Source organism: Malus sylvestris, chromosome 10 (assembly GCF_916048215.2).
Source record: "Malus sylvestris chromosome 10, drMalSylv7.2, whole genome shotgun sequence".
Classification (NCBI taxonomy): Eukaryota; Viridiplantae; Streptophyta; class Magnoliopsida; order Rosales; family Rosaceae; genus Malus; species Malus sylvestris.
The window spans coordinates 18,749,271-18,820,973 of NC_062269.1; the positions used below are offsets into that span (position 1 = coordinate 18,749,271).

Below are 71,703 nucleotides of genomic sequence, written 5' to 3' on the forward strand. Positions count from 1 at the left end.
CTTTTTGAAACCCTTCTTTATCAAGCTTCCCCTCCATTCTAAAATCACATATGGTTTTGAGATTGGTGAAAGGATTGTGGGATCATGATTTTCCAAGGCCGGATTAACGGGATCGGAATACACTTACCTCAAAAGTTTAGAATACACTTGCCTCAAAAGTTTGGTCATGGACTCAATAGCTCTAATTGAATTAAGCTGCACAAATGGGCTAGCGATGCCACCGTCATCCTGTACTCCGGAAAGGTAGGTAAAGTCCGCTGACTTCAATGAGATTGGCCATTCTTGTTCCGCTGGAACAGAAATTTGATCCGATTAGTTATAAGTTTCCCATATTCTTGGAGATTTCTACAATATAGGAATTGGCGTGCGTCGTAAGTAATTACATTCCTAGCCTAGATATCCTTTAGGATTCTTCCAAATTTAATACGAGGTTTCATATCCTACAAGTCTCTATCTTGACTATTATAAATACCCTCAGTTAGGGCATAATGTGCTAATAACTTTGCAAATTAGCCATACTTACCTTGTATGTAAACATAAAAATCCTTTCAGGCATCTCCGCGTCACTTAAAGTTTTCTGCGATGGCAAAGTGCAACACTTGGCTGTAAATTTTCAAGAAATCCAACTTCTCAGCACATACCATCTGCCTCATGAACTCACATTTGGAGCGAATATCGTCTCCTTCTATCTTGTGAAGCTTAGGAGAATCACCGAATGAGAATACTGTTCATTTCCATGGTTTGTCAATCAGTTCCGAAATTAATAACCCCAATGCAATACAAACCTTTTCCTCCAATGTCCCTCCGGTATACCCGCCCACCATCCTAAACCTTCCCCATCTTGTGCACCCACAACATGGCTTTGTAAGACTCATCGTTATTCCCCTTCAATCGAAGACTGCATGACCTTGAAAGTGGTGAGAGGGGCCATCCAGGCCTTCTTTGCATAGTCATCCACATTCCTCGATCAATCATCGTTGCTTCTGGATGCATCTAAGTAAAAATTAAGGCATGGGTTTAGTTCATCAGGCAGCAGATCTTGATCGCGTGGTGGGTGCTTATAGGTTGTGAATCTAATCAGGCCTTGGTGGTCTGTGGAGGGGCTCTGGCCGGCGGGACTAAAAGGCGAAGAGGAGACATCACTGGGGTTTTGAGAATCAGGATTAGAAAATCAATAAACTTGCATCAGGTTACTCATAGGATGCGGTTTCTTGGGGATCAAGGTAATCAATAAACTTGCATCGGGTTACAAAATCAAATCATAAACCGCCCTACAGCATTCAATTTGAAGAGAACCAAACCTGGAAAATAATCTGAACACTTTACCCCACCTCATTCAGAGATTCTTTCATGCAATCAACTCATACTTCCATTGGCGTCACCAGACCATCAATATTTGCCAAATATTTATAAAGGCGAACCACCAGCCCAGTAAGGACTTGCCACTTGCGCTAACCTCAAAGGCTTTAAATTATTTTTCTTAGTTCATGAGCACGATGCAAACAAAATATTTATATTGAACAATTTACATACCGCAAACATATGTTATGAAGGCTTTAGCAGTTTTCAAGTAAGGAAGACATCCAGCTGACCATTTCACATGCTTTACAACTGCTGTAGAGTTACATAACACAGATTATAAGCATCCACCAGTATACAAGCCAAACAAAACGATGATGCATCGCACCCAATTTGAAAGCATCGCCATAATTTGGCAGTCGAGTTTCAAAACTTTTCCTATAACACGAGCGCAAAGACATCTCAATGGAAACTATGTAGTCCCTTTAGCATTTTGACTATCTACAACTATAACTCTCCGGCAGTATGGGCAGTCCCCTCGAATACGAGCCCAGGGACTCAAGCAGGCAGCATGGAATCTATGCTCACAAGGCAAGCAAATAAGCTTATCTCCATCGGTAAAACTCTCCAGGCAAATACTACAATCTCCGGAAGCCCTTAACACCAAGCCGTCGACACCCACTTCTGCGCTGCTGAAAATCTCAGGGCTCAAACAATCAAGAACCTCTTGACTGAGACCTGGAGGCTTCTTGTTCACTTCTTGCAAGAGATGTAGCCTTTCAATTTGGGAGCCCAAGTTAGTTGAAGAGTAGGCACTGGCTGGCTGACTTGTCAAGATTTCAGCGTCCCAATCCCTTACAAGGGGACTCAAGTCATCAACATGCAGTAGCCGACCTCCGTAAAGATGCAATGCTCTATGCCGCCTAATAAAACCAAAGTGAATTAGGTAATTTCAAGAGTCGATATTAGGGACGCAAGTTTTCAACTCAAACAAAGACTTTGTTATCATTGCTACGTGGGTAATTGACGTATTGATGGTTACATCAATCATTAGTTCAAAGTGCTCAGTGCATACGACTAACAGTTGCTAATTTGCGTGCACCAACCAAAACCGAAACCCAATTCGTACTTGGTGGTAACTTACGGAGAGTCTTTTAATTTCATGTAATTGACATACACAGCTTAGAATATCCAGTTTGGTAGAATTTCACAGCTAGGTGATAATTATGAAATCTAATCTGAACTCTGAATTCTCCGATACAAGTTTTCGCAGAAAAATCACTGCAGGCATTAATGTGAAGCCAGCATCCAAATTCACAACTCCTAATTACATATCTAATCAATCAAAATGCTAATTTAATTGCTAAGCAAGTGATAAAGCCAGCTAATTTCATCAAAAGATAAACAATTTGAAGACATTCAGACGCAGAGCAGCAGGAAACTGACCTGGTTTCTGAAGGAGGCATCCCTCTCAGCCTCTCCAGCAGCCTTTCCCTGGCGAGCAAAACAGATCCGGGAAGCCTCTCGTTCCCGCTCAAACCAGCACTGCTTCCGGCGACCCCATTTCCAGAACCCTGGTGGGTCCCACCCTGCTCGAGCCCAACCGCCGCCCGATCCTGCAACCAAACCCAAACGTAAGATAAGCCTAAACCCAAACACACGTTTCAATCAATTACCGAATTGAATTGCAAATTACGAAAATACCGGGAGGGAGGCGCGGTGGTGGAAATGGCGCGGGGTTCGGCGGAGGAGGGGATCGCAGCCGTCGGAATTGTGGGGGCGGCGACCGTGATTGTGGTTGTGACTTCGGTCAACGGTCGGAGGAGGAGGGAGGGAGTCGAACCCTAGATCGGTGGCGGTTCGGCTGTTGTAGCGAGACCTCCGGTTGTAGAAAAGCTCCGAAGCGCTCGTCATACACACCAATCGCCTTGTTTTTTTTTATCAACTTGTCCTCCTCGAAACGTGACTATTTGTTTCGGATTTTTTTGACGAATTTACAGTGCTTTTTCGCAGAAACGGTTGGGAAGGGGGAAGGGGGAAGGGGAAGGGACGGGCTCGCAAAAGCTGTTACATCTGCAAAACGCGGTGGGTGATGAGGGACCGAAGTGCTTTTTCTAATAGTGGCTTTTGCTTTTTTGTTGGAAATCACTTTTTTTGGACTTTGGGCTTTTCGGCTTTTTTAGTGTGTTTTTTTTCTGATTTGGGACGGATTGGGTTGAGATGAGGACGCGGACAGCAAGGACGTTGGGCGTTTCCATTTTTCGTCAAAGATATTTTCTTTGTTTATTTACGTCAATTCGTCACCCGTCGACCAGTATATATTTTCCGGGAGAATTTATTCGGTATGGTCCGGAGCAGTTATTTTTCATTATCTTTTTTGCACGCGCATTTGTTTATCATGAGCGCTGGCCGCCCCCTTTTTAAATATGTTTGATAAACTTATAACGAAAATTACATTAACTTTTAATTGTACAGCGTAGGTTACATTTTTTTCTTCAAGCTGTTATGACAAAATCATGATGATATGTTTTAATACATTGGTCCAAAACAAAGAAGAACAACATCTATATACAAAAACATAAAGTTACTTGTAATGTGAAATATCGGTACCAAATCATGGTATCTTTAATCACGAATGCTAATTTTCAAACACAACGAAATTCCTTCTTAAAATTGAAAACCCAAATATGCTTAAAATAAAACAAAATGACAGCATAGGCCATGAGAAGATAGAAATGACTTCAAATGTCAGCTACACCACTCCACCTATTCCTCTTCCGTTGGGGAAGCCCTGAATTGGAGTTCTTTGGTAGTTCTTTTGTTTCTCTTTCTTGGGTTTCTTTTGTTCTTTTTAAACACAAAATGCTTTTCTACTGGCTGTTTTGATTATTTCATACTTGCTGATAGGGGTGGGTTCGGTTTAAATCGGTTCGGTTTTTTTCCAAAACCGAAACCAAACCGAAATTTCGGTTTGGTTCGGTTCGGTTCAATTTTTTTTCGGTTCGGTTTTGGTTTTTTGTTTTTTTTTTTTCAAAAAATGAAAAACATTGAAATTTTAAATTTTAACCTATTCAACACAATCATAACATTAGCATTCTAACTAGAATAAAAAACAATGAAAATAAACATTTAAAGTCGAACTAAAATCATCAATCAAGTCTTCCAAAGTCCAAACTAACAACCTCACAACACAAAAATCGTACAAATGACTTAGAAAAGTTAAATTGTATGATGTTGTTCAAAGATCAGGGTTGTTTACTAGTAACTGCATGTTGACAACTTGATTAGTAAAGGTAATGCGTGAGTGGATTTATTTAGTGTGTGTTGGATTCTTTTCCATCACAAATTACCCAAGTAATCAACCTGAAATAAATGTTTATGGATTATGTTACATGTTATATGAGAGTAGATTTGGAAAAGAAAGCTGGGGCAGAAGTAGACAGTGCTATGGAAATGGATGTAGGTACTTTAGGAGGAGGTTTGGTTCTGGAACCTTATATGGAGGAGAAATAATAGGTTAGGGTTTAGAGTTTTTAAAGGCATTTTTTTAATATTTAAAGCTTAAAGTTTGGCAACACATTGGGTTTAGCACATTTTAACTTACAAATTGGGTTTAGAAAATAATACCCAAAACAAATAATTAAATAAAAAAATTAATTTAATTAATTCGGTTCGGTTCGGTTTGGTTCGGTTTCTAGATCACTAAAACCGAACCGAACCAAAAGAATTCGGTTCGGTTCGGTTTTTTCAATTCGGTTCGGTTTTTTCGTTCGGTTCGGTTTTTTCGGTTTCGGTTCGGTTTGGTTTTCGGTTTTTTTCAGTTTTCGGTTTTTTTAACCCACCCCTACTTGCTGAAACATTTTCTTTTTTCACCTACAAACCGAATTATAATTTTTGGAAAAATGGATCAGGCCTCACCAAAAGAGGAAAGTGTAAACATATTGTAGAGAAAGAAAAAAAGTTAAATTCAACTCCTTGCGAATTTCATAAAGTCCGTTTAAAGTCAATTTTAATTGAAATAAAGGAAATCGAACCTCTGAATGCTTAGAATCCATGTCAGAATCAATTATATTGACAATAAGAAAATCGAAAATTTAATATGTGGGAGAACCCAAAATTCGAACAATTAAGAGAATTAACCTGTCAAGATGACTATTTCGACAAAGCTTTGCGGAGTCGAAGATAGAGCAAACCTACATCAAATTAGACAAATAATACAATAAAAATTAGTTCAAGCACACACTCTTATAAACAAAGTAGCAAAAGCTTGATGATAGGCAAGCGTTCATGGTTGCGATGGCTATAGTTGCTTGAGCTGGTGATACTCTTGAATCATATGTCTTATGTGAAGTTGAGATTATTGTAGCTGTGTAATTAACAGGCAGGTTTATGTTTAGAACTTGCTTCTATGAAATTTTATGTTCTGCACGTTGCTCACTGGAGTTTTGTTCCGTTACATGTGGTTGGTTTGGTTACTTTGGTTACCCGTAAGTTTACACTTGAAACAAAATTCAATGAGAAAAACGTAGGAATGTAATTACGAAATTCTTCAATGGAAATTTAAATTGCAGAAAAAACCTTGAATTTTCCAAACTTGAGTGAAGAAAGAGAAAGGAGAAGTCGTCGAGAATTATCGTTTTGTTCCGTTTAGGATTTCAAAGAGCAAGGGATGAGGTCTTCATGGCAACAATTTTATTGCCGTGGCTATAAATCGAAGCATAAACCCTACAAACTTCCATTACAAGTAGGAGGGGTTACATGTGCCCTAAAAATTTTGACATTGAAATTTTTTTTCCGTAAAATTGAGAGGAAAACAGGTGATTGAATGGAAGAAAGAAAAAAAGGCCAATCACATATTCAAAAGGAAATGACATTTAACGTACCTTTGTCAACCTTCTCATCTTTGAGCTTTGGAAACCGGAATTGCATTTACTTTTAGACCAAACTATGATGAAAACCCAATGAGGGGAATCATTGATCAAAACCTTTTTTTCATGACGAAGATCAGAATATTGTAACTGCCTAAATGCAGCCGGATAATTTATGATAAAAGGTTATGGGAGTTTAAAAATTGAACGTGATTATTCTTTTTCCCACGTTTTTATTTTTTTCAATTTTTCCTCTTCTACCTAAAATAAAATTCTCCATGGTTTTCCTCTTTTATATAAAATTCTTCTCTCCCCCTTTTTGTTTTCCTTCTTTTAGCATTCCCAATAATGCTTTTTTTATTTCGTTTTTTTCTTTTAACTAAAATTCTTTTTAGTTTTTACAATAATTTGAATTTTTAATTATGTTTTTTTTGCAAAAAAATTTTGTGACAAAAGTATCCTTACTATTTTGTTTCTATTATTTCAGTCAGTTGTAGATTTTTTTCGTTTTAGGGACATTGTTGTCCAACTATTTTTGGTGAAGCTTGGGACACCAAAGTTGGCTTCTCATATTCTATTAGTAAGCGTTCATGCAAGCGCTCACGCGTGTGCAAAAGGCATTTTTTGAATCATGGCGTGCTACGTGCAACTTACACATTTTAAATGTATTTATATGCATGAACTGCTTCAATATTTTTTTTATGACAAAAAGAAAGTCAAATATTTGGACTAAATGAATAATATTAGACCATCCATATAATAAAATCGGTCTTTCAATTTCCATCTACATTTTATTGAATTTACAATAAAAATAGAGAAAATAATATTTAATAAACAACTTATTCAATCACATTATTGTTATCCCATTGTGAGAATAAGCCCATCTTCTCCCCCGTAGTGTAATAACATCATTTGTTAAAAAAAAAAATCATTTGACAACTAATTGAATCACATTATTATGCACGTGCGAAATGCCTTTTTTTTTATAATTGGTACTACGTGCCTCTTAAGTGTTTAAAAATAGAAAAAATAATATTTAATAAAGAACTTATTGAATCATTGTGAGGTTAAGCCCACCCCTCCCTCTTAGTGTAAATAATATCGTTTGTTAAAAATTAAAAAATTAAAAAAAATCATTTGACAACTAATTGAATCACATTATTATGCGCATGCGAAAGACTTTTTTCCATAACCGGCACTACGCGTCTCTTAAGATGTTTTAAACATGTTTAAAAATAGAGAAAATAATATTTAATAAACAATTGATTGAATCATATTATTGTTAGCTCATTCTAAGGCTAAGCCCACCCCTCCCTTTAGTGTAGATAATATCGTTTGTTCAAAAACAAAAATCATTTGACAACTAATTGAATCACATTATTATGTGTGTGCCAAATAACCGGCACTACGCGCCTTTTAAGATGTTTTAAACGTGTTTAAAAATAGAGAAAATAATATTTAATAAACAACTGATTGAATCACATTATTGCTAGCATATTGTGAGGTATTAATTATAAACAAAAAAAATATAAAAAAAACCTAAACCCTTCTCTTCCCCTCCACCCTCTCTGGCGGAGCTCTAAACTGGTATTGCCGTCTTCCACCTGAGACAGTAGACTCATTTGAGGAACTGAGGAAACTGTTTGTCTCTCAACACATCTTCCAGACCGATCGCTTGCATTCTGCAGATGACTTGTACACTATTCGTCAGAAGCCGGATGAGTCACTACGAGAGTATGATGGTCGTTTCAGCCATGAGTATTCTCGCTGCGCTGAGGCAGATGATAAGACCGCCCTCAAGGCTTTCACGGCAGGCCTACGTGATTGTTTCTTCAAGTACATGATCAATGCCAACACTTGGAAGACTTATTCTGAGGTGATGGCACAGGGTTACAACCATGTCTCCGCCGAGGCAATGACATATCAAGGGAAACCCCCCACAACCACCCCTTATCAGCAAGTAGGGAGTGGAAGCCAGATCCAACCAAATGAGAAGACCTCGACCTTCCAAATGGCAGTGGTGCCTCCCCCTGCCTTACTTAATACTTTGCCAAGTCAACAGACATATCAATCTCAGGGTAAAAGGAAAGATTTCCATCCTCACCAGTCTCATTTTAGTAAAAGGAGTAAGGGACACTACCGCGATAACCAAGGGTATCGCCATGATAATCCCCGACCCTAGGCAGTCAACACAGTGGATCAAGCACATGTCAGGACAGCCCCTACCCCGAGGTATGAGGTATACACACCTTTGAACGCCACATGCGTGGCCATTTACCCCAGCATAGCACACCTGATACCGAAGCCAAAATCGAGGCACCCGAATTACAAGCCCACGAAGAACACAAGCACATTTTGCTGCTACCGCGAGCATAACGGCCTTGATGGCGAAAAGTGTATCACCCTTCGTGATCATATTGAAGCTTTGGCACGTGAAGGAAAAATTGATCAATTCCTCTTTCACTCTCCAAAGGGTAACCGTAACCAACGCCAGGTAAATGTGATATATTCCATAAGTGGTGGCACACCCATATCTAAATCTTCCAACAGGGCCATGAAAAATAGTGAACGAGCTTTAAGGTTTGGTCACCAAGTGTTTCACATGGAAGACATCAGGGGAGGTAAGTATCAAAAGCCTAATTGGGATCCAATATGTTTCTACCCTGATGAAGAAAGAGGTATCATCTACCCTCACAACGACCCACTGATCGTGGAAGCTCACATAACCAACTTTGAAGTACGACGAATCCTGGTAGACATGGGGGCTTCGATCAATATCATGTTTGCTGAAGCTTTCAGGGCACTTAATGTAGTTGAACACTTGCTTGACTGCTCGATTTCCCCTCTGATAAGCTTCTCCGGTGATATCGTGCAACCTTTGGGGAGCATACACTTACCTATCATCTACAAAGCTTTAAAATATATATATATATATATATTCGGAATTTCGAAAATTCAGAAATTCAAAAATTCAAAAATTAAAAAAAAAATCAAAAAAAAATTTCGAAAAAAAAAATTGCCTAGGCCTCCTCTTCTTTGAGCCTAACAACTTTCATAACAAATATATATGAAGAAGGAGTTTTGGGCTACCACTTAGAAAGGAAATGCCTCATTCGTCAACTTCCTCGACCGGAGACTTGGGGGACTCCTACCATATGCTACTGCACCTTGATACTCGGAAGTCTCACGACCACTCAGTGACTTGGATTTTTCAAGTTTCCAAACGAGAAGTTTTCCTCACTCGGGAAATTAAGGAAGCACTACCTCAACCTACATGTTTCACTCACAAAGCTTTAACATAGAAGCTTCAACAAAAGGAAAAATTCAAAGAACTTAGTGAAGAAGGCTTTGGTGTATTTAACACAATACGTTGAAATGAAGCAAAGCTTGTTTATTGATATCTCCGATAAGTTACAAATATGTACATATACATGAATCAAAATAAACAAACAAGAGGGAGCCTTCACAAAGGTTGCTCAGGAGAAGTCTTAGCAGTTGGCAGAGCCCCAGAAAGAGGAGGCATAAGAAGGTGATTATTCGGAGCCTCAGTACTAGGCAGAACCCCAGAATGAGGAGGCACCGAAGGTTGATCATTTGGAGCTTCATTACGTGGTACAGCCCCAGAAGACAAAGGTAATAAATGCCTTTGGAACAAACCCACAAACCTCTGATGATCAAATTAAATCTGACCATCAGATTCCTGCAGCTGGTCGAGCTTCCTCTTCATGTTTGTAGCATAGTCATGTGCGAGCCAGTGCAACTGTTTATTCTTATGCTTGAGCCCTATGATCTCCTATTTGAGACTTATCACTTCAGCCACCAATTATTCAACTTGGTGGGTTCGAGCAAATATGCGTTGGGCCATATTAGACACAGAACCTGCACACTGAACACTGAGAGCTAGAGAATCCTTAATAGCCAACTCATCAGACCGTTTGGAAAGTAGTCTGTTATCTTTGGGAGTGAGAAGGTTCATGGCCACCACCGCAGCGGTCATATCATTCTTTATCACAGAGTCTCCAATGGTAAGAGAACCAGTAGGGGATAAAAAGGATGGGCGCCATATGTTGTCTTGAGAAGGCATGGCTGCCTCTTCACCAAAGTTCAAGTCAAAACGACGATCGGATGGGCCAGACATTCTCAGAAATGATGAAGGAGAAATGAGGTGCAATAAATCTCTGAAGTAAGGGGAAAATTCCTACAAGCAATAACTCTCTGAATGTACTCCTTGCACACAATTGGTGCCTTTATAAAAGAAATGGCAATAGGGCCATTGATTCAAAAATCGAAGAGGCACCACTCTCCGGATTTCAAAGAGGCACTACTTTCCACACACAACATCAGCTCCTCAGGTACCACAGATAACTTTGCCAAAGATCTCTGACAAAGTTTAGATACATAAATTTTGAAGGTCCAGCTACCCTACTATTACTCACAAGGGTAAAGGAACAGCACCACTGCTTGATAACTAGAAAGTCCAAATATGTGTCAACCTCCGTGCTTTGTGACAAGGCAGACTAGCAAAAATGCCCAACCTTTACTCATATTCGAGAAAACACTCCTAACAAGATTGCTTGCTCAAAAATCGAAGAGGAACCACTTTCCGAATCTCGAGAGCCAGACTCCCAACAGGATTACTTTCTCAAAAATCGAAGAGACACTACTCTCCGAATCTCAAGAGTCAGACTCCCAACAGGATTGCTTTCTCAAAAATCGAAGAGGCACAATTCTTTGAATCTCAAGAGCCAGATCCCCAACATGATTACTTTCTCAAAAATCGAAGAGACACTGCTCTTTGAATGTCAAGATTTAGACTCCCAACAGGATTGCTTTCTCAAAAATCGAAGAGGCATCGTTCTCTGAATCTCGAGAGCCAGATCCCCGACAAGATTGCTTATTCGAAAATCGAAGAGGCACCGCTCTCCGAACTTCGAGAGCCAGATTTCCTTGGATAAAGCTTGTCTGCAATCTTCACACACAACATCAGCTTTCCAGATACCACATACCATTTTTTCAAAGCGCTCTGACAAAGTTGAATCATGTGAAGCTTGCAGCTCCCACTACATTGCTATGACCAAGAAGGGTAAAGGAATAGCATTATTACTTGCTCAAAAATCAAAGTGGCACCGCCCTCCGAATCTCGAGAGCCAGACTCCCAACAGGATTACTTTTTCAAAAATCGAAGAGGCACCGCTCTCCGAATCTCAAGAGCCAGACTCCCAACAGGATTGCTTTCTCAAAAATCGAAGAGACACCGTTCTCCGAATCTTGAGAGCCAGATCCCCGATAAGATTGCTTGTTTGAAAACCGAAGAGGCATTGCTTTCCGAACTTCGAGAGCCAGATTTCCTTGGATAAAGCTTGTCTGCAATCTTCACATGCAACATCAGCTTTCCAGATACCACATACCACTTTTTCAAAGTGCTCTGACAAAGTTAAAACACGTGAAGCTTGCAGCTCCCACTACATTGCTACGACCAAGAAGGGTAAAGGAATAACATTACTACTTGTTGTTATGGAGACTCCTATATATGTCGACCTTCATCCTCCAGGGACAAGCAGACCTGTAAAAATGCTCAACCCTTCCTCATATCTGAGAGGCTACTCCCAACGAAGCCTCTCGAAATACTCAGTTTTCTTCCCCCTAATAATACCTATGCAAACCAGCCACACCAGAGTAAGAGTATCTCATATCATAAGGGTCAAAAGCAAAAGTATCACATATCATGCTTTTTCCCTGTCTTTTCCTTTGCCCTTATTCTTACCTGCAAGACAAGGAGAAAGCGAGCAATCAGTCAGCACTTGGAATCAAGCTTCTAGTTAGGAACTGACTGTCTGAAACCCCTTGCCTGATTACTTACCTGGTAGTGCTCTCGAGTACTCATCTTCAACATCTTATGCTTCCAGAAAAGATACCACATCTGCCTGAGGAACAAATAGGGCAAGTGAGAAGGATACAAGGAAGCATGTGGAGACAAGCGCAATAGAACAAGTGCCGATTCATCTATTACTTCATCAACAGCAAAAGTATCTCATATCATCAAGGTCGAACGCATTCTTTATTTGATGGACTTATTTTGACCCTCAAATTCTTGAGTCAGCCTTATACTCTGAAGGAGACCAGAAAACCCTCCAGTCCAGTTCAAGAATAAGCCTGTGGAAAGTTACTTCTTCAAAAGCAAAAGTATTTCATATCATCTCTTCTCCATTTGCTTCTCCTTATCCTTGTTGCTGTTTACGACATAAGAAGAAGGAGAACAATCAACCGGAAGCCGAAGTCAAACCTCCGATCTAGGTTGCTTGCTTGGAAGTCTGATTGCTTACCTTGTCTGTTACCTCTTTTGGCAAATCTCCTAGGTCGGTGACTTGGGGGACTCTTACTATAGGGTTTGTATCGCACTTGACCAAGCCCTAAACTACAAGTAAGCTTTAAGTGAAATTGATACATTACCTTGTGCATCTTCATCGGTTAAAGATACCACCCCTGGATGGAGGAAAAGTATTTCCAGAGAAGATGTCACATCTATATATGAGACAGATAAGGCAAGTGAAAATGATACCACACTTCGGTACTTAGAAGTTTCGTGATTACTCAATGGCTTAAATCTTGCAAGTCCCCAACCGAGGAGCTTCCCTCACTCGGGAACTTAGGGGAGCATTGTTTGTACTATACTTGACCAATCCTGAAACAACTGAGCATCGGTCAACGTTATACCGTCAAGGACCTAAAAGAGTTTCCCTCCAACCAGGAGGCCAATCACAGCGAGACACGTGTCGACATGAGGAGCCAATCATAGCGCGACACTTGTTAACATCAGAAGCCAATCACAACATGACACGTGTCAATGTCAGAATGGAACTAGAAACTCTCTTCTATAAATAGAGATCATTCTTTCACAATATTTCCTAATGTCATTTGTACTAAATCATTCACTAGTACTCACTAAATGAGAGCTTGAACCTATGTACTTGTGTAAACCCTTCACAATTAATGAGAACTCCTCTACTCCGTGGACGTAGCCAATTTGGGTGAACCACGTACATCTTGTGTTTGCTTCCCTATCCCTATCTATTTACATACTTATCCACATTGGTGACCGGAGCAATCTAGCGAAGGTCACAAACTTAAAACTTTCTGTTGTACCAAAGTCCTCACTGATTTTGTGCATCAATATACTGAAAACCAAAAGTTCATTCACTGGCATGTTGAAGGGTCATAGCCCCTGAGTTGCCCTTTACTGCGCTCGTCCTTGGGATAAGCTTCCCCTATATGCGAAATAACTATAAAAACGTTAATTTAAAGCACATAACCAATACTAGCTAATAACTTCTCATACATTGCTCAAATGGGATGTTTGAATATACCAACGTGATCTACATAACCTCACAAACATCCCCATATTTTTAGAAAACGTTTCCGACCACCCACGGGCCGGCCAATGCTCGGCCTGACGCGTCGCCCAAGCGCGGGCACGTGCCAGGCACACTAACAGTAACCCTAACGGCGTTAGGGAATATTCCGTAAAAAAACAAGCATATTCCGTCAATTATTAACGGCGTCATCCAATGCCGTTAGCATATTCCGTCACAACTGATGGAATATACCCTCATCTTCTCCGACGAGTCGCCGGATGCCGGTGACTTCACTAGTTTCTGGGTTTAATTAATTTCAAATCCTTATATCTCTCTCGTTTTAACACCAAACTTCATGAAAGTTGAACCATTTTGAAGATCTCACCAAGATGAACAAAACCATACCTGAGTTGAGCCCTGAAACCACCGGAAAAAGCCTCGATATTCCAGCAATTCTTAAAACTCGTGGTTCTCGATAATCCGACGTCCAAAATCTTCCAATTAACCACTCCTAGCCTCGAGAGGACCTCCTTAAGCTACCTATAAGCTTGAAATCCCTAAAAACACGAGATTTTACGATTGCATGAATAGTACCTAAATCAGAGTTCAAGAGAAACTAGGGTTTTCAAAGGAGTTCTTACCTAAAAATGGTACCATTCAACTCGTATGAACCTCAGGAACATGCTTTAAACCCTCGATCTGCAACTTTCCACTAATGTTGTTGTTGATCCGTACGTGAGGGAAGGAGAGAGAGTGAGTTCGAGGGAGAGAGAGCACGGGAGAGAAGAGAGAGGAAGAGTTTGTGTGTGTGTGAGTGGTCCACGTGGGTCACAACCAAAACCACAAAAACTAAGTTCTAATTTGGTCAAAAAATTAAGGAAAAATGTAAGTTTCGACCACCACTAACATGCACATTACACACCACCACACTCACGTCCAAGGGTAAAATAGTCAATTCACGTCATCGATGATTTATTTCGGGACGGGCTATGACATTTTTGTACAAAACTTTTTGGTGAAGCCGTGACCCCAGATGTTTTGAACGTGTTTAAAAATAGAGAAAATAATATTTAATAAACAATTGATTGAATCACATTATTATTCGTCCATCGTGAAGCTGAGCTCATCTCCCTCCCCCTTAATGTAGATGATATCGTTTGTTCAAAACAAAACAAAAAAAACAATCATTTGACAACTAACTGAATCACATTATTATGCGCATGCGAGGTACTTTTTGTTATAACCGGCACTACGTGCCTCTTAAGGTGTTTTGAACGTGTTTAAAAATAGAGAAAATAATATTTAATAAACAACTGATTGAATCATATTATTGCTAGCCTATTGTGAGGTACTAATTATAAAAATTAAAAAATTAAAAAAAACTGTACAAAAAAAATTAATTATTAGAAAACACTGCTTATATGATAAAAATACCCCTGTATTATTTGATGCATTAATTTGGGCTGCTTTTGAACTTTTTTGTCTTAGGGGCATTTTTGTCCAAAAAATTTTGGTAAAGCTGTGACCCCAAATTGGGGCTGCTGGCTTTATATATAAAGATTAGTAACGATAGTTGTCCAATTATTTTTTGGTGAAGCTTGGGACACAGAAGTTGGCTTCTCACATTCTATTAGTAAAGATAAGATGGTATTATTTAATATATTTTTTACAAATGAGAGGATATTCTAACTAAATTGTGGATAGTGAATTTGACATGACTCAATTTGTAATCCACACAAGCATCGTTATTGGTTTTTTTTTTTTTTTTTAAGAGGAACAAATGGTGATAAGTCACGGTTATCCATCTTTTTCGGTCCTGGAGAGGCTATTGATAAAACAACACTTTTTTCTAAGGAACAATATCTTTTGACATTTAGTTGCACCTTTAATCAAACTTTTTAAATATTGTTGTTTTGATCAACTTTTCCTGTTAAAAATCTATAATGTCCATCATAAATTTTTTTTTTTTGGTCAACATATTCTTCATTGGTCATAAACCATCAAAAACACAGCAATAACCTAACGACATTCTCATATCCAATCTTTGATTGCTCTGCCTTGACTAATCGAATTTAGAGCAGTGATAAACATTTGGAACACCGTGCAAGTAGTTGATAAACTTTCGGTTGCTCCACCTCTCATGTCCATTCTTATTCTTCTTCGATTTTCGATTTTGAAATTTTGTTGTGGTGGTTGGGGAATGAAGAAGAGAGTTCTTGAGTGAATTGTTGTGGTTGTAGTGGTTCGAAATCATAAAATAAGGGTGTGTCATTGGAGTATCGTTAGGATGTTATCAAACTATTGTTGTGGTTGTGTTGGTTCAAAATCATAAAATGGAGAGTATTGTTTGAGTGTCGTTGTGGCGTCATCAGATTGTTGTTATGGTTGTGTTTGTTCAAAATCATAAAAGCAAGTATCGTTGCAATGTCGTAGTGGCGTCATCAGATTGTTGCAATGATGGTTCAGAATCATAAAAATTTTGTTTTAAATAAATTGAAAATGTAAGTCCTTTTCTATTAAATGGGGTTCTTTGAAAATGATTTTTGGTTGTTTAAAAATCATTGGAGTCAAGTTGTGGAGTTGTTGTGATATTGTTGTTTGAGTGGTGGTTCAACATAAAAAAGGGTGTTGTTGGGTGTCACTGCTAATTTGCTCCCCTTCTGATTTGTGAAAGGCAATATGGACATTTCACAAATAAATTTGATCAAAAGAATTTTTAGAAAATGTGGTCAAAAGTGCAACCAAATGTCAAAACATGTATATTTAAGCTGATTGCCCTATGAAATAACTCATTTTCCGTGATTTTACAGTTTAGTCAACCTGAAAAATACGATAAACATGCGTGTGAATTGTGAATGTAGTATCAATGAGACTCAGTATGATTTGAATATGTTTGAGCCTTTGCAGGAAACAACACTAAGATGTATATCACACAAGGGTAATGTTAAGGAGACTAAATTTGTAGATAAAATTTTATAAACTAAATAACATGGAAGTTGATGATTGAATTATTACTTAAGTGTTGATTAATGTGTTTATTTCTTATTGATAACACATTATTTAATAATTTATAAATTTAATCTACCTATCATTACGGATCATCACCGCACAAAATAAGCTTGCAGCCACGCTATGAAGGTTGTACGCTCCATTTTTCTTAACATGTATGAAAGAAAATCTGTACGATGGGAGAAATATGGAACACTGATTGACCAAAAACTAGCCAAGAAACATTTTACAAGGTAGGTCTTATAACACTCTGACTTAAAACCCCGTTGTGGGTGTGTAAACATTATTATTTTATTTTAAATAAATATATATTTTATTACCTTAATTACAAATGACTAGCACCATGATGCAGCCAAATCATTAAGACAAGCTTATTACGCTGCTATACAGCCTACATAGTCGTGAGACCCTTCCGGGCTTCAAGTTAATTATATGTGGCCATATTATTCAGAATAGCTAACCCTCTACTAATTTTGATCATCTTTAATTATTAACTCAGCTATAAAACTTGATCACGATCACAATGAGTTGAATCAGGTTCCATTTGTCACATTACATATGCATGTAGTGATAGTAATGCTCGGGAGGAGTATCCGGATCGGGTTTTTCAAGTACTCCGTCGACATTCCGGAGCCAGAAAGTCTGGTTAAAGGAAGCAGCTCCCTTAGGCACATCATCCATCACCTTTTCATGCCCTTTCGGAACATATATTCCTGTTTTTGGATGCGGCACCCAGCTACACCTCCATGACGATGAACTATTACTGCCAGTCTCCCTTTCCATCATGTCAGTATCCTCACTATCACTTTGAACCATTCTGCTTGATATGTTCTCTGCAGCTCCCCTCAGCTTGCTGCTGAAATGGCGTCGATGATCTCCTTGCGCTTGCTTAGCTTCACTGCAATATGAACTGTGGCATGCATGCATATTATTAACCCTATTATCGATAATTATGGACTCAAATGATCAATTTAGCTAATTGATAATGAAAATAGTACCTAAGCATAAACATCTTCGATTTGGCAACCCCGCCTCTAATTGCCATGGCCATCAGCATTCACGTAAAAGCAGATCCACAAAGTTAGATATGGTAAACCCAAAACAACTAAGGCTCTAAGGCTCACGAAAGCAATATTTGATTTTAACTTTGAAAATATATGTACGCATGCAGTCTATATATAATAGATGGAAGAATATGTTCTATTGAGCATTAGCTTTACGACCTAGTGATGGTTCGCTCATGCAATATTTTCATTTGTTAGAAAGTAGAACTCCAACAATGTCTTTGCATTATTGGGAAGAAAATCGGGTTCCAAGCAACTGTGAGGCTCTAAATCAATGGTAGACCCTCATTGTAAGATACCCTCAAAGAACGGTTAAATAAGTGCATATGGTAAATGTGCTTTCCGTTGACATGCTGCTCTTCGTTTTTTAGTACTTGAGAATATATTACATGATTTATTCTTTTTAAAGCACATGATTAGTACAGACTTTTTTTTCTCTAGATATGACATCTGGTCGTTGCTCAAGTATTGTACGTGGCAATCTGTCTTTGGTGAGTAACCCTAGCTTCCTTCTAAAAGGTTATGCGCAATGGTGCTGTCTTAATCTTGCACGATAAGGACCTCTAGCTAATAGGAACATAGAGCTACGTACTATACACGAGTTAACTTTTAAGAATTTTCTGCGACTGTAGCACCGTCTCCTGGTAATATATACAAGTTATTGATAATAATTTTGAGTATATTGTGAATAAATATACAATGTGTTATACATATATGGATTCATTCGATGGTAGGTACTAAAATTTCTGAATTAATTATAATTTTCGAGAATTTTTTGTGTATTAAGAACACTTACTCGTGATGAGTCAATTTTATGTTTTGGTAATTACTTTGATGAATTTTGATACTTTAATTTATATTTTCAATATAGGACATGCGACTTCTTCTTGAGCCAAAAGTTATCTAACGGACGAATTTTGGGGTGATTCCAATTGAAGGATGTTTGAGAGTCTCTCAACTTGTTTATGCCAAAGTTTCAGATTTTTCTACCAAGCCGTTAATTTATAGAGAAGAAATAAAGGACCAGAGGACGAAGCTGTCAAATTGACGTTTTTGGCTCATTTGGGTTTTTGGTTATGGACTTGACACTAGAGAGAGAAGTGTGAGAAATGAGAAATGAAATTATAATTTTATTACACAGAAGTCATTTTTTTTGGGTTGTTAAAAGTTTGAATGGATGGTGGTGATGGAGAAAAAAATGAGGATATGGAAATGGACGTAGTTACTGAATCAGGTGGGAGGCAAGAAGACGATGAACAACTTCCTTTTTTAATAAAATATTATTTTCAAAAGTATAATTACATTTTTTTTTCTTAATTTGTTTTGTCCACATGGTCTTCTTCTTTTTAAGTGTTTAATGTTTTATAATTTTTTTTTAAAAACTATAAAGTTTGTTTAATTAGCTTCAAGTAATTAATAAGGGTTAATTCGTAAGTTTATAAGCCAAATTTTGACTCAAGAGATTATATGAAAAGGAATTAAAACCTGAAAGCGTATTTGTGTAATGTCTCAAACGTGAGAATGTTTTGTGAAAACTCAATAAATCTCAGGTAGTGTTATTGTAATTAACCAATTAAGAAATATAATCTTATATAAACTCTAATTTACATGCTGTTAGTTGTTACTATTAATCTTACCAGTCTATCAATTTCATGACCTAAATAAATGTATTTTTTCTGGAGATTGATTGAATGATCGTGCAAACCACGACCAGTGACGACAACAAATTAACGACGGATGTCAAAATACGAAAAGGTTACTTTTGAAAGTGCATGGGATGCTGGCAGAAGAAGATCTTTCAGCAAAGCAAATCTTGCTTTTATGAATACTTAAATTCATGCATGGGATCTTCACCAAAAAAAATCATGCATGGGATATTGGCACTAACCTTTGAGAGTCGTCGAGAAGGCTTTGGCATCATCTATATAAATGAAATATGAACACGTTGTCTGAATTCTATAAATTTAATTAAACTAATTAGTAAATTTAAAGAATAAATTTAAAACTAATAAATTCTTGAGAGGGCTATTAGTCATTTCTGTTGAAGATAATTGTAGACAATGAACATTTCGGTGAAATGTTCACCAACATATTAAATTTCGACATGTCAAGACTTACAAGGCATGCACCGTGTATCTCACAAATTGTACACATGATATGTAACTCATCAAAATCAGATGAGTCATCAAGAGTGACACGTATCGACATTTGGTGAAACTTAATTAATCAAAGAATTAAAGATAATATTTTGATTAATTTAAATTTAAATCAAACAAATTAATTGATTTAAATTTAAAATTTGATTGATTATTTAATTATTTGGTGAAGCCAAACCACGAACCAAGCACAAAATCAAGTCTTTCATTCTTTCGTCAATTGATCAAGTCCACAATCAAGGTCAGATCCAACCGTAGGAAAAAAATTGAGATCCTATAAATACGAGGCTTCAAGACAAATAAAAATGATGAGAAATTCATCGTCACACTCAAATGCTCAAACTCTCAAGACCATACACTCTCAAACACTCAGAAGACCCAGAAATCTCTCTGCGTTCTTCGTCACATCTGTGAAATATCATCAAGCACCACTACACGTGCCGATTCTTTCATCGCCACAAACCAAACCCTTACGGCATCCGTTCATCCAAGGTCATGTCATTGTGTCCCTTGGATCAATGACCATACACATATATCTTATAAACCCGGAGATTGAATTAAATGATTGAAACTTTGAGGGGTGTAGTCAAATTAAGATTTGATAGGATTTAAATAGACTTTAAAATCCGGGTGTAGTTGATTAAAGCTTAAAAAGAGGATTTTAAAAGATTCTGAAATCATGGTGTAGTCAAATTGGAAAAGTGAAGGCCAAGAGTGATTATAGCGCTTGGACTTCGGAAGAGAGCAAACTGTTGTTACAATTGCTCGTTTAAGCTACATTGTGTGGATGGCGTGATGCTAATGGTTTGCTAACCAAAGATATTGTGACAACAAGAATACTTCCGGCACTTAATGAAAGACTAAAGTGTAATAAAACTTATAAGCATTACACAAGTCGAATGAGATCTTTTAAGAAAGAATATGGAAAGTATAGTCAGCTTATGGGAAGCAACTCTGGCTTTGGGTGGGATGCAAACACAAAAAGATTTGTTGCTGATGACGAAGTTTGGGAAGAATGCTTTAGGGTGAGCTTCTTGGCTTTTATTTAAAATATTATATGTAACTTGAGTGTATACTTATAGTTTATTGAACAATTGTGATTTTCTGGTTTATTTTGTAGGCCCACCCAAACCAAACAAGCATTCGTAAAAAAATTGCGATGACTTTGAAGATTTGCAAATCGTACTTAGGGATGCAACTGCTACTGGAAAACACTCATTGGGATTGGGTGAGGAAACTAATGCGAGAACTTTTATAGTGGAAGATAAACAAGGTGGAATAGAGGAAGATGAACAAGTTGGAATAGAGAACTTGTTTTACGATGAGGAAAATGGGGGTTTGTACTAAATCAAAATCAAGCATCACACCAAACTTCATCATTCGATCAATTATCCCCATTTTTACCCATTCAAGCCATTGGCTCAGAGATTCCCACACCAATCACCAACCATAGGGAATGAAACAGAATCGACGACCAAGGGAATACTAAATCATCTGAGACAACTAATCAAGCTAGAATTATGGAAAATATTTCACTTACTCTCAGTTCAAGTGCCACTGACTTCCGAGGAATCCATAGTCTGTTGGAGAAAAGGGATAAGGATAGAGAGAGACAAAATTCTATATGGGATGCCATCATGGAAACCCCAAATTTGGATGAACCTGCTCACTATCAAGCGATCACTTTGCTCGATACTAAAACCAAAAAGGATGCATTTCTAAAGATGTCACCAGAAGAGTGGTCAAATTGGATACACTATAATTTGAAATGATATGTGATTTGACTCATGATACATTAGTTTTTATTAGTTCGTTTTATTTTGGATTATGTTTAATTGGCTTATTCATACTTTTTGTTAACTGGATTATGTTGGTTTATGTTGGATTATGTTTAATGAATGATGTGTTTAATTTAATTAATGATATTATGTGACTAAGTTGTGGGTCTTTCTGGTTTGCTTATATGTAACTGAATTGAAATTATACCCCAAATGAGTCTGCTCTACTTTAAAGTGTTGGTTTTGCTAAAGTTATTGTAGATTGTTAGTGGTGTATATTGGTTTCACGAGTAAGGTGGCACTGTGAAGCTTTTGATTGGTGATTAAAGGTTGAAGCTTTACTCCAATCAGGTATCTTCTTTGAAATGCAATTTCTAGCATATTGATATTTGGTGAGAAACCCCTAACAAAAATTCTCTTACATTAGAAATTACAATTTCTACACCATGGATCTCTCTATTAATTTATGTTTCTTTCGTTCTAGGAAAGAAATTCACTTTATATACTGTAAGAGTAAAATCCTAAGATATCTATGAAAGAAGTCCATACAAATCCATAGAAATCTATAAGGGAAATCCATATAAATCTATCAAAATTCATTTTGAATTTTTAAAATTTGTCACTTAAAAAAATGGTCTATGAGATTTGTATAACTCTTCATTTTGGTCCTCGAGATTTGACATCGATAGAATTGATCCATGAGTTTGTCCATCATCAATCATTTTAGTGTCTCTGTTAAATAAGAATGAAATGACAAAAGTACCCTCAATTTGCTGAGAGTTTGTGGTATTGAACAGTACGAAGAAATTGAAATTAATAGAGCAAATTGACACGCTCATGTTAGTAAATTTACTAAATTTACTAACATGAGCATGTCAATTTGATTAATCTCATGGTTTATATTAATTAGTAGAAAAGATAAGTTTTTATTAGATTATAATGTCAATCAGCAAAGTTTAATGACAAGCAAAGTCCTACATAAGTTTTCCTCCAAAAAAAGGGGTTTGAGGAGGGGCAAGCTTGGTCAGCCCTATGCCTTTTTGGCTTGATGAGCGCTATATATATATATATATATATTTTTTTTTTTTTTTTTTTTATTTATGAACAAACGATAAGTGATTGAAATTCGTCTTGAGTGAGAATCGAAAATGAATTATGACACAATAAAGAGGTATACTACTAAATCGTAGGGGTGGGTTCAAAAAGTTGAAAACTGAAAGAAGAAAAAAAAGGGACCGAACACCGAACCGAAAAAAGAAAAAACTAAATCGAACCGAACTTTATTGGTTCGATTTCAATTTTGGAGATTCGGAAATCGAACCGAACCGAACCAAATCCCTTTATACTTTATGAATGTATGCTCATTTTTGTGAAACTTTGTTGCCAAGTTTGAATGTCACAGCCCGTCCCGTGATTCTTTTTATCGAGGTTGTGAAATGACGAAATTATCCTTGACGGGTGCTAAGGTAGGTGTGTGACATATTATTGAACAATGCATTTTCCCTAAGTTTTGGAAAGTTTGAATTTTGATTAAAGGTTGAATGTGTTTTGTGTGGTTAGGGAAAGAAGTTGGACTTGTTTTGGGATGGACCACACACACACACACAGGATACCCTCACCCCGTGCTCTCTCTCTCTCCTCCTTCTCTGTCACTCTCACTCTCTCCCTCTCGAAACTGTACGGACCGACCCAAAAACCTTTGAAACTTCATGGATCGAAGTGGAGATTAGCACCATTGTGTTCGTGAGTGCCCTACGAACTCAGAGGTACCATTTTCAGGTAAGAAACCCTTCGTTTTCACGTTGAAAACTCAAGGTCCGAATTGAGTACTATTCATGAACTTTGTAATGGTTGGTTTTCAGGACAATCCAAGCTCATAGTGAGCTCTAGGAAGTTCCCACGAAGCTCGGGGACGTTCGTTTGGAAGTTTTGGACGTCGGGACACCCTAGTTCGAAGGTGGCCGGTTTTGGTGAAGTTTCCCGACGTGATTTTCAAAGGTTTTGAGGCTCCAAAGAGGTATAGCCTTCTTCCCCTCGTGATTTAGGACATTTTGGTGAAAATTTCATGGAAAATGGTTGAGAAATGACAGAGAACAAGGAGATTAAAAAATCTCCAGTTTCCGGCGACCGGAAAAACCAGTCCGGCGACTGGAGGAAGAAGATGACGCGCATGGAGAGCATGGGTCCGTGCCCCTCCCGGCGCGTGGGGGCGCGTGCAGCCTCGAAAATTTTTTCTAAAAATATGTCGACGTCCGTGACGTTGAGTATGTCACTGTGGTATATTCATATACCCAAATTAAGCACCGTATGAGAAGTTATTACGAATTGTCAGTTATGTGCTTTAATTAACGTTTTTATAGTTGTTTCGCATATAGGTGATACCTATCCCGAGGACGAGCGCATCCAGGGACGTCACGGGGGTTACGACCCTTCGACTTACCAGTGAGTGGGCAGTATTTTCTGTATTTACCTATATACTATTGATTTTTCCCAAAAATAGAATTTAAATGAAAGTATGTTTTTAAAATGCCATGGATGCATATTGTGAATTATATGAATTGGTAATTGATGCATATATATGTGAAATGGTGCTGTGGACGCACATGTGAGTATTAGGTGAGTTTTATGTTATTCATATGGTTTATTGATGATATGAATTGCGTTGAAAGCTCATAACCTGCACCACTGGTGTTAGTGCTTATATTATTCACCCGCACCGCACACTCACCTTGGATCCAAGTAAGTGCATGTCATACAGACCATAAAAGGGTTCCAACATGCTAGTCGTACAGATCACTAGAGGTGGTTCCGACTGGTAGGTGACCTTAGATTATGTGCACAGATGATTGATGAGAGAAGCACTAGAGCGTATTATTACACCATTCTTATCGTACAGACTACTTCAGGTAGTTCCGACTTATGTGCAGAGTAGTGCCGTACAGGTCACCGTGGTGACTCTGGTTGGTTTGAATATTGAGCTATGGAATTAACCGTACAGGACCAACTGCATGGTCTCCAGTTGATTCATTATGTTACCTGTTATATTGATGCATTCTTAATCTGTCATTGACATTTATGGCATGGCATATTTTCTGGGTTTTGATAAAGAATTGTGATTTGAGATATACGAAGATTATATGCATATTATGTTATTTTCTGGGAAAGTATACAGGTTTTACAGCGAGGGCTTAGAAATGTTTTAAATGAAATGTTTTTGAAAAACTTTGGTTTTACTGACCTACTCAATTTTGTTTTGCACCCCTTCAGGTTCTAGTTAGCAGCGTTGGTGGCCCACGAGGATTCCCACGGCGTACTGACAGACTACATAAATGTAGGACTCACATGCGGGTGTTGTAATTTAGTTATGGTCCTACTTGACTGCACCTAGTACTTATGCTCTGAATTTGTGTGTTTCACACTTAAACTTACTCTAGCACGTTACTTGATTATTATTGCTAGTATTTGGTTTTTGCTTATTCGTATTTCTCTTATCTATTGCTTCCACCTCGCACTTTTGGTTACGTCATGCCCACGTGACGGCCAGCACGCCTTGATTCTAGGATCGAGGTGTGTCAGTTTGGTATCAAAGCCTAGGTTGCAGTCCTGTATAAATTGTTAATGCTCTAATGATCTTTTGATGTCTTCTGTCAGAACTATGCCGCCTCGTAGGGAATCATGCCGTGCTTCTGAGTCTAATTTCCCTGATATAACTCAATTAGGGGAAGCGATGGCCCATGCCTTTCAGAATGCAATCCGTCCTCCTCCTCCTCAGAGAACACCCTTGGAAACTATGTATAATATGAAATTGGACCGTTTCATGGGTAATGAGGGTCATGAAGGGGCAGAAAAGTGGTTAGACCATATTGAGAAGACTTTTCAGGTGATGCAGAGTCAAGGGAATCTTCCTGCTAATAGATGGGTTGAGACCACTACTTGGTTTTTAGGGCGAGAGCCAGCAGCTTGGTGGGTAAATCAGACTAAGTTTATGTCACCTGAGATGGCAGCTGACTGGGAAGTATTCAAAGAGAATTTTATGAAAAGATTTGTTCCTCTGGAGTACATTGATCGTAAGAAGCAGGAGTTCACTCAATTGAAGTAAAAGAATATGTCGGCGCATGAGTATCACAGGAAGTTTATAGACTTGTCTCGTTATGACCATGATACAGCTGGTAATCAGGCAGAGATGCTTCGCCGTTTTAAGCTGGGAACTAAGAGGAAATGGCGGACTTTTGCTAGTGTGCTTCCTTGCACCACTTATCATAAGTTTTCTGAGATTTTGGTTCGGATGGAGGATTCCGACAACCTTCCTAGTAATAGTGAGGATGATGAAGATAAGAATGATAATCAGAAGAAAGATGATAGGGGTAAAGGTATTTCCACTCAGGGACCCATAAGACACAGAATTTCATGAAAAGTGGAGCGAGCTCGAGTTCTTCCAGTGGAAGATTTAGTGTCACAGGCCCAATGAGAGGTGAAAGATTTGCTGGTGGACCCAGGTTTCAGAGACAGAGAGATTTTGGTGGTTCTGGTGCTCTGTTGTGCCGCCGTTGTAACTTCAGACATTATGAAGAGTGTAGAAGAAGTGGTGGTGCTTGTTACACTTGTGGACAGATGGGACATAGGGCTGCTCAGTGTTCCCAAAGTCAGCAGAGATCTCAACAGTCTGCTATGCCACCTCCAGCGCCGATCCAGCAGAGCTTTGGATCATGCAGTTATGGTCAGACGGGTCGTGGTGGTGCTTACCACTATCAGGGTGATGATGCTCCCTATGCTTCCAGACAGTATTAGTATTCCCAGGATTTTTATTCTCAGACTGGGTATTCCCAAGACCTTGGAGGTTATACTTCTTACTCTTCCATGCCATCTAGTGGATCTTAGTGGCATCAGGGAGGTCAGCCCAGTCAGGGAGAGGTTGCTGCTAGTGGTGCAGGACCATCTAAGCAGTCTAATCAGCCAGGACAGGGACGTACTTCTCAGGGGCAAGGTAACCAAGGCAACAGAGGTCGTGGTGGACGACAGCAAGCTCAGGGACGTGTTAATCACATCTCACTGCAAGATGCTCAGAACCATCCAGATTTGATTATGGGTACGTTAAATATTCTTGGTCATTTTGCTAGAGTCTTGATTGATTGTGGTGCTACACATTCTGTGATTTCTCATACGTTTGCTCAAATGACTCAACCTCACCCTACACCTCTATGATTTGATTTAGAGTTTGCTATGCCTAAAGGGGACAAATGTTATGTTGATAATGTTTATCCAGGGTGTCCAGTGATGGTAGATGGTGTAGTTATGCCAGCTAATCTTATCCAGTTAGATATTGTGGATTTTGATGTGATTTTAGGGGCAGATTGGTTGCATTATAATCATGCCCATATAGATTGTTACGGGAAGTCAGTTACTTTTCATCGTCCTGGACTACCAGTGGTTACTTTTGTGGGTGAAAGCAGTGGGGTGAAACATGGTGTTATTTCTGCCATGAGAGCAAAGAAGTTGTTATCGAAAGGTTGTCAAGGATACTTAGCACATATGGTGTTAAATGATGTTGTTCCTAGCAGTGTGGAGGAAGTTGGAGTAGTCAGGCACTATCCTGATGTATTCCCAAATGATTTTTCGGGATTACCGCCAGATAGAGATGTAGAGTTTTCTATTGATTTGCTTCCAGGTACAGATCCTATATCTTTAACTCCATATAGAATGGCTCCAGCTAAATTGAGAGATTTGAAAATTCAGTTATAGGAATTAACTGATAAAGGTTTCATTCAACCTAGTACTTCACCTTGGGCAGCTCCAGTGTTATTTGTAAGGAAGAAAGATGGAACTTTGAGACTATGTATCGATTACAGGCAATTGAATCGGGTAACGATTAAAAACCGGTATCCATTGCCTCGTATCGATGATTTGTTTGATCAGCTTAAGGGTGCGTGTGTGTTCTCTAAGATTGATTTGAGATCTGGCTATTATCAGTTGAAGATTAAAGATGATGATGTACCTAAGACGGCTTTCAGGACCCGTTATGGACATTATGAATTTTTGGTGATGCCATTTGGATTGACTAATGCACCTGTAGCTTCATGAGGCTAATGAATGAGGTATTCCAGCAATATCTTGACAGGTTTGTCATTGTCTTTATCGATGATATTTTGGTATACTCTAAGTCAAAAGCAGATCATATTCGACATCTTAACTTGGTATTGAAGAAATTGAGGGAGCATCGGTTATATGCCAAGTTCAGTAAATGTCAGTTTTGGTTTAATGAAGTGGCATTTTTGGGGCATATAGTATCGGCACAAGGAATTCAAGTTGATCCTTAAAAGATTGCAGCAGTGGAAAATTGGGAACAGCCACGAACCGTCACTGAGGTATGGAGTTTTCTTGGTCTAGTAGGTTATTATCGACGGTTTGTTCAAGATTTTTCTATGATTGCTTTGCCACTAACGAAATTAACCAGGAAGGATGTTAAGTTCGAGTGGGACGAGAATTGTGAGCAAAGTTTCCAGCAGCTGAAATATTACCTCACTCATGCTCCAGTATTGGTACTTCCTGATGATAGCGGTAACTTTGAGATTTACAATGATGCTTCTTTGAATGGTTTGTGATGTGTTTTGATGCAGCATAATAGAGTGATTGCCTATGCTTCTCGACAATTGAAGATTAATGAAAGGAATTATCCTACTCACGATCTTGAGTTGGCAGCCATTGTCTTTGCTTTGAAAATTTGGAGGCATTATATCTATGGTGAGAAGTGTAAGATCTTCACAGACCATAAGAGTCTTCAGTATCTTTTCACTCAGCATGATCTTAATCTTCGTCAGCGAAGGTGAATGGAGTTACTAAGCGATTATGACTGCACTATTGAGTATCATTTGGGTCGTGCAAATGTGGTAGCTGATGTGCTGAGTAGGAAACCTCAAGGTCGACTCAATGCTTTGTATGCTTGTCGTGTTCCTCTTCTTGCAGATTTGAGAGCTACTGGAGTAAAGTTGGAGTTAGAAGAACAAAGAGAAGCTTTTCTTGCTAGTTTCCAAGTCAGGCCAGTTTTGGTTGATCGTGTACTTCAAGCTCAGATGGTAGATGAAGAAATTCAAGAAATAATTCAATTGAGAAGTGAAGGGAAAAAGAAAGACCTCAGAATTCGAGAATCAGATGGCATGCTTATGCAGGAGAACATAATGTACATACCGAATAATGAGGAACTAAAGAAGGAAATTTTGGAGGAAGCACATTGTTCGGCTTATGCAATGCATCCAGAAGGAACTAAGATGTACCATACCATTCGACCATTTTATTATTGGCCGGGCATGAAAAGGGAAATTGCAGAATATGTAAGTAGGTGTATTGTTTGCCAGCAAGTCAAAGCAGAAATAAAGAAGCCTTTTGGGCGGATGCAACCACTTCCCGTTCCTCAGTGGAAATGGGAAAATATAACTATGGATTTTGTGTATAAGCTTCCTCGTACACGAAATGGATTTGATGGTGTTTGGATGATTGTAGATCGGCTTACCAAATCAGCACACTTCATTCCCGTGAGGGAAAAGTATCCCTTGAATAAATTGGCTAAGTTGTTCATTACGAAGATTGTGAAGTATCATGGAGTTCCAATGAATATTATCTCTGATCGAGATCCAAGATTTACTTCTAAGTTTTTGGTAGCTTTTCAGGAAGCTCTTGGTACGAAACTGCTTTACAGCACTGCTTATCATCCTCAAACCGATGGGTAATCAGAGAGGACTATTCAGACGTTAGAGGATATGCTAAGATCTTCAGTGTTACAGTTTGGTGATTCTTGGCATGATCGCCTAGACTTGATGGAATTTGCCTACAATAATAGTTTTCATTCGAGCATTGGTATGTCACCATTTGAGGCACTTTATGGTAGAGCTTGTCGTACGCCATTGTGTTGGTCAGAGGTTGGCGAAAGAGTGTTAGAAGGCCCAGAGATTGTGGATGAGACTACTCAAAATGCTCAGGTGAAATCGCTTACAGATTGGAGTTGCTTCCGGAGTTATCTAAAGTACATAATGTGTTTCATGTCTTGATGCTTTGACATTATGCTTCAACATTAATCCGGATTTGACGTATGATGAGGAACCAATGACTATCTTGGATTGGAAAGACAAGGTTCTAAGGAATAAAACTGTGAGCTTGGTAAAAGTATTGTGGCGGAACCACTCAGTAGAAGAAGCTACTTGGGAGACAGAAGATCGAATGAGAGAGATGTATCCGAGGTTGTTTTATGAATATTAAGGGCTTGTTTGGTTGCATGAATTTCGAGGACGAAATTCTATAAGGGGGGAGGATTGTCACAGCCCGTCCCGTGATTCTTTTTATCGAGGTTGTGAAATGACGAAATTATCCTTGACGGGTGCTAAGGTGGGTGTGTGACATATTATTGAACAATGCATTTTCCCTAAGTTTTGGAAAGTTTGAATTTTGATTAAAAGTTATATGTGTTTTGTGTGCTTAGGTAAAGAAGTTGGACTTGTTTTGGGATGGACCACGCACGCACACACACACGGGATACCCTCACCCCGTGCTCTCTCTCTCCTCCTTCTCTGTCACTCTCACTCTCTCCCTCTCGAAACTGTACGGACCGACCCAAAAACCCTTGAAACTTCATGGATCGAAGTGGATATTAGCACCATTGTGTTCGTGAGTGCCCTACGAACTCAAAGGTACCATTTTCAGGTAAGAAACCCTTCGTTTTCACGTTGAAAACTCAAGGTCCGAATTGAGTACTATTCATGAACTTTGTAATGGTTGGTTTTTAGGACAATCCAAGCTCATAGTGAGCTCTAGGAAGTTCCCACGAAGCTCGGGGACGTTCGTTTGGAAGTTTTGGACGTCGGGACACCCTAGTTCAAAGGTGGCCGGTTTTGGTGAAGTTTCCCGACATGATTTTCGAAGGTTTTGAGGCTCCAAAGAGGTATAGCATTCTTCCCCTCGTGATTTAGGACATTTTGGTGAAAATTTCATGGAAAATGGTTGAGAAATGACAGAGAACAAGGAAATTGAAAACTCTCTAGTTTCCTGCGACTGGAGGAAGAAGATGACGCGTGTGGGGCGCGTGCAGCCTCGAAATTTTTTTCTAAAAATATGTCGACGTCCGTGACGTCAAGTAGGTCACTGTGGTAAGCACCGTATGAGAAGTTATTACGAATTGTCGGTTATGTGCTTTAATTAATGTTTTTATAGTTGTTTTGCATATAGGTGATACCTATCCCGAGGACGAGCGCATCCAGGGACGTCACGGGGGTTACGACCCTTCGACTTACCAGTGATTGGGCAGTATTTTCTGTATTTACCTATATACTATTGATTTTTCCCAGAAATTGAATTTAAATGAAAGTACGTTTTTAAAATGCCATGCATGCATATTGTGAATTATATGAATTAGTAATTGATGCATATATATGTGAAATGGTGTTGTGGACGCACAGGTGAGTATCATGTGAGTTTTATGTTATTCATATAGTTTATTGATGATATGAATTGCGTTGAGAGCTCATAACCTGCACCCCTGGTGTTAGTACTTATATTATTCACCCGCACCGCACGCTTACCTTGGATCCAAGTAGGTGCATGTCATACAGACCATGAGAGGGTTCCGACATGCTAGTCGTACAGATCACTAGAGGTGGTTCTGACTGGTAGGTGACCTTAGATTATGTGCACAGATGATTGATGAGAGAAGCACTAGAGCGTATTATTATACCATTCTTGTCGTACAGACTACTTCAGGTAGTTCCGACTTATGTGCAGAGTAGTGCCGTACAGGTCACCGTGGTGACTCTGGTTGGTTTGGATATTGAGCTATGGAATTAACCGTACAGAACCAACTACAGGGTCTTTGGTTGATTCATTATGTCACCTGTTATATTGATGCATTCTTAATATGTTATTGACATTTATGGCATGGCATATTTTCTGGGTTTTGATAAAGAATTGTGATTTGAGATATACGAAGATTATATGCATATTATGTTATTTTCTGGAAAAGTATACAGGTTTTACAGTGAGGGGTTAGAAATGTTTTAAATGAAATGTTTTTGAAAAACTTTGGTTTTACTGACCCACTCAATTTTGTTTTATGCCCCTCCGGGTTCTAGTTAGCAGCGTTGGTGGCCTACGAGGATTCCCATGGCGTACTGACAGACTACATAAATGTAGGACTCACCGGCGGGTGTTGTAATTTAGTTATGGTCCTACTTGACTGCACCTAGTACTTATGCTCTGAATTTGTGTGTTTCACACTTAAACTTACTCTAGCACGTTACTTGGTTATTATTGCTAGTATTTGGTTTTTGTTTATTCGTATTTCTCTTATCTATTGCTTCCGCCTCGCACTTTTGGTTACGTCACGCCCACGCGACAACTAGCAAGCCTTGATTCTAGGATTGGGGTGTGTCATTGAAACTAAGTCTAGGGCTTTTTCAAAGAGCATACTTGGTTCAATTAAGGAGAATATTTCATGGTTATAGAGTAAAGTTTTGGAAGGCTTTGGAACTTTGAAAATTTTCTCTATTTGTTTGCTTTTTGAATAGATACGGTGACAATTTTTCTTTACAATTGAGGTTGTTGATAGCATATGATTGGTTTATATGATCTCGTATATGTACAACTACCTTCCCACTTTCCCACCTTCCCCATTTTCTTATTATTAGTCTACCAATGTAAGCCTCTTTTCTAACTTCCATATTTAAAAATGATCAAGTGTTATAAAATAAAATAAAAAACCAAAAATGTACTGAAACCGAACTGAATAAAATTAAATCGACAAAAAACCGAAAGAAAATTAAATCAAACTGAACCAAAACTTCGGTTCAGTTTCAATTTTAACAAAATAGCGAACCGAATGAAATTGAACTCATCCCTATTAGATCGTAGTATTGAATGACGTCTAATGATCTCTATTTAAACTATAACCAAGTGATATATTGAAAATAAATTATGAGACAATATTAGCCCTTTTTTTTGGGGTTTTTATATTTCACCACCATTAGAGATGACCTCAGAGCGAAAACCTCAGGACAGCCTCAGGCCAAAAATAAATAAAGAAGGCCGAAGAGCCGATGCCGCTCTCAGCTCGCCGGTGAACTGAAAAAAAATCAGAAGAAAGCAAACAAACCAGCTAAAAAAATTTAAAACTTCGCCATGAAAGTGAAAGCAAAGAACTCCAGAGAAAAGTTGGGCTTACCCACCGTCTTCCTCGTCTGCTCCCTCTTCTTCTTCGCCGGCTTATTCATCTCCACCCTCCTCTCCCATCCCTCCGTCCCTCTCTTCCTCTCCGGCTCTCGACCTGTCTACAGAACGCTGGAATCGGAAGACGACGAAGATCACGGTCCAATACTGCAGGGTGACACCGGAGAGTGGAGACGGCTTTATCCAGTCGATTCCATTCCAGGTGATCAGTAATATCTATTTTTGCTTAATTCGATCAATTGGGTTTTTTGTGACTTGTTGGATCGGGCAGGTTTTGAGTTGGAGACCGCGCGCTCTGTATTTTCCGAGATTTGCAACTGCGGAGCAGTGGCGAAGATGAAGCTCCGGCCGTCCACATTGGCATTGCGAAAGGGAGAGACTGCCGAGAGCACAAAGGGGGCTCGAACAAGGTATCTTTTTCTTTCGTTTTTCGAGTTGTTTATCGTCTCAACACGGTGAGCACTTGAATAGGTATAATGATTGAGAATTTTAGGTGGGGAAAAGGAGAGGGAGGGACCAATTCAAGGTGTTGGATGAGTTACTATTTGGTAATCACAAGACTGTAGGGAAGAATAACTTTCTCTTTAATTATTTCTCCATTGCTGCACAATCCTTAAGCATCTTTACCATTAAAAAATTATAATCTTTAGATTTGAGTATCTGGGAGCTCATGATGTGTGTTGACAAAAACGATTTTGCCCCGATAAGCAGGGCGGTCCCATTTACTCTTAAGTTATAATTGATGGAGAGGAATGGTTGAAAGAATGTCTACTTAATTCATTTTCTTCCATATGAGTTTGTCATCCTAGAATTTTAAAAACACAGTTGATCCCTGATCCAAATTATGTACAAGAAAGTGATGTCATACCGTTGGAATAAATGGGTACTACGGTAATATGATGGGGTCGTCATAGTGCTGTGAGATGCTCTAGATAATACATTTTTATGATTATTTTCTTCGGACAGAACCTTCGTTTTTTAGTGTACTTGACAAGTTGAGACTTATTCTCCTATGAGTCAGGACATGTTGTGTTCTGTGACTTGCAAAGTGAACTACAATATCATTTGAGTTCATGTTTTATGTTTCTTCAAACTACCAGTAAAACTTTCTAGAATTCTGCTATACTAGCTTATTTGAGTGCCTCATCTTTGTAAAGTTTGTAAAACTATCAGTTTAATGTTTCCTGAAACCCGTTGACAAGAAAAAAATTTGGCAGGGAAGTTATGGAAGATGATTTCTGAAAGGTCCTTGCCACTTCACCTTCTGTATCGTAACACTCTCATACCTTCTTTCATCAAGTTATGTGTTGGATGTTGCATTGGTTTTATCTCATAGAACACAACAAATCACCATTGGTTGGACTTTTTGGAGATGATCAATGTTGCATATGCTAGTTTTAAGGTACTTTACAGAGAACTTTTCTCAGCTTGTTACATTAACTGTCAGTTTATACTTGATTATATTTCAGGCACATTTATTAGCGCATCAGAAGATGATAGTGGAGTCCTGGATATTATTGAGGAAAATATAGCCAGGGAAACAATGTTACCAAGAACCCATAGCGAGGTATTTTTTTATTAACTATGTATTCTTTGGGGTATAGCCGACCCCACTTAGTGGGAAAAGGCTTTGTTGTTGTTGTTGTTGATGTATTCTTTGGGGTAATGCATAAGAATGAATTGGAATTTCAAAGCCATTAAGCAAATGGTTTTCATTGTTCATGTAGGTTTGAATGCTACTTTTAGGATTTTTTTTTTATAGAAAAAACAGTTATTTTCTTTTTTGCAAAGAGAAAATGGTGTATTTAATAATGTTTCTACTTTCACAAACTTTGTATAATGTTAACCTTTCATTACAGGACAATTCTAAATTAATCTGAGTAATGCGACGGTATCATCATATTGCAGGCATTCAACGTTTTGCGGTATGAGATTGGCCAAAACTACGATTCTCATTATGATGCATTCAATCCAACGGAATATGGCCAACAGAAAAGCCAAAGAGTACATACTTAATGAGCATCTCCTTAATGTTTTCGGTTATGATCTGTGCTATCATATTCCACCCTGTTTTTTGTCGGTTCCTGCCAATTAGAAGATCCCTGATAATTTGATATGATAGTTTGCTTGTTTATGAGCGGTAGGTCTCGGGTTCGAGACTTGGGAGCAGCCTCTCCATAAATTGGGGGTAAGGCTAGCCGACATTCACCTCTCCCAGACCCTGCGTAAAGCGGGAGCCTTGTGCACTGGGTACGACCTTTATAGTTTGCTTGTTTATGCACCTAATAATGACCCCCACCAGCCAAAAAAATAAAATAAATGAATATATGAAAAAAGAACCAAGTGATTTGTCATCAGAATTGTGGACCTGGACAGTAATCTCTGTAGTAGCATACCAATAAGCAATCTTCATGAATTTACTTGAACGTTGTGTCATGTTCATAATATGAGTTTTTATTGGCAATAATGGGTAACAATTTTACTTCCGATGAAATCAGTTGTGCTTGTCAACTTATGGTTTTTTGGTATTTTATCTTCTGCAGTACATATTTTAAAATGAGGCTTGTTTTGTTTCACTGGTGATGAACAAACTTATAATGACAGATTATCAAATGGTATTTCGATTGGAAACTTTTCTAGTTATATCATTGGAGTATATTTGTTGCGTCACACCAAATTGTTTGAAACAAATATATGATTATAGGTTAGGCAGAATTTCCATTTTTTTAGCACGTGGTTTCACCTTTCTGTAGATATTGATGTTGCTTCTTTCTTAAACCATTGACACTTAATTGTTGCACCATCACACTCAATTTTGCAGTTTGCTTCCTTGTTGTATCTGTCTAATGTTGAAGAAGGTGGACAAACCGTGTTCCCTTATTGAGGTTGGTTAATTTTAACACTCTATTATTTTCAAATGTAAGTGGTATATTTCCAGGTACTCATCCTACGACTGTTATTCGCAGAATGGTGCAGAGATGGGTATGAGCTATGATTACAGGAAATGCATCGGTTTAAAAATTATGCCGAAGCAAGGGGATGGACTTTTATTTTATTCCATGTTTCCAAATGGGACAATAGATCCGGTAAATTACTAATCTTAAATCAAATCTCTGATGCTTTTTTCCATTTGTGAATGATGTGAATGATGTGAAGTGGGATGGGAAACATGTTTCCATTTCCTTCGGCATACGTATTATTTGAGGAAGTTGTCCGTATACAGAGGATCAACAACTATTTAGGGCTTGAAAATTGGAACGGTCATTTTGGTTCTCTTTCTTTCTCACACTCTTACCGGTGATTAAACAAAGAGTCTCTTGTGGTGCTTATCTTTCGTGGTTTATTCTCCTCATCTCGAATGTATAAACAAATTGCAGACATCTCTTCACAGAAGCTGCCCTGTAAGCAAAGGGTAAAAGTGGGTTGCAACAAAGTGGATTAGAAACCAAGAAGATATGGATTAAGAGTTGTTTCATTCTGAAAGAGTTGTTTCCGGAACTGGTGATTATGACAGTCCATGGTGTAGTCAGTGCTGGACAATGAACCGGGTTCTTGCAGCAGCACTACAATTGGTCTTGGATACAGGTCGATGATCGGGTGCTGCTTGAACTGCCGGATGCCTTGAAAACCATGTCACTTGTAGAAGGATTTTTGTGTAGCTTTACAGCTAAATAAATGGTACTTTGAATCGTGAGTTGTTTGTGAAAAATTGAAATTTTGAGTTTCCTTATAAATATTGGCAAGACATAGGAATCATGTTCATCTTCCATCATCCCACCCAAACAAACCACAAAGGTAGATGTTTATACTTTCGAACACTATAATTTGACCCTTTATATTTAAAAATGACAATGCAGCACCCTTTTAAAACCGTAAGATGTTGTATCTCAGTCGTGTTTCAGTGTGTCTGAAAATCAAATGTTTTGACAAACGGTAGGTTAAGTGATACTAAATTCATAAGAACTTTTGAAAGGGGGAGGGTTTGAACTACGTAGCGAGTTCAAGAAGAATACCCTATTTCCAATGTACGAACCCAAGTGTGTCTGACACTGCATATTCCATAAAGTTGAAAAGTGTCTACTAGAACAAGAACGAAGGAAGTATTATGGTTTAAGAATAGAGTCGTCATCATGTTCACGAGTAGCTCAAGTGGGGTTTGAGTCGTTTGACGGGTGGTGTGAGATTGGAGATCTTAAGTTCAAATTTCATGTTTAAGAAAAACTGAACCTGGTTAAACAAAATGGTTGAGTTTGGTGTACGAGCACATAAGCAAAGAAATTATTCATTTACGGGTTATGTGTCTACAATTGGCTTGGCCAGGATAATTCACTAAATTCATTTAATCTTTTGTGAAGAAACGGATGCGCACTTGCATATTTTGTTCAGGTGAAGGTTGGATTGGCCATGAAGAAAACTTCTCCGTCCTAATCCTACCTTTGTGTGGGGATTGGGAGGGATATGATTTCTTCATGGCTAATCCATCTTCTACCTTCGCTCGGACAAGATATGCAAGTTGGCATCCCTTTTTCATTCAACATTTATGGAATCTAACCATCATTTGCTTAATTTCATATGGCTTGCACTTGGTAAGATATCTTTATCATTACAATCATACAATGGATGTTGTAAAGAAAGAGGTAAATATTTGTTTGGCTGAAGAGTGAAGAGATGAAATGATTTACCGTGCAGGTAAATCTCTCTACATTTTTGTGATGCTGAACGTGTTTATTTGTTTATTTATTTGTAAATCTCTCTTACAAATTGGTGTTTGTGTGTCTATATTTCGATGTTCTTATGTCTTTTTTCCGATACCAAATAGCGATCTTGTTCCAAGTCCTGCTCTTTCCGTTTCGTTTAGCTTTACATCCTTCTTTTCTTCATTTTTTTCAATACTGCAGATTAGAAGTTTGAAAGAGGCTAGCCTATCAACCCTGAATTCTGTTAACAAATCCACATCACAAATTAAGAAGCCTTCTCATCGTAGAAGCTCTCCACTGAACTGGTTCCCGAGAAAAAAAGCGGACTCCTACCTCAACAGGAAGATCAAAATGCTGCAGGTTTCGCTTCTCTCTTTAACAAACACTCTGCATTTTATCTGGATTAACTTCCATGTTAATCAGATTACTAATTATTGGCTTTTCACAGGAGTAGATGCGATGAATTTAACTCTTCACGAGACTCTAAGCGATTCTAATCCACATTACTCAAAAGTCCTAAGGGAGAAAATGGCAGCAAAAGAAGCAGCCGCGTTACTCAAAAGTCCTATCAAGTGTGTCTCAGAACGATAATACCATTTCCAATGATTTGAATCAGAAAAAATGGCAGATTTAGAGGCGAGACAGAGGAAAAACAGAAGGCAGTCTTTTGGTAAACTTAATATGGCAACGATAGCGGACATGATGCTCGAGAGACTTCAATGTTTGCAAGAAGATGAACTCTCTTCTCTTGCCACTATAATTGCTACTTGTAGTTTAAATGCTGCCTTAGCAGAAGGCAAGCTGCATGATTCAGGCTCTACTGCTGAGACACTTCCACAAAGAATAGCAGGGGCGAAGTCTGAGATTCGAAAGAAGCAACCTGCATCAGAACTCCCAAGTCTAGACAAGTTTTTGGTTAAGCACATGACTAAACTTGAAAGCGAAGTGCAAGAAGCCAAGGATAAAAGGAATAAGTCAAGGGAAGGAGCTGCAGAAAATTCTGACAGAACTGTTGATGAGAAGGTCAGTTCAGAAACCATTCCGGGCTTGGGAAGCATCCTTCTGAAGCATGGTTCATAGTTTAAGAGACAGATTGAAGAGGCAAAGAAAAATTCAAGGGGAGATTTTGAGATGCTTCAAAAGAATTCACAGGGACACAAAGTATCGTCTGAGGCCATCCCTGACTTGGAAAGTACACTGACTAAACATTCTTCGAAGCTTGAAAAGGAAGTTGAGGAGGCCAAGAAGAACTTTGTGAAAACATCTGCCTTGAATCACAAAAAAGAGAATGACTCAGAACTCCCTGGCCTTGATAAGTTCTTAGTGAAATGTGTCTCGAGACTTGAGAAGGAAGTCCAGGAAGCAAAGAACAGAAGGCAAGCTGACATACATGAAGGAGTTAGGTTCCCTTAGTTGAAGAAGAAAGTTGAATCATCTGCTTCGGTTGCACAACCAAAGGAAAACGCTAGTTCTTGCTCTGACAAAGGATCAGTGGGGAAACAAAATATCGATTTAAATAAAGATGTTGAAGAGAATTCTAGGATGGAGCAAATGGAACTGGATCTTCATTGCAGGTTGGAGAAGTGAAATCTAGTGCAGTGGAAACAAACTCACTTCACAATTTGACGTCTGAAGCTAAAGCGACTGAAGATGGCTTAGACAAGATCTTTGTCAAACCAATGCACAGGTTGGAAAGGGAGAAAATGAAAGCCTTGGAAATGGGAAACAATTATGAATATCGTACACTCGAAAAGAAAAAGGGGGGAAACAGTGATTCACAGTGCGAGGGATAGGACAAAGTTTTGGTAAAACATGTTTCCAGACTGGAGAAAGAGAAGATAAAGTTCTGTGCAGAGGAACAAGCAAGTGAAGTGAAGAGAAGTTACGCAAAATTGCATTCACGTGCAGACGAAGCATGTGGTTCTGACCAGATTCTAGTTAAACACAAATCAAGGCTCGAAAGAGAAAAGGATGGCGCTGCTCAGCAACCAGAAGATCAAGTTAGATACTCGGTAAATCGCAAAGAAACAAGGAGAGAGAACTGCAAGAACAATGGGGAGGTTTAAGCTTAGGAAACTCCATGAGACCAAAAGAGAAGGCAGCTGCTGCTCAGCAACCAGAAGACCAAATTAAATTCTTTGTGACTCATAAAAAATCAAGGGACCGAGAACTGCAAGAACAATGGGGTGGTTTAAGCTTAGGAAACTCCATGAGGCCAAATGTTTCGAAACTAGAACGTGATAAGGTATGATCTCCAACTCTTGTACTTATTGTATCAATTGCGTAGGCCGCTTGGATTAAAGCTGAACAGGAGGAAAAGAGGCAAGCTACGGTTTTCTCAGATTAAAGCCGAAAACTAGAAAACGAGGGAAGATTTGGAGATATTACGGTTACTTTCATTTTCTGTTCATTGAAAGCTCTTGAACTTTATAAGAAGCAAAGCAAGAACCATTGGCAACAAAATGGGTTGTAGAATCAACATTTTTAATCTTTACTGATCGTAGTTTGTGCACGATAGAGTTGAATTGCAAAGGATGTTTAAAAAGAACACACAGAATCTTTACGGACGCTACAAATTGATCGACCAACAAACAGAATCCCATAGATTACTACATTTGTATTGCTCAAGTAACTAAACCCTCTCAAGCTCAGTGTTGTGCTTGTCCAATTGGTCTTTCAGCTCCTTTTTCCACCCTTGGATCAACCTTTCATGCTTCTTGATGATCTCGGTCTTTATCCTCAACTCCTCTTCCATTGCATCAATCTCCTGCAAAAATGAAAATGCACCAACATCAAGGAAACAGTGATAGGTAGTCCAAGGACAAGCTAAACAACACAGCCTTCAGATGACCTTTCTTAGTTGTTCAGCCTTCGTTGGCAGATCCTCACGTTGCAGACCGATAAAGTACAGTTGAAGCTTTTTGGCAGCTTCCATAAAGTCTCTGGCATGCCTCTCCACATCAACTGGAGCAGTAGCAAAATAAACGCCATTAGACGAAATGCAAAGGAGAAGGTAATAACATTGGTGCACGGTGTGCAAGTCAGGATCAGAGAAGACGCTTCACCTTCGTTCACTAATTTAGAGTGAGTGACAGTCATAAGGATTGACAAAATGATTGAATAAAAAAAACTCTGCTTATGCATGTGACTACTTGCATCTCAAACATCAGGTCACGTCAACCCTGTTACAAAGGTAAGATTAAAGATCCATGGAACTTTGTAGCCAACGAAAAACATGACTTTTTCAGGTGGGTATACAAGATTTACCCCAAATCATAATGAATGGCTCTGAAACAATCCTAAACACTTGTTACACAATATCAGATTAAAGGAACAGAATATTTCATCGAAGAGAAGGATCTCATGTACAGACAGTATTTTTGAACCTAATTTTTCCATCATAAGATATGCACAACAGACAGAATTGAAGCTCTCGTGGTACTCATGAGTGAATTTTATTCCGGGCAGAATTATATTATGTTATCTTCAAGTTCTATCGCTATTTAGAACTAAAGAGCAAAGGCTAACACGCAGTTATCTGAGAGTGATTTCAACTATGGTTGCTAAACAAAATGAGAGTTTTCAAATACAAAACAATTGGAAATCCTGCATCACAATTATTTGAATAAACTATCCACCCTTCTCTTCCAATCACCCAACTCCTCTGATTCAGTATAACTCAAACGCTCCTATGCCGAAGCTGAAGCAAGATACTCCAAAACCGAGTGAGCCAACCAGTTTAATACATACGATATTCTCCCCCAGGGCCAACACAAGCGTATACGATGTTATCTATTTTGGACCTAAGACATCCCCCACTGTGATCCCAATTCTAAATCGTTACACAGCTATCCTACAAGGTTCATTTTCTCCAAGTTGATCAATGTAGAAATCAACAAACAAAAATTGGCCGAAACGAACATGAATGCACCCAAAAAGATAACATTTCATCAACACAGCTTGAAAAAAAAAAAACCTCAGAAAACATGTAGAGCTAGGTATTGGTACTAACTCTGATGAGACGGGTGTGGAGAGCGGTCAATCGCTTGAAGCTCTCTGGCAGGCAAGCATGGAAGCAAAGCCACCTCCAGCGCCATTACACACGAAACCATGTCTTCCCTCGGAGCCATTTGAGATTGCATCTGTGCATCACTTTGGTGCTGTTGATCTACCACTTGTCTCTCAGCCATGTCAAAATACAAAACAAAAAATACCCAAAACCTGCATCATACCCACAAACCAAAACAGCAAAAGAAAGGAAATTGAAGCTTCAATTAGATATGTAAATAAATACTTTGAGTAAAAACCCCAGCAAATAAAAATCAAATGCAAAACAATTAGAGATGATTTGGTGGGAAAATAAGTACTTTGAGTAAAAGTGTGTGCCTTTTTCCAATCAATTAATCATACAACTAAGCAATAGTGAATTGAATTATATAATAGAAGAAATTTAGAAGAAGAAAAAATACCCAAAACGCGTAATTCTCAATTTCAATTTCAGACAAATTATTCGAAATTTCTACCTGTAGACTTGGGTGAGACTGAAAGCTTCAATCAGAACTCGATTCGACGAAACAGCCCCTCGTTCAGTGTAGAAGTTGAGCCTTTCTCGTCTTCTTCCTTCTATCAATTTTGAAAAAATTGGAGCAATATCCTTTAATTTTAATTCAAGAACAACGGTTTTTCAATCCTTAATTCAAAAGGTGTGATATCACACATCACTTTTCACTTCTTACGCACTTTTCTAATTTTCGACCGTCGGATTGAATGAATTGAAGAAGATCAACGGACAAAAATTAACAAAATATGTGCGAGAAGTAAAAAATGATGTATGGATAACACACCCCTAATTCAATTGCAATTATGATCATTTTCGTTAACAAATTTCATCAAAATGAGTTATGTTGTAAGGATTATTGTTACAGTTGGGTTAAAATTGAGGAATTTTGGTCCAATTTGATTAAAATTAAGGGAGTTAAGCGACCCTTGCTATAATTTTTCTCATTTGATTTTTCATATTTGCCCCTTAATTCAACCTTATGTGCATGGCAAGTTACTCATTTTGATGAAAGTTCTAACAGAATTAAAGAAAAAGATCATAACTGCACGTTTTAAAAGGTTAAGGGACTCTAGTAATCAATTTTTAGTTAAGAAACTATTACTCTGATTTAGTTAAAATTTAAGGACCATTGCCACAATTTTACTTTTGGGTCAAAGGCGTAATTACAGTCTGGTACTACCAGATTCAGCAAGAACAGCCCAAAAAGGAAACAGCGCAATGCCATCAAGAAGCCCATCACACCAACAGTCAAACACCAACCAATCCCTTCAAAACAATTGGTTAGACCATTTCCAACATTAGCCTAAAACCTAAAATTTTTAGCCCATAAAATTTAGGTTTTAACTCAGAAATAATTTTTCTGCTCCAATCTTTCTGGCCTAAAATTTTAGCCCCAGATTATTAAAAATGAATTTAGACTAATTTTTTTCTTAAAGTAACTTTTTTAAAATAAAAATTTATATAGACTATCTTAATTTAATTTTATGAACATTTTAACCTAAAAATATTTAGATTCAGACAAATATTGAAAAATCACTAACCGATACCATGAAACTCATTAAATACTATGAAAAAATATGAAACAAATGAAAGATTTTTTTTTAAAATTATTTTAGCTGTTAGATTTAAATTTGGACCGTTAATTTTTTTTTACCGTTGAATTCAATGAATTTATAAATATAAAACTAAATAAAATATACATATATGGTGGGTCAACCCCACTAATCTTGGGCTAAATTCTGGGCTGGCTTCCGTTTGAGTTTTAGGTTTTTGGCCACATTTTAGCCTTGGGTTTGGTTGAGTTTTAAGGGGGGAATAGAAGTGGAAATTTGAGTTTTAACCCAAGATTGGAGAAGGCCTTACATGAGGCTGTTGAGTTTGGTATTAGACCATATAATTCGATTGTAACATGACAAGTTTGTTAAACCCTTTCTCTCAGAATGATCACTATATAAGGTGGTCAATGAGAGAAAGGTGTGCACACCGACCATAGCCAAAAATCCCATTCCTTAGCTCATACTTCCTTGAAATCGAAGTGATGATGAGATCATAATTGTCCGATTCTAATTTTGACACGCATTAAAGGTAATTAATTGAAATCAAAACCGGACAACTTCATTGTCTCATCTTCACTTGAACTTCATCATTTTACTATATTTTGAGGGAATTTTAATATGCACCAAGGTATAATTCACCAAAATATTTAACCATTAAGATTTTTATTCATTAAATCCTTAACCAAACGAACATCAAACCATCCATTACATTGATTAATCCGGTGTATAGTAGAATTTTTTTGTAATTTGAGTTGGCACATTAAATAATGCTAGGGATGGCAACGAGGAGGGTCGGGACTTGGGTGCCACCTCCGTCTCCCGCCTCCATTGGTGATTTTTTTCTGCATAACCGCATGCATAATCAATTCTTTTAAACGGGGAATCCTCATCCCCACCTCCACGGGGAAAGGTACCTTCAAACCTGCACCACCAACTTGCCTATTACGAAAGAGAGTGTGATACTAATATATAAGCATTAAGCCGCCTAAGTTGGATATCTATAATACTATTGCTAGATTAGAGTGTGTTCAATATATTGTATCATATTCGTGAGTTTAATATATTGAACTCATGAGTTCGATATATTGGTATCACACTTACTTTTTTTGGCTTACCATGTAAAGTCTTATATCTGCGTGTGATTATTTCAATTTTTCAACTTTCTGATCAATTGGGTTTTCCTTTTTTGTTGATGTTTCATTTAGGAAGCCAGCTCGAGGCCAACAAGAAGGCGATGAACATCCAGGTAGTCTCTTTGCAATCCCTGGCTTTGAATTGTTTTAATTTATTTATTATTTCAGCTACATTATTTTGATGCTTAAATTTCATTTCGGAACAAGGATTTCATTGAAATTGTGTTTTAGTTTTACCCCATTTGGTTAAGAGTAACGAATAGTTTCTTGGGATAGATTAGATTTAATCATTTAAGATTTAATGTGTGTGCTTAATCAAATTTATTTTTTTGATACGCGATACGCGACCTAAACGATGTATCAATGCTTTGTAGTTTGAGATGAATTTTTAAACTCAATCACAAAGTTTGTGACTTAGTTTGCTCTTGATATATTTTTTCGTTGGTGTTGTCACGCGACAACGATGCATTTTGGTGAATGCAGTGCAAGGTGTGCATTTTGGTTTATTATCACTATAAACCAAACCATTCAGAGAAGAAAATAATGTCTACTGATGACTAAGAAAATGGAGTTGATTTCTGAATGATGAATTGTACTCTTTGAAGAACCCATTTTGGCGTCACTCACGCATATTGACGGCTGTGTGTTTGTGATGCGCTCACGCGTAACTGACGCTAGCTCCTGTGATCCTTGTGGAAAGTTTGCGGGACATCATCATGACTGAATGCACTAATTGCATTAGAGCTAGCCTTCGAAGCCAAGTCGTAATACTGATCAGGCAAATTTGTTGGAAGTATACTTAAACCAAAGGACAATACCAAATCAAATAAAGAATAAATTTCCAACTCCACTCAAGTAGCCTTTTATCATAGTGATGAAAAAGTATTAGGGCTGGTTTGGTATTGCTGTGCTTTGAAAAAAAGTTGGTGTGAGAATAAACGGTTGTGCTGTGAGAATAAGCGGCTGTGAAATAAATCAGCAGAGTGTTTGGTAAACTTTTTTGTAAAAGTGCTTTTGGAAAAAAAAGCAGTCTGATAGTGGGTCTTTTCATTAAAGGGGCATTGTAGCTCCATGTGCTTTGAAAAAAAGCCAGTTTTCCAAAGCTGCAAATAGCAACTTCAGCTTTTTCCTTTGATTTCAGCTTATTCTCACAGCAGCTTCCAAAATAAGCCTTTTTTTTTCAATTTACCAAACACCTGAAACCCTCACAGCTTTTTTCATGGGTGCTTTTTTTTTAAGCACCTCACTCCCAAACCACCCCTTAAGCCCTTACATTCCGGTGTGAATTCGAAATCCATCTGTGGAGCCAAAAATAATCCTAAAAATTCTGAAAGCGACACGTGGATTTTTGCTCCAAAAATGCAAAATTGCCCTCATTAATTGGGCAGACTTCTCAGATACTCCTACGCGCAGCTCACATCCTTGAAGATCCCAGTAGCTGAATCCAACTACTCACAACTCATCTGCCCTTAGCAAGAAAAAGTCAAAGCATTAAAGATAATGATTAATTACCAAAATCCTATCTTTAATACATTCTCAATTGAAGATTGACTGCAATCAAGTAAGTAATCCCAATTTAAATCAATTTGGGATAATTACTCTATTATCTCAAAATATTATTTCCTATTTAACATCTTGAGAATATTTCTTCATAAACATTGGTCAATAGGATGCCACCATGTGTAGGATAAAATCCTAACACTATGGCTGACCCAATCCCCTATAAATACCTCATATTCTACCAAATTTCAAAAGCTTTTGCTACCCCTAAAAAGCCATAAACACTTTACTTTATCAGATAAACTGATTTAGGCATCGAAGATCCATTGGCCTAACCTCCCCCAACACCTCGTGGGCGCGTGAGGCTTAGGTCCTTGATCAAAGATGTTAATTGTTTTGTAGGTTCATTTTCATCAAGACTGAAGACGGCGAAAATTTGTATCGACACCATCGATGACTAATCTAACATCTTATCTATTTTTTGAACAAAAAAAAAGTTTTTGAATGAAAAGGCGTTTGATACCGGTCGCTACACCAACATGCCCTTTTAAATTATAGGTATTTGTTGATTTGCCTCCTGAACTTGTATGCAGCTACTAATTCCCCCCATAGACTTGAATTTTAGCCAATTACCCCCTTCAACTTTTTTAATTGGCCAATTTCCCCCTTGAACTTGAATTTTAGCCGATTATGCCCTTGAACTTTTATAAGGCTAAATAGCCAAAATGGTCCCTGAGATTTACATAACTCATCACTTTGCTCCCTAACATTTCAAATCGATAAAAGTGGTCCCTGAGATTGTCCACCATCCATCATTTTGGTCATTCCGTTAAAAACTCTGTTAAGTGTCCCAAAACTCTTGGCCAAAAGTTTGGACAATTTTCAAAGCTTCGTAACTTAATCGTTTCTTAACCAAATTCGACCCATAATATATCAAAATGAAGATAGGAAAGTGTAGAATAAGATTATACCTATTTGGAAGCCCAGTGGCTGCCGGATATAGCCGGAAAATAGCTTCAAAGTTGACTGGTCCGAAGGAAAACTAGAAAACTCGCCGGAAACGGGGTAAACTTTAAACGTTCATAACTTCTTCAATACTCAACGAAATCAAGTGATTCAAAAACGAAAATCATACTTCTCGATGAGACAAAGAGAATAGTACCTTTTTGATAGCTAAATCCTCGTGGTTTGGCCAAAAAATTGCTCGAAAGTGGCTGTCTTGATCTCAAGTTAGACAATTTCGAGCTGTTTTTCGGCCAAACCACAACAATTTAGCCATCTAAAAAGGTACCATTCTCTTTTTCTCATTTAGAAGTATGATTTTCATTTTTGAATCACTTGATTTCATTGAGTATTGAAGAAGTTATGAACGTTTAAAGTTTACCCAGTTTCCGGCGAGCTTTCATCAGACCAGTCAACTTTAAGGCTATTTTCCGGCCATCTCCAACATCCATTGGGCTTCCAAATAAGTATAATCTTATTTTACACTTTCCTATCTTCATTTTGATATATTATGGGTCGAATTTGGTTAAGAAATGATTGAGTTACGAAGCTTTGAAAATTGCCCAAACTTCCGGCCATGAGCTCCGGGACACTTAACGGAGTTTTTAACGGAATAACCAAAATGATGGATGGTGGACAATATCAGGGACCACTTTTATCAATTTGAAATGTTAGGGACCAAAGTGATGAGTTATGCAAATTTCAGGGACCATTTTGGCTATTGAGCCCTTTTATAAATAGCCAATTCCCCTGACGTTAGATTTTAAAAAACTTTATTCAGTTTTTCATCCATCCAATTTTTCATCCTTTTTGCTCTCATACAGTTGTCATGTGTTGTTTCCGTGATCAAGATGAATGGAAAATTGGATGAAATTTTTTAAAATCTAACACCAGGGGAGATTGGCTATTTATAAAAGTTTAAGGGGGTAATTGGCTAAAATTATAGTTCAAGGGGGAAATTACCTAATTATAAAAGTTTAATGAGGTAATCGGCTAAAATTAAAGTTCATGGGGAAAATTGGCAGCTCCATATAAGTTCAGAAGGTAAATTGACAAATATGCCTTTAATTTATGATAGTTAAAGACGTTCAAGACGCATGTAATGTAATGAGAAACACAATTGTGTCCATCCCATTGATCATGTAATGGAGACAACCACATGCTGATACAATCTGATGTGAAATTTGACATGAAAGTTATATTTTACATGGTGATTAAACCGACGTGAGATGGAAAATATCATAAAAATTGGGTTATGTGATGCGTTTAGAAAATATATAGCATTATTGAAAGGAATATACTTGGCATCTTTCTTTGGAAGTAGTCAGTCTTACTTACCTATGAATCACAAGTTGAAATTGCATAAGTTTTTAATTTTTTTCGTATAAATTATTTTTTCATGTGTATCAAATTGTGTGAAAATTATCATATGCTTAGGTTTATAACATACACCAAAGTAATGGATGGTTGCATACGGTCAATAATCCAGTAGGAATTCACACTATGTTTGGATGGAGAAATTGAAGATTACTAAGAAATTTTAAAATAACGGAAATTGAAATGAAGGGATTTTATTTTCTAGAATTTGTGAATTTTGTTGTTTGGTTAACTTAAAAGAACAATGGAATTGAAAACAGAATTTGTTAATTTTAAACTCCCAATCATATAAATTGAGAAATGACACCAATTTACATGGAATTTAAACTTGGAAATTGGAGGCCCCAAATTCCCAGTTTTTTTTTTCCATGCAGAAATTCTAAATTTCTATGTTATAAATCCAAACAAGGGAATTTGTGCATGTCAATTTATAAATTTTGACTTTTATCCAAATTCCAAATTTATTTCCCTCATCCAAACATAGTGTCAACGACCAAGAATCCTGGTGTGTACCAAATTACCAATGCATGCTAGGATATTCCAAAACTGTGATTTACATGGTACAAACAACTAGTGGCGGAGTCAGGAATCTTACCACAAGGAATCGTAGTGTAAAAGTCAATTTAGGATGGAAAAACATGTTGAAAATGAAATCATAGTACTTTCATTCATAATTCATAACGGAAACAATATTACAAGCTATAATTGTCTACGACGAGGTTTCATATTTTGAAAACAAAGCATTATAGCTTCATTTTCAATACAAGCAAAAATATCTCTCTCAATATAAACAAGCAAGTTATCACTCAACCATTGATCTCCCATTTTGTTCCTAAGTGGACCCTTAACAATATTCATGACAGAAAATGCTCTCTTCATTGAAGCAGTTGCAACTGGTAAAACTAAAGACAACGTAATAAGCAAATATACATAATTGAATACTTGATGCATCCTTGTCTCCATCATTTTTTTTGCAAGATCACCAATCCCTTCCAATTGAGAGAAATCACTACTGGAACGCACATAATGAATATAAATCTCAAGTTGATCTTCAAGTGCCAAACGATTCTCATCCGAAAAGTCTTGAGGATAAAATTGAGCAAGACGAAGTAACTTTGGTTTATCAAAAGCTACAAATGAATCTTTCGGACTCAAACATGCCAAACAAATAAGCAACTCGGTATTTATCTCATTAAAGCAATCCTCTAACTCCGTAATTTGCTCATCAATGACATAAATAAAGAGCTCCACACGATAATGATGACGATTTGTCTTTATTGGAGCATCACGCCTTGACCTCCCTGGAAGTATAAATGCCTCTTCCATGTTAGGAACATCAATATAATGTTTTTCACAAAAAGAAGATACTTCGTCAACCAATGCATCGAACTCATTATTCCTTATCCAATGTATCTTTTCCTTGCATGATTTCACTAAAGCCATTGCATTCACAATTTCTTGATCTTTCCTTTGCAATGCTTGTGACAAATTATTTGTGAGCCCCGAGCCCCAATATTACTGTCATCAAGAAAAGGTGAAACACAAACTCAAAAGTACATATATCTCTCATTAACTTATTTGCTTCACCTACACTTTCATTGGGATTATCATCAATAACCATCTGAAGCACATGAACCACGGATGAAAACATAGAAATGATGCTAATCAAGGTACCATAGTGTGAGTTCCATCGTGTGTCACTGGCACGTTTGAGACTTGTTTCTTGATTTAAGCCTCGCCCCGTTATAAGACAATCATTTTCAAAAGCTATCACAAGCTCTTCTTGAAGTTGCTCTCTAAGTAAATCACGCCGCTTACAAGATGCTCCAACATGATTAACCACACTATTAGCCGTTGCAAAAAAAGAGGCAATGTCTATATTCTTCTTTGCTACGGCAACAAGAGCTATTTGAAGTTGATGAGCAAAGCAATGAACATAATATGCACAAGGTTGTTCTCTCAATATCTTTGTTATAAGGTCATTCAACTCACCTCTCATATTGCTAACACCATCATAACCTTGTCCTCGTAGCTTTGAAATGCTCAAATCGTTGCGAGAAAATAATGTGTCAATAGCATCCTTTAGTGAACTTGAAGTAGTGTTGGTAACATGTTGGATACCCACAAATCTTTCAATTACATGCCCGTCGTCATTCACATAACGCAACACCATAGCCATTTGCTCTTTCACCGACACATCATGTGCTTCATCCACCAATATTGAAAAGAATCTATCTTTTAGACCATCCATGATAGCATCAAGTGTTTCAAGGGCACATGAATTCACAATTTCTTTTTTAATGCTAGGAGCTACTAATCTGAGATTCCCCGGAGCATTTTCTATCACAACTTCTCTAACTTTATCATTATTATCTGCAAGGAATTGCAATAGCTCCAAGTAATTTCCCCTATTGCTTGAAGTGGCACTTTCATCATGGCCACGAAAAGGAAGACCTTGTCGCAATAAAAACTTAGTGCACTTGATTGATGCATTCAAGCATGTGCGATAAGCCTTACGAGCTTGGTCGGAGTGTTTGCTCACTGCCGTTTCAATATGTGTACCTTGATTCATCAAATTTGTAGCAGCTTCTCTAGCCTTATTATGAACACTCCCAACCGGTCCAACATGCATCTTAAATCTTTCTCTCCCTTGCTTCCAAGTCTTAAATCCATCTCCAGTGAAAGCTTCACTACCCACTTGTGCAAAATTGGTTTTAAAGAGATAGCAATAGAGACAAAATGCCGTATCTTTAGATACACTATACTCCAACCAATCAAACTCATCAAACCATTGGGGAATGAAGCGTCGATTAATTCCCGACATATTAGTTATTGGGAAATTATGACTTCTAGGTTGACAAGGTCCTTTTTGTAGATATGATCTTCGGACCTCATCTCTCATATTAGCATCATAATCTATTATTCGAGTTCTCAATCCAGGATCCGCTTCAAGATTACCCAAAACACCATCTAACTGACTTTGTCTTGAACTTGGAGTTCTTGAACTACCAACAGTATTTGAACTATCAACATTATTCGAACTACCCGAACTCGATAATTACTTTCTCTTAAAAAACTGTTCCATAATAATTCTACATATACAAAATATTCAAAATAAATACTCACAATATAAACAAACAATCAACATAATCAAAATAAATATGAATTGGATTTCAATTAAATTAAATATCTCATCTTGCATTCTACATATACAAAATAATGAAAATAAAAACTCACAATATAAACAAACCATCAATATAATCAAAATAAATATGAATTGAATTTCAATTAAATTAAATATATTCTACATATACAAAATATTCAAAATAAATACTCACAATATAAACAAACCATCAATATAATCAAAATAAATATGAATTGAATTTCAATTAAATTAAATATATTCTACATATACAAAATATTCAAAATAAATACTCACAATATAAACAAACCATCAACATAATCAAAATAAGTATGAATTGGATTTCAATTAAATTAAATATCTCATCTTGCATTCTACATATACAAAATAATGAAAATAAAAACTCACAATATAAACAAACCATCAATATAATCAAAATAAATATGAATTGAATTTCAATTAAATTAAATATATTCTACATATTCAAAATATTCAAAATAAATACTCACAATATAAACAAACCATCAACATAATCAAAATAAGTATGAATTGAATTTCAATTAAATTAAATATCTCATCTTGCATTCTACATATACAAAATAATGAAAATAAAAACTCACAATATAAACAAACCATCAATATAATCAAAATAAATATGAATTGAATTAAATTAAATTAAATATATTCTACATATACAAAATATTCAAAATAAATACTCACAATATAAACAAACCACCAATATAATCAAAATAAATATGAATTAGGTTTCAATTAAATTAAATATTTCATACATAGGGTTTAGAACTTACTTGAATTGTGAAATTTCACAATAACAATGAGCAAATACAAAGAGCAAAGCTGGTGGCACCACCACCACAGTGACGATGACGGCAGCACAAAGGCACCTTAATGGCGGCAGCAAGGGAGAAGATGGAGTTGAGGGTTTGGGGGGGATTGAGTTTGGAACTTAGGGTTGGAGGAGGAGAAAACAAAAGAAATTTGGGGGTTTTGGAATGAATGGTTTCGGATCTGTGTGAAATAGGGCTAAAAAGGACACGCTGGGTTTTTTTTTTTGTTTAGACCTGCCCAGGACACGCTGGGCATTTTTTTTTTGTTCAGACCTGGCCCAAAACGACGTCGTTTTACCCAGGTTGTTTTAAGAAAACAAACAGGCGCGCGAGCGCCTTCGTCTTCAACCTCCAGCCGAGGACCTTTCGTCGAACACTTGGTGTGCAGCCAAGGGGTCGCACCAGCAGCTCCAAGGGGTCACACCAGCAGCTCCAAGGGGTCTCTAAGGTTGTTTCCATGGCTTCCAAGGGGTTGTGCGACCCCATTGACCCCACTATGGATCCGCCACTGCAAACAACTACCATGACAATATATGCTTGCAATATATATGGTCATCGTCTTCAAATAGGGCACTTATAAGTAGGGGTGTGTTCGACTCATTTCGGTTTGATTTTTAGCCAAAACAAAAAACCAAACTGAAATTACTATTTTGTTTGGTTTGAGCAATTTGTAAAGGGAAAATTGAATTCTTTTGGTTGGGTTTTTCAGAGTGATTTCCCTTTATTTTTAATTTTTAATTTATTAAACTTAAAAATTGGAGAGAAAATGAAGAAAAATTAAGTTAATGGTTGATTTGGAATTGGGCTTGAAAAATGAATATCCAAGCATATATAAATAAAAAAATATTAATTATATCTAATTCAGTTTTGTTCAGTTTTCAACCACCAAAATTGGAACTAAACCAGTAGTTTTGGTTTTGGTTTTGGTTTGAGTTTTTTAGTTTCGGTTCCTTTTTTTATCGAATCCGGATCCTTATTGGATCCTCTTTGTTAGGATTCCTGAGATTCGTGAATTATATTTGTTCATCGTACATCGTGCGGTCAGAAATCATTTTAATTTTTTTTAAAATTAAATACAAACAGTACCTGATAAAAACTGATCGTACGAACGGGCACAATTTACAAATCACTATGATCCTGACCAAAAGAATCATGTTCATTTTTTATCAGTCATTTTTTTTAAATTTCGGTTTGTTTGGAGTTTTCGATCGGCTCGGTTTTTCTGGGTTTCGGTTTTCCAAACCCACACCAACTTCCAAGACAGATACAAAGAAGGGGATGTGCTATCTACACACCACATTTTACTTCTCACACACCCCTTGATAATTTCTGTCCGTTGATCTTCTTCAATTCATTTGATCTGACAGTCAAAAATTAAAAAGGTGTGTGAAAAATAAAATGGAATGTGTGAATATCACATCCCACAAAGAAGTACAGCATCTGTAATCTTTGAATCCTTTGAACATGGAAATTTACCAGACATGATTGGGTCAGTCTCTCAGGCATGCCAAACATGGCTGGAGATTATTGGTCCATCCCCTAACTTTCTCACTGTATCCGCCACGATTCTTTCTTCTTATAATTTCTCTTTTTTATTTACACGGTTACGATTAAACTAAGATATTATCTCACCCAATTTCCTAGATTCCCATCATCTGGGCCCCACTCAACCCCGCAAGTCACAGACTCCCCCGGTCCGCAAGTCAGCCATGACCATTGCATGAGTTTCCCACTTGTTTCCAATTGCCCTTCACTTCACGTCCCACTTTGTTTAGTATGGACAGGTGTAACTGAAGTCTTAACTAAAGATTAAGTAACTATGAATTTGGATTTATGTTATGGACCCGTCTATTCCAAAATATTTGCATATTTTATGTCGAATTATCAGAGAGATGGGTCAAAGGTCTAATGTTAACAACATCGATCTTATTTTTAATTTGACAATTATCACTTGCACAATCGATATTAGTTGGAATAAGGTTGCAATATTTAAGCTCTTTTTTCTCGAGACACAATCGATGTGGAGTATTTCAACATTTTAAACACTCTAACGAGTCACAAGACTAGAAATGCTATTGTGTCATTCAAACCAATGGCGGATCATTATATATTGTAATTATTTGCCTACAGTGTATGATTAATTGTTTTGAAACTTGTTAAAAACTAGAAACAAAATAGCATTAGTGGTTGCATGAAAGTCCAACCGGAGCCTCTCTGTTCCTAGTCTGAAGAAGTCTAAAACACTGTAAACAGTAAAATATAATATTCAAAGCGCACACCGCAAATCATATTTGACTTGACTAAACTTTGAACCAAACCCACTTCCACTTCCTCCTCTCCCTATGTTTTTGTTTCTTTGATTTTTCTCTTCTCTTCTCAAAGTTCTTGGCATTTCCTCTGCTTTTCATTTCTCTCCAATGGCTCCTCTCTCCTTGCAAACTTTCTCTCTCACCTTCCTCTTCTTTCTCTCTCTTGCCCTCTCCACAAACTCCGAAGGTACTTCCTCCTCCGACCCATCTCGCAGAATCTTTTCTGGGTTTCAAATTTCCCCTCTTTTCCTCCACTGGGTCCATCTCCGTTTGGCTGCTGAGAAACCAGAGAGGAAAAATTCCCCCAAAACCCATATTGTATCAGTTTCGGCTTCTAATTTCTTTCCCTAATCTTTTTTTTTTTTTGTGATTTAATTTTCTTTCAGGAAATGCTTTGCATGCTCTGAGAAGTAGACTCGTCGATGCCAACAACGTTCTGCAGAGCTGGGACCCAACGCTGGTCAATCCCTGCACCTGGTTCCATGTTACCTGTGATTCCAATAACCATGTGATCCGATTGTAAGATTATTATTTCCTTAATCTTTTTTTTTTCTGGGTTTGTTTAAATTTTGATTTCATGAATTGGGTTTTTTTTTTTCTTTCAAATTGGCTCGATTAACTTTCTTGTTTTGGGTTTCAGGGATTTGGGCAACTCCAACATTTCTGGGAGTTTGGGGCCAGAGATCGGGCAGCTGAAGCACCTGCAGTACTTGTATGCTTCCTTTTCTCCTACCAAGTTTCTCTTATGATGAGTTTGGTTGCTCAGAAAATCCAGGAAATAAAAAGTTTCCATGTTTTTACTGTTTTGAACTTTTAATTGTAAAAATCTGACTTAATTAGACCTAATTAAGTGATTGTGGAGAAAGATTGATCAAATTTTGACTTAATCAAAGTATTAGAGAAGTGATTGTTAAATTTTTTGAATGAATTTCAGGGAACTTTATAGAAATGACATAAGTGGTAAAATCCCAGAGGAGTTGGGGAGCTTGAAAAACCTTGTTAGCATGGATTTGTATGGCAATAGATTTGAAGGGGAAATTCCGAAATCTTTCGCCAATTTGAAGTCACTCACATTTCTGTAAGTACTTTTAAATTGAGTTTCCAGAACTTTTCAACATTGACCATTCACAGATGGTAACTAATTTGCATTGAATATGGTTAAATTGATGAGGCAGGCGACTAAACAACAACAAACTAACAGGATCTATTCCGAGGGAACTCGTCGGCCTCTCTAACCTCAAAGTTTTGTAAGTCCTAATTCTCAGATAATTCGAAACGATATCTGGAGTCTGAATTTAATGTTCAATCTAAGATATCCTGTTTTGTAGTTACTGTTTTATTAGCAGTCTTCTTATGAAATTTTAATGTGGCAGTGATGTATCCAACAATGATCTGTGTGGAACAATTCCGGTTGATGGCTCATTTGGGACTTTCCCAATGGAAAGGTACCACTTCTATCACTATCTTCCCTTTGTTCCCCTCACTCATATGCAGTATGCATCGGGTCACCTAAACAAAGTGACTTATTACCACATCTCTTACTAATTTATAGAAACCAATCGTTGACTGAAGATCAACAAAATGTTTGCAAATGAGTTTTGAGTTTCCTAGTTGGTATATAGGATAGGTTTAGCCGTCTGGGGACAGAATTGTTTCAGCTTTCGTAGAACATCGCCATTGGAAATGTGTTGTGTGTCTAATAGGTATTATGCATTTAAGATGTTCTCCGAGAAAACCAAAGATACACGAAACCCATGGCCATCTCATTCAGGTCCAACATTATAAGACAGGACAGATGGTAAACGTTTGCCTAGACATGGTCTTAATGAGTTTGGCTAATTTTAATGGCACATGACAATTATCATAGTTGTGTATTTACATAGCTAATCAGTAGTAAGTCCTAGAGTGATTCTGGAGTGTGGGAGGCACGATGATTTGAATCAATACTCATAAACTAACTCAAACTCTACTCTAGAGTCTAGATTATTTTACAAAAGTAGTTCCATAGTTCTTTTCAGAAACCAATTACTCATTTACGAATCTTGTGAGAATTTATATCTAGTGTGTAACAGTGATTTTCCATGTCCCTGAGTCTTTAACAAACAGGTCCTCGAGTCTCATGCTCTATAAATCATTGTTTACCGCATTGCAAGTTCTAATGTGTTTGCGTCGTGGTATTCTGTTTCAGTTTCGAAAACAACAGACTTAACGGCCCAGAGCTGAAAGGACTGGTATCCTACGACTTTGGGTGCTGAAGAAGGGTTGAATTCGTCGATCATCCTTTAAAGAGACGGTAAAGATTGTATGATAAAGAAGCAGAGCATTGTTCTCTAATTATGTTATGTATCTGAAAATAGCGCACCCTTAATGTTATGGATATTAAAGTAAACACACTAGCCAGCAAAAATAAAATGAATCTGAGATTGGAACCTTCACTATTATCCCTTGATTTTGATTTCCTTTGTATTAGGCAACGATATATTCTTTGGCCAGATTTTGTAAAGCAAGGCAGCTGCTGAGGCTCCATATTACAAAAGCCAAAACTATTAATTCTATTTAAAAAGCGCGTTGGCAAGAGGCTTGTAGACTTGTAGTTCAGCTGATTAAATCTCTCTTTCTTAATATCGCTTGTATCATGGTATAGCTTGCGAACCCGTCATTCTTAAAAGTAACAAAAGGGGGACGAGCCCCAAAAAACATTAGAAGCAAGGTTCACAAATCCCGTCTGGATATTTTCAACTTCAGCAACAAGTCGGATGAGCCCGAAGGTGTGTGTTCGGATTTACTCATTTATACTCATGTCGTGTACGTGTTAACATGTTGACACATCAACATGCAAAGCGACATAAAATAGTAATACAATATTACATTAAGTTATGCAAGTGGTGGAATTGCTCTGGTGATTAGAATTTTCTTATTCAACTTACTTCATGTAATATCCATATTGTACATGAGAAAAATGAAAGTCGTTATAATTTCATTAGAATAATATTATTGAAAAACTAACCAAAAACCCTTTAAAATTTCAGTTTTAATCATAAGGACAAAATATTTATATAATATCCAAATTGGGCATGTGAAAGAGGACAAAGGAGGAGCCAAAGCATGTAGCCACCATGCCAATTCGCAGAAGGATTCACATGAATTCACATGATCTTTATTAAAGCAAAAGAAAGAAAAAGACAAGTCAATCAGAAAATCGACAATTTCATAAACAGTGTCATCGGTAGTTTTTCAGAAACAGTGTAAAGTCATTATTCAAAACAGTTGTAAATAACTGTTTGCTTTCTGAAAAGTTGTGTTGTCGTTTAGAAAATTGATTGTGTATATGAGGGAGCTTTTCCTCCCATGCAAAACATACTTCAACACACCATACTCACACCATACTTCAACCTACAAACACTCAAGCATCCGAAGACTTCCTAGCATCCTTTGTAAACACTTCCTTGTAAACACTTCTGTTTGTAAGCATTTTACATATCAATAAAAGTCGAGTGTACAAATTCAAGTAATCTCCAAGTCTTAAATAAGTTTTCTTTCTCTCTTTAGTGTATTTGTTTAATTAGACTTCTAGTCCAAAACAGGGAAACACTATTATAGCTATTTTATTAACTTGCTAAACTGACGATCATACTTTATTCGAGCACTCTGTTATAGTTGAATGTTTGTCATACAAATAAATGGACATTAACCAGGGTAAATCTGAGTTCTTCGTACCTGGTTGTCATGCTGAAACATGTCGAGTTCCATGTGCAAGGTTTTATGTCTAGTTGTTATAATGGTCATCCGACTATTTAACCGGGCCTTTACTTATCGAATTTGGTATCAGAGCCAAGTTTAGCATTTTAATAGTATAATTATAATAGTAAAGTACCTTGAAGACGGAAGTCATTAACACAACTGATATCACACACTTGTATATTTTGTATGAACAATAGATACTTTTGTCCTTGTAGACCTTGTCAACCACAACCACTAGGTATTTATTGTCCTATACACCCAACTATAACTAGCATAAAGAGAAGATTAGCATATATTTGAAAAAGAATTAGCAAGACTCTGAAGAAGCAAAAGTTTTATCTTGATTATCTTGAACACCATTCATTTATTAGTAAATATAATAACATAGAAGTGCAGCATAGAGTTTTTAAAGCAAAAAGAGCAACAGATCAAACTTTAGAGAACTTGAGAGAAGAAAGAGAGTTTTTAAGAAATCAATTAGTTGTAACTTTAGATAAATGCTGACTGTAGTTTATGATATATTACCTTAATTTAGAAATTAGCGAACCACAAAAAAGAAAAATAACCTTAGACCAAAATAGTTTAGTTCGTTATTTTCCATTGAGAAAGCATAATAATATTTTATATAGTGAAGAAAATCTACAAGCTATTGTAGATCTTATTATTAGTCAAGCAAAAAATATAAATTTAGAAAATAATAAGTATAATTATTTGTTAAACCATTTGTTAAAGCATTTTCAGAAAAATTCCATAAAAATAATTAGACAAAATTTAGATTACATTACATCTCAGTTAGAAGATAACAATAAAAATATCCAAAGGTTTCCTAGTAAAAGAGAGATAAAAGAGCTTGTTGATCTCATAAATAGTAAACCTAAGCAAGTAGAACTTAAATCATTAGAATAGTTTAGCAGTTAAAATTAGAAGTTCAAAAAATTCAATTAATGCAAAAAGATTTGAGTGAACAAGTACATAAGTTGCATAATAAAATAGATAAATTATTAGTTTAATGACTGATTCTAAAACTAATAGAAAATATATTCAAGTTTTGAAAGAAATTAGTAAGTTATATAAATGGCCAATAGGTTTAACAAATTTTTCAACACCAGTAGCTAGTAGTAATATCTCTATTAGACAAAATAATTTAATTATCCAATTAGTTTTGAATTTAGCTGAAAAATTAGAACAAGTTAAAGAACAAATAGCATAAATAAATAGGAAAACTAATGAAAATGACCTGAAAACTTTGAGTTTAAACGATAAGGACAAAATAAAGGGTAAAGTGAATAGTACCAGGTTTGACTTTTTAGTGTAAAAATGTGAAGTTTTACATAACGCATCTTCATCACTTCCACCATCTTTGTAAAAAAAAAATTAGAAAATTTAACTTTAAGTACAAATAATCATATTAGAAGACCTAAGATAAATCATGTTGATAATTAGAAAATATAACTCTTTAAGAGAAAAGGAAAAGAAGTAGTTAGAGCTAAAGATATTTACCCAAACGAAGAAGAAGCATAAGAATTTATTAGAAGAGGATTTGAGAGAACACAGAGAAATAAATATAATTTGTACCAATTAGGTTTATTTGAATTGTAAGTAGCATCAGTCAACACGAAGTTAGTTGTATTGATAAAGAAGTTACACTTAATTTACTTAGTAAAGAAGCAGTTACGCACTTGAGAAAATCACTTTTGAGTCAAATTCATATAGGAACAATATTAATTGGAATAACATGATTAATCAAAGCACCAGTAGGCACAAAAGCTTTAGTATGCATATATGATGATAAATGGGATAATTACCAACAAGCAACATAGCAACAGCTGAATTTGACTTAAGTTCAAACTTAGCAGTCATAGGATGTATTCCAAATTATGTATTCCAAATTATAATATGAATATATTTAAATTCCCGGATACTTTATGCAATGAGATTGATGCTGCTCTAGCAAGATTTTGGTGGGGACAACAAGAAAACGAAAGAAGAATTCATTGGATTCGTTGGGAAGATTTGGGGTAATCAAAATGTGAAGGGGGAATAGGTTTCAGGAACTTAAAAGAGTTTCATGTCGCTCTTCTTGCCAAGCAATGTTGGCGATTAATTCATGATCCAAATTCTTTGTGGGCCCAGGTTTTAAAGGCGCGATACTTTCCTCATGTTTCATTTTTGGAAGCTCAGAAGGGTGGGCGGGCTTCATGGATTTGGTCCAGTTTGCTTGAAGGAAGGGAATTGTTGCTTAAAGGTATGCAATAGCAAGTTATGAGTGGTAATCAAATAAAATTTTGGGTTGATAATTGGGTTCCAAGTCTGGAGAGTGGTCACCCAAAATCTCGTACTGGAGTACAAGTGGACAGAGAAATGAACGTAGCTTCTGTTATTCACTCGGTGGATGGTAGTTGGGATTTGGAGTTAATGTGTAATTTGACATCTGAAGAGGACTGTAAGGCAGTTTCTAACATCCAGGTGGGTGATTCCAGGCGGGAGGATAGGTTGATATGGCCTGCGGATAGGAATGGGGCTTATACTGTTAAATCGGCATATAGGTGGCTTCGGAAAAATCATGATAGACGACGGATTTCTCGACCTTCCTCTTCTCGGCATATTGATCCGGCGGTGTGGCAAGGGGTTTGGAGGTTAGAGGCCCCTCCAAAAATTCGACCTTTTTTCATGGAAAGGAATCAAAGGTGCTTTAGCTACAAAGCAGAATCTTTTTAAGCGGAAATGTGCTATGTCTCCCATATGTCCGATCTGCAATGAGTGTGAGGAGTCTGTTGAACATTTTTTGTTGTTTTGTCCTTGGGTTGATATGGTTTGGTTTGGTGGCCCTCTGAATTATAAAGTTGATAAGAGCTCTATTTCTAATTTTGATGATTGGCTTTTTAAAATGTTTAAGGAGAATTTTGGGGATAAGGCGGAGAGGGCGAGAGTTCTGTCTCTGTTGGCCTTCACATGCTGGCACATATGGAAAACTCGCTGTAAGTCTATTTTTGACCTTAAGCATCCTTCTCCTCTGCAAACTATACATGTTATTCAATGTGATTATACTCTGTTCTTGAAGGCGAGAGATAGGAACATTATCCAACGAAATGCACTGTCTACTGTTCAGCATGATTGTTCTTGGTCTCCACCCCTTCCCAAATGGTAAAAATTAATGTTGATGCGAGCTGGAAATCGGGACCTTTAAAAAGTTTTGTGGGGGTAGTCGTGAGAGACTCGAGGAAAAGATGTTTAATGATTCGAAGAAAGGATGTGCACGCCTCCTGTCCTGAAGTCGATGAGGCTCTAGCAATCCTTGAGGGGTGTCTATTGGCATAACAATGCAACTTTTCTCAAGTCATGGTGGAACCAGATTGTAAGCACTTAGTTTCTTATTTAAATGGTAGTGTTGAAAATTGCAGTTGGAAGACATACCCTATTTTAAGTCGAATACGACATATGGGGTGTTGTTTTATTAACTGCATGTGGTCTTGGGTGCCTAGGACAGGGAATGAAGCGGCGAACTTTGTCGCTAGATTTCGTGGAACGGAGATGAGCGAATCTACCTGGGTCGATAGACCCTCATCTTCGTTGGTGAGGATTTTGAATAAAGATGGTTTACCTTGTCCTCCTTCTTAGGTAGGCTTGGTGTGGGGTGGGGATGACGTGTTAGCCTTATTTTGGCAGCGTCTTCTGTATTCCCTATCTTGTTGGGTTGTGTTTTGTTGGTCAGGTTGTTTGACTTTCCTTGTGTTTGGTGGCTGTTGCCTTGGAATGTGATTTTCCTTGTTTCAAAAAAAAAAAAAAATTATAATATGAAAGGAGAATATAAAAATTTGTGTATTAGCTTAATGTTTATTGGTAAAGTGTCTGATAAATATAATCATAAGTTTAATTTCGAATTTCTAAATTTAGTTTAAGCATTTGGTAGTAAACATGTAAATATGATAGAAGCAACACCTGTAGAAAATAATTTTTTTAGAAGGAACTCAATAGACATTACCCATAGTAAGAACTAGACAACAAAATAAGGTACACATATATGAAACTAGTACAGGAGAAGTAACAATTAGGTTTAATAATTATAAGCAATTAGAAAATATAGAAGAAGATGAGAGTGAGATTGAAAATGAGAGTATTCATATGACTTTTGATAATTTAGATATTAATTTAATTGAGCAAAATATTGATCATATTGTAGATAAACTTATAGAAGATATTGATCATTTAGATGAAGAAAAATACTTAGAAAAATAAAAGACATATGATTTAGGACTACATAGAATTTCAGATGAAGAGATGAAAAAAATTAATTTTAGAAATAGGAGTAGAACATATTCTAGGATCAAAAGAATATAATAATTTATTAGAGTTAAAAGTATAATGTAATCCAGCAGAAGAAAGTAGTACATCAGGAGTAGAAAATCCAGGATATGTAGGTAGAACTGATCAACAATTTTTGAGACAAACAAATGAACAATATAATGAATAAGCAGGAGTAGATTACATTGAAGAATGTATGATGAAACCACCTATAAAAAATAGGATTCCATATTTAAGAGGATTAGAACAAATTAATATGGTAGGTAATATATTAAACTTAGATAATGTAGATCCACAAGATTGAGAGAAAACAATTGAGAGATGGGAAAAAGGTTGCGTATATGCAGCATTAATGTTAGATTTTAGTAATTCACAAAATATGTTAGATTATTTTGAGTGTACCTTAGATGATTTGGTTTTTTATTATTTTCAGTCATGGAAGGTTCAAAATTCAAAACAGCATCAGGTAGCTAAAACACATTTTAATATTGATGGATTTCTTACTTTAATTAAACAAGAATTTTTAGATCATAATAGGTTGGATGGTAGAAACGAACGAGAATAAATAAGAGCTATTAGAAATTTAGAACAATTACAAATTATTGATTTACAATATATACCTGAGTATACATCAGATTTCTTTAAATATTTAGGACGAACAGGTGGAATTAGTGATATTAATTTATTAGATACTTATATGACAAAAATAAAAGGACTAATAGGTGAAAAGATTTGGAATGAATGACAAAAGCATCCAAAGAAAAATGATATTGCAATAAGACCTAGAATTCAACATGTATATGACATACTTAGACAAGAGTGTAGCTAAATAAAAGTTAAGAGACAAATTAGGAAGCAATTTTACATGAGCTGTAAAAATATAGATTTACGACAACAATATGGTTGTCATAAGAAAATATATAAAAAGAAATATAAGTCATACAAACCATACAAACAGCATAAGAATTTTAGCATATGACCTTCAAGAACATATAGGAAAAGAAAATATATTCCAAAACAATTTAGGAAAAGAAGTGGTAGACCTTGGATTAGAAAATACAAAGCACCAAAAGATAAGAGTAATTGTAAATGTTATTTATGTGGAGAAGTAGGACATATTAGACCAGTGTCCAAAATTAGGTAAACAGCTGAGAGATAAAGTACATTTGATGAAGTTGTTTAAGTTAAAAGTGACACACCCCAACCTAAATCAAGGTCCCGGGCTCGACTCCACCGTAGCATGATATTGTTTACTTTGGGCCCCGGCCACGCCCTCATGGTTTTGTTTCTGGGAACTTGTGCGAGAGCAATCCCATGATGGGCGACCTACTGGGAAGTTCTTGTGCAAGTTCCCAGAAACAAAACCGTGAGGACGTGATCGGGGCTCAAAGCGGACAATATCGTGCTACGGTGGAGTCGAGCCCGGGATGTGGTTGGGCCCAGGCCAGGATGTGACAAAAAGAAGATGAGGATGTACGGTCAATATATAATTTAGATGATTTCAATGATAATGAGAGTATTTATAACATAGAAAGTATAAATATGATAGATTCAGATTCAGAATATTCAAGTACTTCAAATAGTGATTTAGAAGAATATATGTGTGCATTCATAGAAGAACAACAAGAAGAAGAGTATAAATATATAAATTTAGGTTGACCAGAAAAATGTTATAAGTGTGGATGCAAATTTCTTCCTCATTGATCTTGGACAAAATTGCACCTACAAAACAATTAACACCTTAGGATCAAGGCCAAGAGCCTCACTCACCCACGATGAATTGGGGGGGAGGGGGCTTTGGCCGAAAAACCTCTGATGCCAAAGTTAGAATTTAGAGAGAAAAATGTTTAGAGAGTATTAGGAATTTTACAAGTGTGTTGGAATGATCTTTTGGTGAAAATGGGAGCCTATTTATAGGGATAGGCCAGTCTTCTTTGGAGAAAGAGTGGCCGGCCATTAGGTGGGTTTTTGGGTTTAATTTTGGTTTAATTAGCCAATTTTAATAGGTATTAATTGGCTAATTAAACATAAGGGGAATGTTTTGGTGGTTTTAGAATATTTAGAATAAATAGATAATTAGGTTATGTAATAATTAGCTAATTGATTTAGCTAAAAAAGGGAAATTAGGTAAAAGATATATGGGGTGAAATAAATTTTAGGAATTATCTTGCAGGAGGATTTGATGAGATGAATTTTTGAATTGTAACCTTTTTCGGGCCTTTTTTGACTTGGTTGAAAGATGACTGCCCGCTACTTGCGCGTGGGAATTCCGTTGTACCTCAAGGATATTTTTGTCCTCTTTTGTACAAAAATCCACATGTCACCTTGATTATTTTTGGCTCCACAAATGCCCCCACACCTATTGGGCTGCTCATATGAAAGGGCAGCAGGTGTAGAGATCTTCTTGCTTTATGAAACATAGGACTGCTTCCTTTTTTGATGTAGATTCCCTCTTTAATAGGAAATTAGATCATTCTAGGAAAGGGAAATAAATTTCTCTCAAAGTCTATTTAAGTCCACCTTAAGTGGGTTATTAAATCAACTTTGGAGAGTGATTTACTCTACCTTACAAGAGAGAGATAGCTTATAAGATATTTGTTCCCCCTTCTCTAGCAATCTTCTACATCTTGCCCTTGCAAAGGACTGTATTTCGTTGATTTCTTCGTCTTCTCCGTGCTGCACCGATGTAAGAAAAATTTAATTTTTCTTGTCTTCTTCTTGGATAATGTTGTCGCGGGGCAGCTGTCGGGGTGGTGCAGCACGTAGGCTAGCAAGGGCTAGGAGTCGGTTCAGCATGGGTCGATGAGGTGTTGTGGCAGGGACTACTGCTTTAGGCTACTCAACTTGGCTAGAGCCATGGGCAGCTTGTGCGGTTGGGACCGCAGATTAAAGCAATGGAATGTAGTGCTAAGTGAGCCATATGACTCATGTCCTTTGGGCTCTTGGACCTGACGTGGGCTAGGCCGACGATTAAGAGAAATGAGAAGGTTGCTGGCCTTATGAGCTGCTGGAATGTTAGGCATGCAAGCCTCCTGCCTGCTGGAATGCTAGGTTGAGCTCCTTTGCTGAGTACCGTGAATGGCGTTGGCTGCTTAGTTCTCTTCGCCGAGAGAAAGGTGGACTGCTTCCGAAAGATGAGGTAAAGAGGATCAAGGCGGATGCATTGGCTCGTCTGATCGTTGTCGTAGAGCCTACTATGAATGAAGGTGGAAAGAAGAGATCTTCCCCACCTGCTCAAGAGATGCCAATTGAGAAAAATTGAAAACTTCCTTCACTGCTCATAAGGGTCTGCCTGCTGCTGAGATGCCTGTGATTGACATAACTTCTTCCAATGGGAAGAAAAAATGAGGCTGTTAGATCTGAGCGCATGGCGCCTGCCATGTTGAGAATGCTAGTACGATTGCTGATAGGATTGCTCAGTGTAAAGGTCCTGTCATGCCTTCAATGTTGAAGTCTGTACCAAGATGTCTGTTGAGAGCTAAGTTTAGTTCACCTTTAGAGAGGCTTGTTACTATAAATAACGATAAGGTGGACTCTGCTACTAAAGTGGCGTCAAGGCCCACTCCCTCTGCTGCTGAGATTGATTCGTCTGCTGGGAAAGAAGAGACTGCTCGCGTGGGAGCTATGAGAAATGCATTAAGCCTGCTTTTAGGGAGGTTGCTAAGATCTGTGCACTTTTGAAACTAGATCTGCTTGAAGACATGAACGCTTGTGCCAAGTTTGTCAATGGCGTTAGAAAGGTTGTTTGCCCAAGTTCCTTTGCGAAGCATACGGCCTAGTGTAGGAAGATTACTCTACTTGCAATGATACAGAAGATGGTTATTCTGGTAGTCGAGTCTATGCTCTTTGACCAAAAGGATACCAAGGCTGCCGATGAGGTGGTAAAGGCTGTGGCAGCTAAAGCTTATTCTTCTGCCGAAAAGATCAAAAGGTTAAAATTTAAGCTCGTCGCTTTGAATGGGTCCTCCTTGATCTTGGACAAAATTGCACCTACAAAAAAATTAACACCTTAGGTCAAGCCCAAGAGCCTCACGCGCCCAAGATGAATGGGGGGGGAGTTTTGGTCAAAAAACCTCTGATGCCAAAGTTAGAATTTAGAAAGAAAGTATTTGAGAATTTTGGAGAATTTTAGCAAGAGTGTGAGAGCTTCCCTTGGGAGAAAATGTGAGGCTTTTTATAGGAGAGTGGCCGGCCTCCTTGGGTGAGGGAGAACCGACCACCTAGCTTTGTTTGTGGGTTGATTTGTTTCAAATTGGGAGTTATGAAATAATTAGCTAATTAATCAAAATAACTCCCTAATTAACTTAGCTAATTATTATCATAAAAAGGAAAGCTGTGGTAGAAAACGTAGAAGGCATGGTTGATTTCTTTGGGGGTGAAGGATGACCGACCTTATTGTGGGTTTTGGGTAAAATAAATGACTTAATTGGCAATTAAAGGATTAATTAGGCAATTAACCCATTAATTAGCTAATTATCATGATTTTAGAAGGAATGTTTTAGGAGTTATGGAATGAATAAATTATTTAACTAATTGATTAGCTAAATAATGAAGTAGAAAATATATGGAATGATATAGGTATTGGGAATTACCTTGTGGATGGGATTTGATGAAATAGGTTTTAATTGTTACTTATTTTGGACACTTTTGACTTCGTTGAGGAATGATTGCCCGCTGCTCGCGCGTATGAATCCCGTTATGCCGCAAGGGTATTTTTGTTCTCTTTTGTCCAAAAATCCACGTGTCACTGTGTGAATATTTTTGGCTCCACAAATGCCTCCACACTTGTTGGGCTGCTCGCAGAAAAGGGCAACATGTGTAGAGATTTTCTTGTTTTAGGAAACTTTGAATTGCTTCCTATTTTGATGTTGATTCTCTCTTTTAATAGGAAATTAGATCATTCTAAGGAAAGGAAATAAATTCCTCTCAAAGTTTATTTAAGTCCACCTTAAGTGGATTATCAACTTTTAGGGAGAAACTTATTCGACCCTACAAGAGAGAGATAGCTTAGAGGATATTTGTTCCCCCTCCTCTAGCAATCTTCTACATCTTGGCCTTGCAAAGGATCGTCTTTCGTTGCTTGCTTCGTCTTCTCATTGCTTCCAGGTAAGAAAAATTTAATTTTCTTGTCTTCTTGATTTTTTTTTTTGAAAGCCTCGTTGCTTAAGAATGGCTCGACGAGGGTCAAGGAGACTTGAAAATTTTGGAGAAGCCATGGCATCATTGCCATGGGTTGTGGAATGCAATAGGGTGGCTCGACTCGGCTCGGGCCGTGAGGAAGGAGAAGACGTGGGGAGGCCTGCCCCCTGTCAATCAAATTGGGCCGCGAGGTCTTAAGGGAGAATGTAGGGCTCAATGCCTTTTTGGATTTTGAATCCTTCTTGTGCCGTGCCTTTTTCCATTTTTTTTTTTTTGCCGAGAGCTGCTTTCCATTTTTTTTTTTTTGAAAACAACTCTATCGAATCCCACTTGTGTTTTTTGTAGAAATTTCAAGCATGTCTTCCTCGGGCCACAAGAATGATGATGGTGTGCCGCCATTGTACTGTCAATGTGGGTCTTTGAGCAAGGTTGGCTACTTCAAAGCTGCTCACTTCAAGATTAGCTCCGATGATTTGTTTAGAGATTTTCTTGAGGTGTATTGGCATACCATTTCGTCGGGAGTGCGTGTGAAGCAAGTTAAGGATGGTAGCAGCCGGGAACCATGCAGTGGAACTCGGAGAGCCATAAAGTTCCACCCTTACTATTTTGTGTTAGGGTTTGTTGGAAATGTGCCGTAAAACCAATCATATGATGATACTTTACGGACATTTCACATGTTAAACTAATCTAGTTTAATATCAAGGGTAAAGATTATTGTTTAAGCCATTTCATATAAATGTTATACGCTTAAACGATAAGTCCAAGGAATATGTGATTGGGAGAATGCGATCTAAAGAAGTTAGATTCATGAGACCATTCTTTCGTATACATATCCTAAACGTTCCTGATCATAGGATTGCCAATTGGGCATTGACAGTCCGTTAAGATCAGTATGTGCTATGTCTTCTCTTAGTGAGAGTGACTGGTCTCGAGTCATTGGTGTGACTGACACCAAGACAAGTACGTAGGTGCTCAATAAGGAATGAGTTCACTGAACACGATCAACGAAGAGTTCTCATACTCATGTCACATGAGAACTCAAGGTTGGGATAATGCAAAGTAGTCATTTGACCTGAGGCATCATAGTTGTCTTGTGGTTAGGTCCTTGATCTTTGATTATGTCAAAGTCACTCCATTCACGGGTGTCCACGGCATCGTCGGGGTTAAGCCACTTAGCCATGGAGGCAAGTGAATGCGCAACAAGGGATCTCTAACCTTCAAACTGTTTGGGGGAAAATACTCTATGATATGATTAAGAATCTCTGGCCAGAGTATGAATGAGATTTAGGAAGTCGTTCCAAATCACATTCAAGGTAATCATATAAGCACACGAATCACATTGGATAGTAGACATGAATAAATTATCAAACCAAACAATCTGGTCAAGAGTATTGTATTAGAGAAAGACCGTATTGCATTTGTAATCCTAAACTGAATAGGTTCTCCACCTCTTCTGATTAGCTTGGGTAACCATGATATGCTGCTAGGTGTCACTCATGGTTTGTGGAAGCCCTAAACGTGTATAATCACTAAGGGGAGAATTGAAAGTAAGTTTCAATTCACAATCGATTTGAAATGGTTTTAATCGCCCACTGCCTTGCTAAAAGGAACCTAATGGATCGTACACCGTGTAAGGTGGAGATTGAAGAAACAATGGAGATGAGTAAGAATAATTAAATGGTTTAATTATTTATGGCAAGGATTAATTAATATGTGAATTAATCAAACGAATAAGTTCGTTAAAGACCTCGGGATAGTTTTGGACCTTAAGGCCCAATGGGCTTCGAACGTCAAGCCCATTGACTTAAGTTGTATGACAACTTAATGAATAATGATTCACAAATGCCCAATTAGCCCAATAATACCTTAAGGCCGGCCATTTAGAGATGGAGTGAGTTTTGGACTTATTTACAAGTTTGCCACTCCAATGAATTAAGGTATAAATATGACTTTATAGCCAAAATTCATTTAGGGTTTTCTTTTTGGGAAAGGATGAGAACATAAGCTCTCCTTTCTCTCTAAAGTGGCCGGCCTCCTTGGAGGGTTTAGCTAGCAATCCTACTACTCCAAGGTCACTCATTTCTTCTCAAATCTAACCTTGGTGAAGAGACTTAGAGGTTCTCAATTTTGGGAACTTGGAGAACCATTTCATCCATCCAAATCCATAGATCTAAGATGCAAGGAATGAAGACCCTCTCTTTGGGTGATTAGCTTTTGCTTATGCAAAGAGGAATCTACAAAGGTATAATTTCTCAACTAACAAATGTTGTTTTAAGTTGAGTCAAGGTTCACCAATCTACTAGGCTTTGAATTTAATGGGTAATGTTTTGTTTTGAGTGCATGCAAGCATGATTCCGCCTTTAATTTGTTAATTGCATGCTATAGATGTTGTTCAAATGAACATGTTTTTCACAAAATTTCCTTCAGGGTTTACTTTCCTTATGCCACTTTTCTTCCAAGAAGTGCTTTGCTCCATGAGATGTGCCCTCGCCCAATGTTCCACGAACGCGGTCCGTGTGATGGTGGGATTCCACAATCGAAGCCAATTCTTTAACTTAGATCTAACCGTCATCGAATTTTGGTACTTCTTTGACATAGGTCACATTGACAAAGTTGGGCAACTGCGATCTCGCCATAAGCTTTTTGATTTCATGAGCGTGTAGGCGTAAACGGATCTTAATTCTGAGTGAGAATGAAGAAGTTAGAGTCGTTTGAAGTTGGTGGAATTTTGGTAATTTGACCAAAATGCTATAATTGGAGAGAAACCTCCAGAAAATGGGGAAGGTTTCTGAAAAAATGAGGAGGGGCTGCTGTTAACCCGTGTTGGGAGCGAATTGGACCCGTTAACCGAAAAATTTGACCCGCTTGTATCTCCTTCATCCGAGCTCCATTTTGGGTTATCTTGGTGTCCATGGAAAGCTCTTGACGAACCCTACATTTCTGTAGTGTTAGATTTCCCATTTTCTTTTCCATCTTTGCAGTTTGAAGCCACAAAGCACACGATTTTTCCAGCAGTTTTATCATTTTTTCGGTGATTCCGGCAACCATTTCCTTTGAGTGAGGTATGAAACTTCATCCACTCTTCATAATCTTCAAGTTGGTATGCTTGGTTTGTGCTTTCGCATTCATTTTAGAGTTGAGTGTTTAGAACCCTAGAAATCCAGTTTTCTCTGGTGAATTTGGATAGTTTATGGTTATAATTTATTGTCAGCCTAGTTGTGAAAAGTGTTTCCCTTTTTGAGCTCTAGCTAACACGTAAATTTGAGCTCATTTAGTTAATGTTGAAAGTTCGGGGTTTCTAAACCCTCCACCTTGACTACCACCGCGTGTGGCGGTGCGTGGGGCCATCCACGAGTGTTGTCTAAATACTAAATACCTTCTAGTGACCTTGTGAACCTATGTCTAGCTTGGTTTCCCGAAATTCAATTGTTTGGTGTGGTGATCAAATTGGATCGCCACTTGTTTGTGTGATTGACGACAATCTGACCATTGGATCGTCACCAAACCCTAATGCATTATAGAACATAATATTTAGTTAAGATTAGTATTAATTGAGGCTCAGTAAGGCTTTGCAGCTTATCTCAGTGAGTGACTTTAATATATGTGATATTGTTATTACCCTGAAAACTCCCATGCTAGTATACTTTGTGTATACATCATGAATTTCTTGTCACATCCCGGCCCGAGCACCCACCACATCCTGAGCTCGATTCTACCGTAACACGATATTGTCTGCTTTGGGCCCCCACCACACCTTCACGGTTTTGTTTTTGGGAACTCACACGAGAACTTCCCAGTGGGTTACCTATCCTAGGATTGCTCTCGCGTGAACTCGCTTAACTTCAGAGTTCCGATTGAACCTGAAGCCAGTGAGCTCCCAAAAGTCCTCGTACTAGGTAGAGATGGAAATATACATATAAGGCTTACAAGATCCTCACCCCTGGGCCCTGTGGAATCTTACATTTCTAAAGTTATGTTTTATGCTAAATAATTGTTTTTATAAAGTTTACCATCGATCGATTTTATGAAATGTTATGTGACTTGCTTATTGAAATGTTTATGAAATGTGTTTGAAAATATATATTTTGAAATATTCCATGATATGCATTGTGGTATATTGTTGGGACATAACGATTTATGTGATGAATATTCGAGTGTAGTGAAATAAT

At 37.4% G+C, this 71,703-nt stretch overlaps 5 protein-coding genes and 3 pseudogenes across 6 annotated transcripts; 4 read left to right on the plus strand and 4 right to left on the minus strand.

Annotated features, from left to right (window-relative positions):
- Positions 1 to 1,493: 1,493 nt before the first annotated feature.
- LOC126585256 (probable E3 ubiquitin-protein ligase RHY1A) lies at positions 1,494 to 3,430 on the minus strand. The gene is made up of 3 exons (XM_050249660.1): positions 3,004 to 3,430; positions 2,746 to 2,915; positions 1,494 to 2,222 (listed from the first exon to the last, which is right to left on the minus strand). The coding sequence occupies exons 1-3, from the start codon at positions 3,211 to 3,213 to the stop codon at positions 1,772 to 1,774; spliced, it is 831 nt and encodes a 276-aa protein (XP_050105617.1). The 5' UTR covers positions 3,214 to 3,430; the 3' UTR covers positions 1,494 to 1,771.
- A 13,353-nt stretch (positions 3,431 to 16,783) lies between these two features.
- On the minus strand, positions 16,784 to 17,666 carry LOC126586003 (uncharacterized). Its single transcript, XM_050250659.1, has 2 exons — positions 17,527 to 17,666; positions 16,784 to 17,438 (listed from the first exon to the last, which is right to left on the minus strand). Exons 1-2 carry the CDS (start codon positions 17,583 to 17,585, stop codon positions 17,081 to 17,083), a joined length of 417 nt encoding a protein of 138 aa, XP_050106616.1. The 5' UTR covers positions 17,586 to 17,666; the 3' UTR covers positions 16,784 to 17,080.
- Positions 17,667 to 18,765: 1,099 nt separating this feature from the next.
- Positions 18,766 to 21,520, plus strand: LOC126584286 (uncharacterized protein At2g29880-like; annotated as a pseudogene).
- A 10,770-nt stretch (positions 21,521 to 32,290) lies between these two features.
- Positions 32,291 to 36,475, plus strand: LOC126586004 (probable prolyl 4-hydroxylase 9; annotated as a pseudogene).
- A 1,362-nt stretch (positions 36,476 to 37,837) lies between these two features.
- LOC126584287 (spindle pole body component 110-like) lies at positions 37,838 to 39,937 on the plus strand (annotated as a pseudogene).
- LOC126586002 (mediator of RNA polymerase II transcription subunit 28-like) lies at positions 39,893 to 42,116 on the minus strand. Of its 2 annotated transcripts, none has more exons than XM_050250657.1 (4): positions 41,949 to 42,116; positions 41,438 to 41,646; positions 40,277 to 40,389; positions 39,893 to 40,192 (listed from the first exon to the last, which is right to left on the minus strand). In XM_050250657.1, exons 2-4 carry the CDS (start codon positions 41,613 to 41,615, stop codon positions 40,058 to 40,060), a joined length of 426 nt encoding a protein of 141 aa, XP_050106614.1. In that variant the 5' UTR covers positions 41,616 to 41,646; positions 41,949 to 42,116; the 3' UTR covers positions 39,893 to 40,057. The 2 variants fall into 2 exon arrangements, with proteins under 2 accessions (XP_050106614.1, XP_050106615.1); XM_050250658.1 differs by lacking the exon at positions 41,949 to 42,116 and adding an exon at positions 41,793 to 41,828.
- A 7,426-nt stretch (positions 42,117 to 49,542) lies between these two features.
- LOC126584288 (uncharacterized) lies at positions 49,543 to 50,625 on the minus strand. The gene has a single exon (XM_050248723.1). The coding sequence runs from the start codon at positions 50,623 to 50,625 to the stop codon at positions 49,543 to 49,545; it is 1,083 nt and encodes a 360-aa protein (XP_050104680.1).
- Positions 50,626 to 54,339: 3,714 nt separating this feature from the next.
- On the plus strand, positions 54,340 to 56,787 carry LOC126586001 (leucine-rich repeat protein 2-like). Its single transcript, XM_050250656.1, has 7 exons — positions 54,340 to 54,539; positions 54,739 to 54,871; positions 54,993 to 55,064; positions 55,287 to 55,430; positions 55,528 to 55,599; positions 55,726 to 55,797; positions 56,541 to 56,787. Exons 1-7 carry the CDS (start codon positions 54,461 to 54,463, stop codon positions 56,605 to 56,607), a joined length of 639 nt encoding a protein of 212 aa, XP_050106613.1. The 5' UTR covers positions 54,340 to 54,460; the 3' UTR covers positions 56,608 to 56,787.
- Positions 56,788 to 71,703: the final 14,916 nt, after the last annotated feature.

Bases quoted from the DNA above. Each gene is read 5' to 3' on its own strand.
- LOC126585256 (XM_050249660.1), bottom strand. From the start codon at position 3,213: ATGACGAGCGCTTCGGAGCTTTTCTACAACCGGAGGTCTCGCTACAAC. The intron at 2,916-3,003 runs GTATTTTCGTAA...GTTTGGTTGCAG, and splicing joins ACCACCGCGCCTCCCTCCCG to GATCGGGCGGCGGTTGGGCT. The intron at 2,223-2,745 runs GTCAGTTTCCTG...TGGTTTTATTAG, and splicing joins ATGCCTCCTTCAGAAACCAG to GCGGCATAGAGCATTGCATC.
- LOC126586003 (XM_050250659.1), bottom strand. From the start codon at position 17,585: ATGCTGATGGCCATGGCAATTAGAGGCGGGGTTGCCAAATCGAAGATG. The intron at 17,439-17,526 runs GTACTATTTTCA...TGCATGCCACAG, and splicing joins TCGAAGATGTTTATGCTTAG to TTCATATTGCAGTGAAGCTA.
- LOC126586002 (XM_050250657.1), bottom strand. From the start codon at position 41,615: ATGGCTGAGAGACAAGTGGTAGATCAACAGCACCAAAGTGATGCACAG. The intron at 40,390-41,437 runs GTTAGTACCAAT...CTACTGCTCCAG, and splicing joins TCCACACCCGTCTCATCAGA to TTGATGTGGAGAGGCATGCC. The intron at 40,193-40,276 runs GTCATCTGAAGG...TCATTTTTGCAG, and splicing joins AGGCTGAACAACTAAGAAAG to GAGATTGATGCAATGGAAGA.
- LOC126584288 (XM_050248723.1), bottom strand. From the start codon at position 50,625: ATGAATCAAGGTACACATATTGAAACGGCAGTGAGCAAACACTCCGAC.
- LOC126586001 (XM_050250656.1), top strand. From the start codon at position 54,461: ATGGCTCCTCTCTCCTTGCAAACTTTCTCTCTCACCTTCCTCTTCTTT. The intron at 54,540-54,738 runs GTACTTCCTCCT...ATTTTCTTTCAG, and splicing joins CCTCTCCACAAACTCCGAAG to GAAATGCTTTGCATGCTCTG. The intron at 55,600-55,725 runs GTAAGTCCTAAT...TTAATGTGGCAG, and splicing joins CTCTCTAACCTCAAAGTTTT to TGATGTATCCAACAATGATC.